This window comes from Tachypleus tridentatus, chromosome 9 (genome assembly GCF_004210375.1).
Source record: "Tachypleus tridentatus isolate NWPU-2018 chromosome 9, ASM421037v1, whole genome shotgun sequence".
Lineage (NCBI taxonomy): Eukaryota > Metazoa > Arthropoda > Merostomata > Xiphosura > Limulidae > Tachypleus > Tachypleus tridentatus.
In genome coordinates, this window is record NC_134833.1 from 102404823 (window position 1) to 102476911 (window position 72089).

A 72089-nucleotide genomic window follows, 5' to 3' on the forward strand; every position below is an offset into this window, starting at 1 on the left:
ATTTCGGCAGGTATTAGCTTTTAACCAGTAGCTCATTTAGAACACCTTTCACAAACAAATATTTAAATTGCCTGCATGCCTTATTGTAAGTCAAAAATTGTCTTGCTAGAAACAATAGACTGCATAACTTTTATAGTGCTAAAAATGTAATATGTGAAATAGCATGTGTCTAGTGTAATAATAAATACAAAGCTGAAAACGGTTGTCCGGTACATGAATGCTTCATGGAACACATTCGTCCCACCTTGAATCTGTATTCTACAGAGGCTACTGCTGAACACTTTCTGATGAGGCCCGGCATGGTCAGGTGGTTAGGGCACTCGGCTGGTAATCTTATGGTTGCGGGTTACAATTCCCGTTACACCAAACATACTCACCCTTTCGGCCGTTAGAGAGTTGTAATTGACAGCCAAACTCACTATTCGCTGGTAAAAGAATAGCCCAAGAGTTGGCGGTAGGTGGTGATGACTAGTCGACTTCCCTCTAGTTTTACACTGCTAAATTAGGGACAGCTATCAGATAGTTTTTGTATAACTTTGCGCAAAATTAAAAATAAACCAAACCTTTCTGATAAAATATGATGCACTGTAGATAAAACATCATTTAACATTATGCTTTTAGCAAAATATAATAGTTTCTTTGATCGTAAATTCAAAGAGTCTCTCCTGATTCAGCAATATAAACTTAAAATAAAGAGAACTAATTCTTGGTCTTGTGATGATTATTATTATTTTGTTTTTCTTTTGTTAGCTTGGGATTGTCTGTAGCTTAGTTATTATGATTCCTTTTAACGTGCGTGTAATAACATATAACATTACTGTTATTAAGCCAGCTTTAATTATTGCATGTTTTATTTTGGATCATTGGTTTGCATTTGTATATGATGCTGTAATATTTAAGAAAGATGTAAACCAAAACGTCAGATTTCCATAAAATCGTTTCCTTTAATGGAGTACGATTAGCCGTTTTTCTTGTGTATGTGTGTGTGTCATATAACAGATTTAACATTATATGTTTATTTTAATACCTACATGTGTTTCAGTTTGATGCATGTGACATATATTGTTGGATATGTGTTGCGCAAGTCCAGCCTGTTCTGTAAATTTGTATAAAATATTTTGGAGGAAGAATCAACAATATTTGTTTTACGAAAACGTTGGCGTGATTTCGAACATTGTTGAACGTTCTAGAAACTCACCTTAAACCAAATAAACCAGTGCACCAAGAGACAGTTTTATTACTATTAGTGAGTTACAGTCACTACACTATAAGCCTCGGAAATTATAATTGTAACTAGCGCTTATTAATCGAAAAAGTGCAGAATATTTACACCGTTTAACTTCAGTGAATTAACTTCGGACGTTAGTATTTCTACGAGAACATTAGATAATGGCGTCTGTGAAAACGTCCAGGTGCTTCACAATATGGCAAATTTCTCTTAAAGTTCTTTGGCTGTCTATAACGTTCCACTTTAAATTTGAAACATTTGTTTTCATAGTGAAATGTTATTGTCTCTTAGGCGTGGCAGAAAAATTTATAAGAAAGCGATAAAACCAACACCATAAAATTGTGGTGAAAACATAAGTACAATAAACTTTGTGTAAAAAATAAAAGAAATAATCAAACACCAAAATTTAAAAAAGTGTAAAAGATATAATTAACACTTTCATTAGATAATACGATAATATACTGCCCAAAAGAATTAGGAATATGTTACTTAATCATTATGAACAAAACACAGGTAAAAAATCAAAACCACAGCTCGCCAGCTTGACTGGGTTTAAAACATACAAAACCTCGGTTGAAACGCAATTTATAACAACAATTTGTTTCGTTGTTGAATTTCGCACAAAGCTTCTCTAGAGCTAACTCCACCAGCCGTCTCTCGTTTGAAAACGATAAGCTACTCTCGTCAAACCAAATAGTGGAATTTTACAGTCACTATTATAACGCATCCACGACCACAAACTATAAAATAGGATTTCTTTTTTGCATTAAACATGAAGGGCGAAATGTCAAATCTCCGACTTACCGCCTGACACATTTACAAACTGGACCGCTTTCTGGCTAGTAGAGTCTGTAAAGCCATTTTGTTAAATAAAAAGTTAAACAACTTCCTAACGTTAAAAAACAATAAAAAATCAGTCATTAAAAGCTGTAATGAAAAGGGAAACATAAAAGGTTGTTGAATTTGAAATTATTTTAAACATCTAAATCTGCCTTCATTGAGGTTTAAAATTTAAATCTTCATAAGAGGAAAAAAATAAGTGCCATTTTCATTTATTACAGTATTTTCCTGTAATGATCGTTATTCTAACAGTCACAAACTTTAACGGATTATATACTCAAGGAATGTATAAAGTTAAGTTGACATGAATACAGCTCACAAACAATTAGAAAATTTGATTGTTGATTTGTTCACGACACAATCAAATTTGGCCCGGTTTGGTCAGGTGGTTAAGGACTTGACTCTTAATCCGAGGATCGCGAGTTCGACTCCCCGTCACACCAAACATTCTCGCCCTTTCAGCCGTGGGGGTGTTATAATGTGATGGTCAATCTCACTATTCGTTAGTAAAAAAAGTAGTCCAAAAGTCGGCAGTTGGTGGTGATGACTGGCTGCTTTTCCTCTAGTCTTATACTGCTAAATGCCCTCGAGTAGCTTTGCGCGAAATTCAAAACAAACCAAATATTATCAGTGCATTTTCTCCGATGATCAAATAAGCCAGAATTTAAACCATACGTAGTAACGTTTTTTACTCGTAATATGTGTGTGTGTGTTTTATTACTATGGCAAAGCCACATCGGGTTAACTGCTGAGTCCACCAAGGGGAATCGAATTCCTGATTCTAGCGTTGTAAATCCGTAGAGTGACCGCTGTACCAGCGAAGGACAACACGTAATAATCTTCACCAAGACATAAGTCGAAATAGTGGTATTACAGTGAGGGTGTGCTCTTACGGAACTTAAGGTCGTTTTCTATTAACAAATAACATTAAGCAATACTCTTCAATCACCGCTTCATCAGACAACAAAGAATGATTCTCGCCGGATTTTGCATAATCCAATCCACAACTAATACAAATGTTTCTGTCTAAATATTTGTAATCGGTGGTACAAAAATATACTAAAATATGTATAATGCCAGTTGAGGTATAATCCAGTTGTAAATAAATTATTACCACCTTTACCGCCGCTCAGTGGCCCAGCGGTATATCTGCGAACTTATACCACTAGAAACTAAGTTTCGGTACTTGTGTATCTTTGTGCTTAATAACAAACAAGTTATCATATTTTTAATGCTGCTTTTTTCAACAGTACTGGTTATAATGTTTAAAATAATTATTTATTTTTGTTATCATATATTTTAGTCTGTGAATTACTTAGCTTTAGTAGCTCAGTATATGAACTTAGGAATATCTAAATACAATATAATGGAATAGACAAACCTCATGATGTATTATTGGGATTACAACTAAAGATAATGGTAACAGTGCTAGTATCCAACTGATGATTGTTTGTTTTTTTTTTAATTTCGCGCAAAGCTACTCGAGGGCTATCTGCGCTAGCCGTCCCTAATTTAGCAATGTAAGATTAGAGGGAAGGCAGCTAGTCATCACCACCCACCGCCAACTCTTGGGCTACTCTTTTACCAACCAATAGTAGGATTGACCGTCACATTATAACGCTCGCACGGCTGAAAGGGCGAGCATGTTTGATGCGACTGGGATTCGAACCCGCGACCCTCGGATTACGAGTCGAACAACTTAACACACTTGGCCATGCCGGGCCCCCAACTGATGAATAAATGCATTTCAATAATGATATGAGTAAGAATTGAACATCCTGTAAGTTAAATTTATGATTTTTATCTATGACTGTGACTTTATTTGATCATCAGTTAATGATAATTATTTTCGTCTGAAAACGTATACATAAGTGATAACATCATGCTCTATATAAAAGAATGTGTGTGTGTTTTATAATAGTAAGGCCACATCGGGCTATCTGCTATGTCCACCGAGGAGGAATCAAACGGCTGATTTTAGTGTTGTAAATCCGAAAACTTTACTGCTGTCCCACTGTCAACTTTAGTACCAGAAATAAATTAGTACTAGCGAATGAGTTGAATAGAAACCTATAGGCAAAGTCTATATACTTCGTAGTGAAGTACCTAAAATGAATATGGTGATTCGTTATCTAAACCAAGACTGTTTCACAAGATGAATACAGTTCGCTACAGACGCTGTAGTGCATAAACAGACGATGGTGTAAGCTCCACCACCAGTACAGAGCACTGTGTAAACACCTATATATGTATATATACAACAACGTCACAATAGTTCAACGCTATTTTACATAAGTCTATTTAAATATTTCGAAAACAAAGGCTGAGTAGTTTCTTATTTGAATAACAAAATATCGACGAATCATTCTTAAGAAACTGAACAAGCATCATTTAGAATTAAAGTGTATTTTCACATTTTAAAAAGTCAGAAAATTCTCTTAACTTAAACCCCATGCAAAGTTTTCTGTTATTGTTTGTGATTTGCGGTGATAACGTACAGTTGTAGTTTAGAAAAAACCACTCAAAAAGTAGTAGTAAATTTTTGATACTTCTGAAAAATTTCTATTCAACGAGAACGAAAGATTAATATTTGATTAACGAATCTAAATTAGAGGAAAAGAAATAAAAACAGTTTACTGAGCTTATTATAGCATCTCATGAATTAACCACAGAATAGAGTATCAAACCCTTTAACGACACCCTTTTGGGTGTTTAGGTTTATTTCTTTTCGTATTGCGACTTGTCTCGAGGATAGAGAAAAAGGTTTAAATCCAACAAATAACAAATCTTTAACTCACAAAACAACACAACACGATCACAAGGCAAAGGATCTGTTTGTAAGTATGAGACTGGCATGAGATATGAAGACTTTTATGAAACATCGAGCTTTGGTGAGTTAAACTACACTATGTCAACTAGTTTGATATAAGATGAACAAAACGCATTAAATGAAAATAACCCTAGCTTAAGTTAAAATACAATGAAGAAAAATCTGAAGTTTTCATAAATATGCGAAATCCAACTCAGATTTCACCAAAAAGACAACACAATAACAAAAGCATGGAACAAACACTACAAGTAACTGTTTCTCTCTTTCTCTTACTCGTGAAAAATTTTTCAATCATTTGCTTATGAGGAAGAAAACTTGAGCACTAAGGCACGCTCGAGAGTCTTACGGGTGCTAACTCTAAACAAAAGTAAACTTTGAAACAAATCTAGACAAGAGATACCGCGAAATTAAGCAGTCTAAAAATTAAAGGAAAAACGTAGCTCAGTAATAGCCTACTTGGCCCATACTGAACTAATAGAATCTGTGTCAAAACACACAAAACCTCTCTACCCCACGAATTACCTTAAACATGCCAAAAAAAACAAAAACACCCAGTTCGTTAGCACACAAAGTATCATGACTTGCACTAGTTAACTCAGATAATGGTACGTGTGCATACTAAGAACGTGACTAAGATATTATCTGATTCGCAGACAAGAGAGCTCAGCTCGTGAATTAAATGTATTGATATTCCTGGACTGTTGAGGTCAAAAGGGTAACTTGAAAAACAACATAGTTTTATTTTATTTTAAGTGTTACTAAAGTTGTGGACAGTATATAGTTCTTCCCCGTGTTATAATATTAAGATTCAATATACCAATAACAAAAGCTGTCGTTGCTGTTTGTTATTGAGCACAATGCTGCACAAACGGCTATCTGTGCTCTGCCTACCACGGGTATCGAAACCCAGTTTCGTTTCTTGCAGTATAAGTCCGCAGACGTGTCACTTGGGGCAACACCACGAGTCAGCAAACTCTATGCACTTTGGTTGTGTTTCACGCAGACTAACTCAAGATGTTTATTTTATATCAAATGTATTTAAAATGTTAGATTTGTTATAGCATACTCATGGCATTACGTTTACTTTATAAAAATTGTTTATAATATTTCTAAACCAACTAACAGATATGTACTAACTTATAAACTATTATTCTTCTCCAATGTAACTTACATATATATGTGTGTGTGTATAATAATAATGGGAAATTGTTTTTGATGATTGTTGTTACAATGTACTAATAAAGCAAGAAAGTGACCATTGAAGACTTTAATCACTCCTAATACTTGAACATTTAATGAAGAAAATACAGATTACAAATTACTAAAAGTTTATTGGATATTATGTGTAAAAAACACTCATATCTAAATTTTGTTTGTTTTTTATCTCAGTCTGAAATTTCATATTTGCTGAAAATAGTTGAATTTGGAAGTATGCAAGCAGTAATTCGCTATTCCGTAGTTTCGATTCTGTTTATCGTTGACAAGAATCTTGACTCTCTTATATGGAAAGTGATTTTGTGTCATTACGTCATTTACCATAGACATAAGCAAAAGTTTTAAAATTTGGTTCGTTGGAGTTTTGTCTCAGCTTGGTAGGAGAAATAATTCAGTAATTCACTATTTCGACATCAAATATTGGCACGTGCGTGTGACATTAATTGAACGAAAAAGCTGTTAGGATTTTTTTATGCCCGGCATGGCCAGGTGGATTAAGGTGTTCGACTCGTAATTTGAGGGTCGTAGGTTCGAATCCCCGTCGCACCAAACATGCTCGCCCTTTCAGCCGTGAGGGCGTTATAATGTGACGGTCAATCCCACTATTCGTTGGTAAAAGACCAGCCCAAGAATTAATGGTGGGTAGTGATCACTACCTCTCTTGCCTTTATTCTTAAACTGTTAAAATAGGGACAGTTAGCGCAGATAGTTATCGTGTAGCTTTGCGCGAAATTCCAAAATAAACAGAAAACAAACAAACATGATTTATTTCTTATCCCAGGTTATAAAATATAATTTTTACCACTTAAAAATGATATCAGTAATACTATAATTTTTCTGTACTGTGATAATTTTAAATATTAATTTTTACAAACACTAACGCTCCTTGTGCGTAACCTCGTTACTACAAATTTAAGCTGAAATGTTTGTTTCTTGAATTTCGGGCAAAGCTACACGATAATTATCTGCGCTAACCGTCCCTAATTTAATAGTTTAAGACTAAAGGCAAGGTAGCTAGTGATCACCACCCACGATTAACTCTTGGGCTAATAATCTTTTACCAATGGATAGTGGGATTGATAAAATATTATAACACCCCCACGGCTGAAAGGGGAGTATGACTGATGGGTACAACCCTCAGATTGCGAATTAAATGCCCTAACCACTTAGTCATGCTGGGCCTTTACTAATACTAATACAGTACTCTTAGTTGTATAAAATATCGTATTATTAATCGACTGAAAGAAGAATTTTATTAAAGTTATGAAGGATTAAAATGCGCAGCTCGAACGGGTGACGTGATCAGAATGTATCGTATAAAAGTTTCTAAATATATTTCTAGAAATTAAGAAGTAAACAATTAATAGTAAAAGAAATTCATTTTAAAATGAACTTTTCAGTAAGTCAAGTCAGTAATACAGGTGTAGGAACTCTATTCGTACACTAACCTGTTTGAATTACTAAACGCTTTGAATAACGTGACTGATTGAAAATGAAGCAATTATGGAGATGTGTACTCCCCAAAACAAACAGATTGGCTTGTAACATACTTTCATGTTATAAAGTCAAATAAAAGCAGGAAGCAAAGAAAGTTGAGAAACAACGAGTGCGAATGCTCGAGAAAAATGAAAATGTTACTACTTAATTTATATTAAAACTCACAGTGAGTACAAACAGGGTGAGGTCCTCATTAAATCCACAGAAGTATAAATAAATTATATGGGTGAATGGGATGTGATATGCAGAGCATTTTGTTGCAGTTGGAAAGGTTGAAGTATGTACGGGTGAAGAGTAACACGCTACATAAATACATTAATTTTGGGTGATAGTCATCAGTTATATGATCAACAACAGTCACCTTGGTCGCTCCCAACAGTTTCCTGCTACCTTATAGCCATCACCTCAGTATTTCATGCCAGAAATTTCCCTGCACTTTTACTAATTTCTATCTTTCTTCATTTTTATTATTATTACACTGCCTTTCTTCCGTTGTTTGTTTGCGAATTTCGCGCAAAACTACACGAGGGCTATCTGCTCTAGCCGTCCATAATTTTGCAGTGCAAAACTAAAGGGAAAGCAGCTAGTCATCCACACCCACCGCCAACTCTTGGGCTACTCTCTTACCGACAAATAGTGGGGTTGACCGTACATTATAACTCATCCACCGCTGAAAGGGCGAGCATGTTAGGTGTGATGGGGATTCGAACCAGCGACCCTCAGATTACGAGTCGTTCTCTTGTTGATGACTTTTTGCCGCTTCACTGTTTACTTTATTTCACCATCTTCTACTAGCCTATCCTAACAAGTAGTAATAAATATTTGTGTTTTTCAATCAAAAATTATTTGCCAAACAAGTTGCTGTTTGTTAGTGTTTTATGATCGTCAAGAAATCCTGGAATAAATACATGATGTTTGTTACAGTTGTACTTTTTCATTTAGCATGTTCTACCAGATAGTTCTGCTACTGGTAACCTTGAATCTCTTATTTCTTTGATGCTACTGCAGAGCTACAAGTATTTTAATTTTTTTGCTCTTTCCTAGAAGGAAAGTCTCTTATTATTATCCTCGTTTGAAAAAAAAACTGCTGTAAATACGTTAAGACCTATATTTGGGTTTTATATGCGGCAACACACTCTGCTTAAAAATGGCATAACTTTAAATGTCATATCAACAGCCGCTGCACTGGTAACCCATCGTGAAGTTGCAGGTCAGATTCGAATCGACATTAATATACAGTTTGAAACGGTTGGTATAAGCCTTATTAAAGAAAATCAGTTTGTTCTCAGTGACAATAGAACAACTGATAACAAGTCATCACTTTTTAGCAAAAAATCGATCCCGCTAATCATGCAAGTCATTTTATCTTCGCAATTTTCTCTCTCAGCTTCCCTTCACCTTTCGAACTTGCAGGAAATACAATCCCAAATTTATTTTGCTGAAAAGGTTTTAAAAACATACACTAGTTCAGTCAAAGGTAGACTGTAACAAAAAGAAATAAATCTATCTACCCATCTTTTAAGGAAAAAAAAATCGCCATAAGCAAGTAAACTATCTTTTAAGTATAACCTCATAGTTTAACTACTGGAGTATCTGAAAACTGGTCGTCTAATAATAGATAATATGTTAAGTGCCAAGTCTCCAAACTATTCCATTTAAACGTACCTCGGGACGACTAGTATGGGTATCAATATTTTTACTAAAATAAAGCAGAGAACAACGTTTCGACCTTCTTAAATCTTCTTCAGGTTAACGTTGTTCTCTGCTATATTTTAATAAAAGTGTTAATACCCATATCAGACGACCTGGTATATATTTTTACTTCAAGTGGATTTCTCGTCATCACAGATTTATTCAATTTAAAATCATATTCATGCCTATAATAACATTTCATCCAATACCTTCACTAATAAATACATTTAAAATGTCTTCACACTCGATGGCGTTCAGAAGTTGTACTGTACCACTAGTTCGCTATTTGTTTTGGAATTTCGCACAAAGCTACTCGAGGGCTATCGTGCTAGCCGTCCCTAATTTAGCAGTGTAAGACTAGAGGGAAGGCAGCTAGTCATGACCACCCACCGCCAACTCTTGGGCTACTCTTTTACCAACGAAAAGTGGGATTGACCGTCACATTATAACGCCAAACGAGCATGTTTGGCGCGACTCGGGCGCGAACCCGCGACCCTCAGATTACGAAGCGCACGCCTTAACCGCTAGGCCATGCCAGGCCCAGTTCGCTATTACTACCTTCGTAATTATCAGACGAGAATGTTATCTTGACAATTTTATTTTTGTTTTTTTTATGTGTCGCACATATTAGAGTCTATTCCATTGGGAAATACAGACCACTGAATTGGAAACCAACAGGAAGACTGCAACGGTCGTATAAGCTATCTCGCTTTATATGTGAAATTTCAAGCTTTATAGTTGTTTTGTTTGTTATTAAGTTTATATTTGCACAATGGCTATTCGTGCTGAGGCACCTTAGAGATTGACCCCAACTCTGAAAATTATAAGTTTACCCAACATTCATCAGTGGGAACTGTAACATAGCAATAGTAGTAATGATATATTCACATATGTGTGCGTGTTTTCTTATATATAGCAAAGCCACATTGGGCTCTCTGCTGAGTCCACTGAGGGGAAGATATATTCAAATCAAACAACAACAAATTATATTTGAGATGATACTTACAGTAGGTAAATTTAGACTTTCAAAGTTCTGACCAAACTGGCAATTTCCAAACTGTGGTTCACAAGATGATCTGAGAGAGACCACAGTATATGTACAAATAATTTCTTTATAACTTCTCTGACACTAGAGAAACCAATATGTTTTGGTAACGATTTTATTTATTGTAATAAATATGACCATACAACATTTCTAGCATCTTAGACATAATCATATAATAAATTACAATGAAAGTATGTTGGGGCCCTTAGCCAAGGTGTCCGAGGTCTTTGGGTGTTTCAAGCTAAAGAGTTTGAGAGCTTCCATACAAAACACTCTCATATAGTTGAGTAACATTAGAAACAATTTAGAGTTTTTAGTAAAATGAATATTATTCAGTTGTTTTAAGTTCTAATCTGTGGTAGAAAATATACTGAAAGTTTTATAAAATTTAAAATATCTGAATAACATCTGGAATATCTTTTATGTTTTGGAAAATAATAATTAATACTTAAACCTTAAGAGTATCTGTTGTAGCCAAGTAATATTTAGAGTATTTCCGTAAGATCTGGCACAGCTAGGTAACATAAGAAAATCTTCAGAACATTGATTTATCTGAGTGCTATACAGAACATCTAAAAAAACCTGATTTTTATAATTATTATCTAACACATTTAAGATTTTATACAGCTAAGCAATAACTAGCATAGCAAACTAATGTCTAACAATTTCAAAAAGGCCTAGAAAAGCAAATTAAATTGCAAAATATTCTATAAAATACAATTTATGTGTTTCCTAAAATATTTCTGTTATCACTAGTGTACAGAATCTGATATAGCTACGTAATATTTAGAGCAATACAAAAACATCTGATATAGCTAAGCAATCCCTAAAATAATTCAGTACTCATATAACTAAATAATACCTAGTATAGCAAGAGAAAATGTCACTTGGATACCATGTCTATACATTCTAGAGGTTTGTTAGTGAACTACTTAATATAGAAAAAAATATTTCTAAAAACAAGGTTTGTAATTCATGGAGTCCAAACATTTTAGCATCTATAAGTTTCATAAAAATCTTCAGAAGTTCTAAAGTAAGTTAAAAAATGTGTAATTTGAAAGTTTTCAAAATGATTTGCCATTAGCTATGAATTTTTTGGACTATCCTCAAAATTTGAGCATTAAATAAGAAAAGATTTGACATTAAGTAATATATACAATATTTCAAAGTTATAGCATAACTATCTATTATCATGAATATTACAATAATTTTGTCATAAGTTAGGTGTTATAAAGCACTGATGTAAGAATAAAAACACTTGGAGTTCTAGAAAATTTCATTTGGTTAATTTTTTTTTTATCAGGACTACCTTCAGTAATTCTAACGAAATTAACACAGGTAACAACAAAATTATTCCAACAGCAATTCTTAAATAATGTAGCTGTTACATATATGAAGTATTTAGAAGTTTATTTCATGATAAGAAGCAAATGCATTTACATATCAATAGCTCTCATTTAAGTTTACACATTTCAGTCACATACACTATAACACAATGGGTATATAAAATCTCAAAATCTTAGCCACAACTAAAGATTTAACACTCCATCTTCGATATTTCTAGTAAACAAGAAAAAATAGTTTCCTACTAAAAATGCTACAGGTAGTTTACTACACAAGTAGATGTGAACTAATGCTAATCAAACCCATACTTGCTTTCACTTGGTGTATAACATTGGTATGAATAAAGCCTGCCAGCCACAGTTTTCCTTGCTGACTGGGCATTTAGGCTTATATCTGCCATTTGTTTAATATAATATAGGAGAAGAAAAGTGGTATGATGAATATTAGGATAACAGGCATCACATGAATTTAAAAACATTTTGATCAAAAAGTACATTTGTAAAAGCTTGGTTTTAACATTCTCAGTGTATCATAAGATTACTTTCCACTGTTACACAGAGGTTCTACAACAACAAATAGTTTTTTACGTGGGATTAATATTACAACATGTATTAATTTACAAAACAAAAATTACCACTATTTATTATATTGAATTAATAACAAAGATCAGTAAACAGCCTACAGATACCCATTTCTGAAGATATTTCTGGTTATATTAACAAAATTTTCCAAAGCAATTAATAATGCAAAAATAATTCATATCATAATAACTTGCATTAATAATACTCTGTAATGTAAAAGTTACAGAATAAATTTCTGAAAAACATAACAATCAAACTTCTATTAAGGCATTTACAATTATAGGATATAATTTCTGGAATACTTCAGTATGGTAAAAACTCAACCACTCATTAAAAAACCAATGCTGTCAGATTTCCAGACTATTTATACGTTAAACATAAACTTGCTTAGACATTATAAAATAAAAATCAATCCTCTTGTAATGGTACATTAATTCTCAATGCATTTAATTTAAACAAAACAGCTTACAATGTGTTTACTGTAAAACAAACATACAAAAAACCATGTGAGTGTACATTAAAATAAAACTAATTTAAAATCACTGCAATAAAAGTTCAATGTGGAATGTACAAATTTTCAGTTTTACTCAGAAATTTTAAACAAGTAAAAAAGAAAAACATTAATTCTTGAATGCCATAAAGTAAATATTAAGTACTTCAAATTAGTTAAAGTGGCTTAAATGCTAAGATTATCAGACTCTCAAGTGAAGCTGATTATGTCTTTCACTCTCAGGTGAATCAGTCAGTGTAGCTATTTTAAAGTTTGTTTTATTTCATTGAAAAACAATTAGTGGATGAAATAGTTTGAAATTTCAGAATATATTTCAACAGGTTATAGAGATGACAGAAATTTTTTTTTTTATGTGTGATATTTGGATGAAGTTACAGCTCTGAAAATTGAAACAATTTCATTGCAATGATTTTTAAGTAAGAATTAAAAGTGCTTTGTTTTTGTTGTTGATTTTAATTACTGATTTTAAAGTCCACCTATATGCTTTTAAACTTCTCTGTAAAGTATTTATTTTTAAAACTATACTGTATCTGTATTTATGACCACACAATAGAAATAACCTTTTAACATACAGAAATAGAAACATGCGAACTGTGGTTTTAAATTGTTTTTCAGAAGGTTTCATTTATTAATGCAAGAAGTATTACACATGTTTTATATTCATTTATATATTTTTCTTGTAAATTAATTTTTGTGATTTTCTTTGTCTACTCAAGCAGGCAGATAAAACTAATGAAAAAATTGGTTAAAACAGTGGGGCATCATTGATGAAACAAAATTTTATACAACAGAGTGCAAAATGATTTAACTAAGTTTAACTTATCTTGTTCTATAAAAAACATTTATTTTTCTATCATACTACAATATCAGGATGCAAATAAGACAAAATGATAATGCAAGCTTTCAAAAAACAAGACTGTACTTGTGGAGGAAACTGTTCACACCTTTTGTTCTCGTAACATATCACCAAGTTAATGTTCTATTACTTTGTTCTCATTTCTATTGAAATAGAAGCAACACTAGCTTATACTGTTTATAATTGTTTATTACAGCTGAGATCCACAAATGAGGTTGAAAAACAGTTGTTTAGTAAAAATCAATAAAAGTATAGTTTTACTTATGCTACAAAATCAACTTAATACTATTTTCTTAAAAAATTATTACAACTTTCTTCCTAGCTGAATACAAGTGGTGTACTATGTCCAAGAAAAAAAATGAAGAAATTCACAAATATCTAATAATTTCATTCAGATTGCAATCTAAATCACAAACCCAAATTTGTGATTTTAAAAACATTTGATGTACAACATTTAACAATTCTGAAATTGTTAACTGTGTTAAAGAACCACTATAAGTTTATTTTTTATATATATTTTTTTAATTTAATGGTGCAATTTTGCCCACAAGGCAGGAAGCACCCATACACTGCTTATGGGCAATTTTATCCCAAGGTTAGTAAATATAACAGATAATGCAAGTATTGAGACAGTTAAGATTTCAAGCTTATTAAACTATAATTAAAACATTTCATACCACTTATATAACTTAAATAGGCTCAAAAACACATATTTTAGAGGGAATTTTCTTGAAAAATACATTTTTTTGTTTTATCTCAAAACAAAATGCATCTACGTACGTACACTTGCAAAGTGTTTATCTTATAGTACACAACACTTGAAACTTAAGCCCAAACAGAGTGACATATTTTATGAAAAAAAGAATTTCACAGAAATATTCAGTAAGTTTAAATCAGAGGTCACAACACCATACATCTACAAAGATAATATACAATTATTTCTTAGCAACTGAAAGATCATGTTAATCATGTTCATACAGGTTATTACACTTTAAAAACTATTTTTCTAAATCAAAAGTTACTTATATAGGCTACTGAGTTGTCACAGGAGGAGCAAGTCGGCTAACAAAACCAATGGCTGAATGACAAAATCTTCGGAGAGTTTCAGGACAACGAGGATGGTTAGCTTGCATTTCAATAGACAATCGGAGTTCATGGAATACATTTCTATAAATACAGGTATCAGTTTTATTCTGTACCATCATATTTAAAAAATGAGCAGTAATACAATTAAATTACACTTTTAGGTATAATATTAAGATTACAATTTTTTAGAAATAAATGTTAACAATAAAGCCTAAAAATCTGAAGGACAATTTAGACTTTCAACACACTGAAATTACTCTCAACTATTAATGAATATATTATAAAGAATCTAAGAGAAGAAATTTTTTCTCTCATCACAAACCAATATACTTTATATAATTTATAAGTTTACTTCTTAGCAACAGAACACAATTTGTTATAACAAAAACAAGTTAAAACTTACCTTGTGTAGGGATTTCTACGAGATGCATATCGAAGAGTCAAGAAGCGATAATAAACAAAAGGAGTAAGAAGACTTCCACGCCCTCTGTACCAAAGAAAAATAATCCTGAACTATAACTATAAAAATTAAAAATCAAAAACTGAAGCTATCAGAAAAGAAATCTGAGAGATATTTTGCACTACATCATTATACAGATAAGAACTTCAATCACAACTTGAACTCAATCTATAAAAGTTATAGCTCTCCAACTTTTCTTTGTTAATAATATGGCAAGAACATTAGATAAGTGTTATATAGGAAGGTATAATCTTCATACTGAATCCCCTTTGTGTACTCTATTAATCTCTGCCAAACTCTGAAAGTACCTTTAAGGTACCCTGAAGAGGGTATCACAAAAAATTCAGATTCCTATCTCTTCCCAACACATTATAGGATATGTCAGTTAGTATTTGTGTACATACACATATGCTCCTAGCCTATCATTAGCCTTCATGTGCTTTAAAAATAGTATCACAACTTATTATCTATGCATATACCTTTTAAAAAATTGATCAAAGTTTAAATCCAATATAAGATTAAATATAACAAATTATTATAAGCACTAAAGTCATTTTTATATCAGATAACCAAACAAAATATAGAAGCAGAATAAACATCTGAAATAATTTTAATAAAATCTCTATGTAGTTTTTACACATATTTAAATAGAGAAAAACATGTCAAGTGTAATTATATCACAATTTTACTTGAAAACTTTTCCAAACATTTGCTAAACTATCCAAGAGTTACAAATTATTTGGTATGTTTTTATGTATTCATAGTTAAAACATTTGTGCAAAATAAACTAATATAGTGATCCTTACATATGTGAACAACACATTTTTGAAGGTCATCAGTCATATTTTATTAATATAAAAATAATGAACCCGTTACTGACATTAACAGGTCCATAACGTCATTTATCACTTGTTTTTGATGTGATATTAAATTCAACATGCTAGTACTGAAAACAATATCTTCCACAATACTCATATTCCAATCTTCTTAATGACCCAATACTAATGTTTCCATGCTGTCACATTTTTTGGAGAACTGATTTGTCAATATTTTTTCACTCCTTTTATGCAGACATGCAAAATAAAAGTACAAAAGGGTACCCTAAAGAGTGGCATCACAAGAAATTCAAATCCATATCTCTTACCCATGCATTGATGTATGTCAGTTAGTGTATGTCTATACATATATGTAGTTTGATAAGGGACTTTACGGGTATGTGGTAGAATGATATTGCTGTAATTCTAATTTAACTGGTCATCTTTCCCATAAAAGAACCCAATGATTTCAAGATGTAACTGAATGCTTGTGAACCATCATTTTCTAATCTTTATTTCCTATCTTGTCAGTTATCCAATGAGATATCCAAAGCATTCACTTGCAGATGAAGGCATTGGCTTTGACTGACTTAAAGTGTCGTTTTGCTATTTAAGATTTTCCTCTTTTGTAGAGAACATGAAAACTCCCTTTTGCCTGTACATTGTTTAAATATTTCAATATAAGGATGTTTTTCTTTGCAAAGAACAAACACATAACCATCCAGCCACTGATTAAGAGGCCTTTTACGATTTCATTCAACGAAGTTCGTATTCATATGTAAGATATGAATACCTGTCCATCATTTATCAATTGCAAGGAAACAGTAATTACAGATGTTTATAAAAAAATATATGAATGAATCATTATAAAGTGTTCTCCTAAAATGCTAATAATTGGTAACAAAACAAAGCATTACTTACGTAAAAATCATAAATAAAGTTAAAGGCATCAAGAATATTTCTGTAAAAGCCACCAAGCGCAAAATGTTGATTTGCTGCTGTCCAACTAAAGACATCAGTGATCGAGCTAACCATCCTGAATTTTGTCCAAGTTTCTATGCACAGAAAAAAATAATTCAAATGGAGAAACACCTATGCATAATTATATATAAGCAAAATTAAATTTGCAATAAGAGCTTCAACAATGCTAATAATAGCAAAATGAAATGCTAACATATTTCATGAAAAATAATTACACCTAAACCATTTATCTAATTACTTTCAATTATTTGGTTCATTACTCTAATATTACACATCTATACTTTACTTATTATATTCAAGAAAAAAAAAAGGCTGGAGAAACAGTTGAAATAAATATACCTAATTATCAATTTACGGAATATTTACATAGAAAATTACAACTTACATCAAGTATGATGATGCTATAACTTGCTGAATGAAGAAGTGCAAATAGAAAAATTGGTAGAAGTACCACTTAATGCTTGGTTAGGGACAATTATTTATAAATTTAAAAATGAAACAATATTTACAAAATGCAACTCTTTCTAACTTTTACACCAGTTTAAAGTTGTATTACAAAAATTAGATGTATTAACTAAGATTTACAATGTTTTAAAATATTCATTCAAAATACACTCTCCCAAAGCATGTTCCAACCACACCACAGTGATGAGATAAAAACTGATATATTGCACACTGAATGTTCACTATGTTCATTACTTTAATTTAGAAAATAAAGATGGCTTGTCTGTATTTAATTATATAAAAATGTTTAGTTAAGGTACATTTCATTAATGGGTAATACACAAGATTTTACTTAACTCAGATATCATAACTTAAACACATTATTGATAGTTATAAGCTTCAGTCATACACAATAACAGGGTAAAGTAAAAACTTACTTAACTGCAATTTAACTCAACCCCTCAACTGAACAAAAAGTGACATATGCAAGTAATTATTTTGTTCTAAGTTAAAAAATATCCATTTTCTATTTTTTTCTGTTGGCTGTGTGTGTGTGTTTCTTGCAACAAAGCCTCATTGGCCTGTCTGCTGAGTCTACCGAGGGGGAATTGAACCCCTGATTTTAGCATTGTAAATCCAAAGACAATTGGCTGTCATAAGAAATTATGTGCAAAATAATCAACCACATTGTTACCCACTATCTCTGGCATAGAACTAAATAAGATGTCTCAACCCTCCTCTTTCTAGGGTTTTTTTAAAAGTAATATAGGAGGTTACTGTTAATTTATGTGCTAAATAACTTAAAACAACAAACATTTGAAGAAAATTAAAAATAAATTAAACAAAGAAAAAAGTTTAGAAAAAGTATAAAAAATTACAATGACTGAAGATGATGTGGCACACTGTAGGGTTGTCTGATACCAAGTCTAGAATACTTGCTGTATCTACTATATGTTTTTTTTAGAGTGCTTTACAAGTAAAAACATTTTTAAAAAATGAGCAATCAATAATGATGAGGAATGTCTGTAGTGTTTTTCTTGAATTTAATAGTTAACATTATAAAGCCAATAATTCATTGTGATAACACTACCATTTATAAATTAAACTAATTTGACTTTAATGAGATCTCATGGGCACAACCACCACCTGCCGTAAATCTCCAGGTAGATTAATGTACTCCACGTTGGGAAAAAAATGGTTTATAATGATATGAATTTGTTTTTCATATACCATAACCTGAAGATCAGTTTTTACTGCCAAATAAAGGATACATGTAATGGGGTATGCATACAGGAAAATAAGGGAATAGAATAGATAGTGGCAACTATCTTCCATCAGTAGCAAAGTCAGAAACTCTCTGTTGAACTGAACATTTGGAAGACGTTGATGAAGACGAAGTGCACTTGTAGCAGCATTACTCATCAGTGCCTTGTAATAACAACTATATGGATTAAACCTGAAAAAGATAGGCACAGTGTTCAAAGTCAAAGTATCACATTGATGCAACTGAGCATTTATATTCCTCTGAAGTTTAATAAAGAAAACTAGACTGAAAGAAATAATGTCAGGATATAATTATCAGATTTCAATCTAAAGTATTGTTGAGTGGTTCACACCAGTAACAATACAGATGAAAAACTTGATCATAAATCTCCTCATATCCACTTTAAAGAATAAATTATCATACATCATTACAACTAAACCAGAATTTTAAATTGGTATCACATAAAATTAGACAGTAACCTTTTTTAACTCTATATTTTGGAATGCCTCAACTATTAGATATTTTGATATTTAACAAATTTTTATAAATTATTAATGCAAAAATCATCACGCACAGTTCAATATTCACCTGGCAACTAAAACAACTACCACTGCTATTCACTTTTTATTTTTGCATCTGTTTCTTACAGTAGCAGTTGATAAAAAAAAAGAATAACAGTATTTGTTTGGGATCTTTATTTAATAAAAGAAATGTATTACTGATTACTTAGCATAATGCATAGACACAGAATACCCAAATTATACTAATTATATTCCACTAATAACAACCATGACTAAAGCACAGTTCACAATCCATAGTCTGGTTGTATTATGATTTTATAAAACTATCAAATATTGTATTCAACTAATATATTATATTAGAAGCTCAATAACTGACATAATTAAAAATAATGTTTTATAAATAATTTACACATTTACATAGCTGCAAAAAAACTTGTGCATTTGACATACTTACCCAAATAATGGTATCAAATACCAGAAAGTCAGAAGCATCGTGGCCATTCTAGTCATCCATAATAGAGCACCAACTTTATTAGATGTCATGTGTTCCTGTAAAGTACACACACACACACACACATTTTTTTTGTATTATGTTTTAAAGTTAATGACGTGTAAAACACATATAATACTGCAAAATGCAGAAATGGTGTAATAATGCATGGCAAATACTTAATCATATATATGTTTATACTGTGGCAAAAATCTAGAAAATAATATGTGCAGAAGATTTAGAGTGACCTTTATACAATTCTCAAGCATGTATACAAAAATCTGTTAAAGACTAGTCATGAAATGTACTTTAACCATCTCTATCAAAGCCCTGTTACATCTCAAAAGCTTCAGCACCATGACAAAACACCAACAGTGTTTACAGCTAAAATTCTTCAATAGGGCCTTGTAATGTAAAAATCATGCATTCCACATTCAAGCTACTGCCTATTTCAATTGAGATATTCTTTCTAGCTCCACACTGACACCACAAACAACAGTCAAGACAAAATTGCCAAAAAGATATCTCAGAAGGCAAACACAGGTGAAGGGAAAAAGCAAAATCTGCCAGCACCTAATCAAAGTCCACACTTTGGTTTATTTTGAATTTTGCGTAAAGCTACATGAGGGTTATCTGCACTAGCCATCTCTAATTTTGTAGTGTGAGACTAGAGGGAAGACAGCTAGTCATCACCACCCACTGCCAACTCTTGGGCTACTCTTTTACCAATGAATAGTGGTAATGACTGTCACATTATAACATCTCCATGGTTGAAAGGGTGAGAATGTTTGATTGGATGGGGATTTGAATCTGTGACCCTCAGATGATAAGGCTAATGCCTTAACCACATGGCCATGCTGGGCTAAAAGTCCATAGTAGACAATCACATGTCATCATAGCCACAGATGACTCCTACACCAAAAACACCACAAGAAGTTGTTGGGTATTCATTATCTTGACATTTTGTAAAGATGGTGAAATATTCAAGTTTCCCACAAGCAGCACAAAGAGTGAACTGAAAACCATAAAAACAACTCTCCTCCTAATTTTTGAATGGAACAAACAAAAAAAGAGACAGTGCCACCACCAACTTAACAGTTGCAGCTAAATCACATGCAATACTATGTAAAATTCAGTGACTAACCCTCAGCTGGATGGCACAAAACGAAGCAAGTGCATGGTAAGACCATCACCTGGACATATGCACAAGGAAATATAGGGATAAAGCTCAGTCAGATAGTTTATAAGCTCAAGAAATAAGCCTCTTTATCCAATCCAGCATAACTCTAATGGTAAGATATTGTCCTCTTTATATTAGTGAAAGGGGACAACTATGGAAGATCTTTATTAATATATGAGGACATGAGAGTGCTTGAAAATAATGTATTGTATGGCACAGATGAAAAATCCTATAACAGTATAAAACCAAAAGATCAACAGTCACATCTATAAAGGAACTCTTTTTATTTCCTTATATGAGAGGTTAGCACCTGTTGACCCAACACCTTGAACTGTTACCTAGTACTCAACATATGTAGGAATGAAGTCATTAAGCATATAAAAACCTAATAAAATGCTAAAATATGTTGATTCATAAGGATAAAATAAGCTAGAAAATTTTTTTTGGTGGAGCTAATCCTGACACTACTTTCAAAGAACCGTTTTATTAGATATATTATGACTCATCTCAGAGTGAAATTTCACACTTTGACTGAAATACTGGATATGCTAACTTGCTGCATTGAATATTATTTTTCTTCACACCATGAATAATACAACTAAACAGTTTTGAAGAATAACTTGAGAAATATTACAAGTCCAGACATGGAATAGTACACCTAAATAATTATGCAATATAATTAGTACTATATCATTTGTCAAAATCAATAAGCCATACTTATGAATGGCTGTAACCATGAATCTTCTTAAAAATGTCAAAGAACCAGTAGGCTAAAGTTTATTCCAGTGCTCTTTATTATTTTCCTAATTTTTTTCACTCATTTAAAAACAAAACAAAATGTGTTGTATTCTATAATGACTTTCTTTGACAAACTATACTCTTGTTATCTTTTCCTGATTACTGACACTGAAGTACTAAACATATAAAATAGAAAAACAATTACACAGTGTAACTGGTCCACTTGTGAAGCTATCAAACTGTATTGTATTTTGCAGCAGCAGATAATCCACAATTTATTTCAGCATGAAATCATGAACACTTATTTCAAACAGGTTTTTCCTTCTTCAAGTATGGTTAATGAATAGGGGAAAGACAATGTAAAACTTGGAACAAACATGTGAGATATATTCCGAGATAAATTACAGTCAGTTTTCTTAATGGAAATAATTAATAAAAGTCATTACAATAATCTAATACATGTGTGACCATAATAGATTACTAATGTTGAAAAAGTTATATCATTCACTTCAATCTTGTTTACTTGTAAGAAATCATGTACAATGCACATCAGGTAAGTGTTTTTCAGAACTATAAACCCTTTTGCAACAGGCTTGGGTATAATATACATAGTTCATCTACACATTTTCATAGGTTAAGTATTTGCACTATAACTTTTGATACAGCATGTATATCTTCACAAAATTTGTTAGATTTTTAGCAAAGATTACAAATACTTTGTCTAGAGAAAAATCAGATTTTCTAATGAAATATTTTCCTAAAGATTTGTTTGTGAAAATAGAGTCTGTTTCATTACTAGTTCTAGTGCAAAGTGATTTCATGTTGTGATTAAAAAACTATTCTTCATCCCAAAAATCTCAAATATTATTTGTGTAATCTCTAATACCTCTAAATACATTTAAAGCATTTGTTTTCAGTAAGACTTTAAATTTTATGTTATTTTCTATACTCTAACTGTGTGGGTCTGTCACTTGACTAATCTCATAAACACCATAAAAAAATTAGGAAATATGAATTATGCTTTTTTAAAACTAGAATGACTATATATTATAACACTAAAATACAAATGTTTAAGCTAAGTAACTTAAGTCTTATAACACTATATATTTATTATTCTTTATTATATATACTTTCCAGTCATGCCAAGCTAACATAACTTGCATTGCATGGTGCACGTGTACTCATGTTATATATCCTATAATATAAAACTGACCTTTAGTCTTCCTGGTCTTGGCTTGGTTTTAGTGGACTAGTATTTTGTAATATACAGCCACATTTCAATTATTACATATATATAGATTATTACTATTTAGAAATAAGTTATAAAACTTCTTTTTCTTGAAATATAGAACAATAAATCAAGAAGTGAAGCGAACAATTATCTCTTCTAGCTACAACTTTTGAGCTCAGTTGCTGCTAGAAATAGTTTGCTAAGCATTTTAAAACTTTACATGTGGAGGATATCAAAGAATTTTTTTTTTTTTAGGTATTACATATACAGTTGAATAACCAAAAAAAAACAACTATATACTGATACCACAGAATTCCACTATGATTTATTATGCTTACTAACTAAGATTTATTTAGATTTTATGAAATATGAAATTTTAAGCAGACGAAAGACATAACCTACCTCATTGAAATCTTGGATTGAAAGAACATGGAAGCCTTTTCAAAGATTAAACATCAAGAAAAACCCTTCTGGGTACATTCTATGCTCTTGATTGGTTATTCATACACCATATATTGAAGTAAGTAAATGTAAGGCAAAAATTCAAAAAATGGAAAGAGTCCAATGTGGCCACTACATTTGGTTCAGTATACAAGCCATATCTCAGCAATATAGAAAGATATGAGACACTTATTTTATATTCTAGCTTGATAGTATTAGTAATTTGACTTCCTAATTTTTACAAAAGTGTAGACTTAATATTTTGACATCAGAGACATCTAACTTTAAAATGCTGCATTCAACATATGTGATTCAATAAAATCTACATTTAGGTATGCTATTTAATATTTACTTTCAAATTAAGAAACTAGCTCATATGTGATATTAAAGTTTTAATTATAATCTACAATTTGATCCCAAACTTATTTACATAAATTCATAAAATAGTAGTTCAATAAATCTTTGAATGCGATGACATGGCCTTTGAACTGTGACCCAATGTGAAAGGATTAATCCAATATGGTAAGCAAATTGGTAATTAATAGTTGTTTTCATTTTTTAGACTTATGGCTTTTGAATTGTACTTTGAACACATGAATTATAGTAGGAGCTATAAAGGGTGGAAAACTACATGTAACTGTTAAAAAATTGCTTGTTTTTTATTAGCAAACATTCTCATCCATCTGATCCTTTGGGACTATGTTGACTGCTTTTACAAACTGTTGTGAAAAAACCTTGTTGCTACACTTCTATATGGCTGCATACAATACCTTACACAATGTTAATTAGCACCAACCATGTTTATTACTTGTCTAACTTTATCATTTTCACTTTTTAAATACTGTAAAGATGTAACTATATCTGATATATATATAACTTTTGTGTTAAACATACAATCATGATGAAACTACCAAAATCTTCAATCACTTGGAAATATGGACAACATTTAAAACAGTAAAACAGCAACACAACTATATTAATTTGTAGTTAACAGATGTTCAAAGTATAAAGTGTAGTGATGTAACTGACAGAAAAATTTGACTTACGATCACAGCTTGAAGGCCTCTTCGTGGAGTAGAGTTTTGATATTCTGAACTGGCACTTGAACTTGACTGGTTGTCACTCATTGTTGGTTCTATCTTTTTAATACCTTAATCTATAACTAATTATTGCTTTCAGTGATACATACAAGCATAATCAACACACAAAACATATTAGCTAAAGTTTTAATGCATAATTACATGTGTAAAAAATACCTCATCATAATGGATTACTTACAAAACAGCATTATAACAAACTTTAACAAAATACCACCCAATTCATTAACTCAGAGGATTTTTCAAAATGTTTGCAATTTTTATAATATATATTTCAGTCATTTTGCTCAGGAATCAAATTTATTTGAACAGTTATACACATCTGGGGACAATTCATACAAATTTTCTGACTTTCTAGTTAAAAACTGTACATATATGATCATGTTTAAGAAGGACACATGTCTGTCATGTTTGCTTACTGGAATCATTTACATTTTAGTTTTCTCTTTCTCCAGATCATCATCACATCTTTTTGACTGAAATATGTGCTTCATCTAATCTCTGACCTTCTTTAAAACTTTGGAGGAAAGCTAAATCTAATATTTTTGCTTTATTTATGTTTAATTTCTCAATCTTCATCATTACTTACTACCAAAGGATTAATATCTACATGATTCAAGTAAATTTAAACAATTCCCATAAAATAATCAGAATTATTAGTAATACATTTTCTTGTAAAAACAAGGAGGATTTTAAAAATCTTAAAAATTGGTTATCTAGTACTTTTTGATAAAAGCACTGCTTAATTAGCATTCTTTCAGGGCCCAATATCCATTTTAATATTATGCTATCTTTTATATTACTGACAAAATTTCAACTGTTAGTTTTATCACCAACAGCCAATTGTTTTTCATATGCTCCTTTGAACTTAATGTTTTTGGCCAAATCCTAGCCTTTACTATGGTTATATAAAATTCCTGTCAATTTAAGCTTCTTAAAGGTATGGCATTTTACTTTATAACTTTAGTATACCATTTAGGTTTGATCTTCTCCATTATCCTTTTATTCTTCTTAGAAATACACTGAAGTTGAATTAAAAACAATTTACTTTTGAAAATTTTTACAGCTATATCTCACACCATCCTTTGATTCATTATCCCAGCTTAACAAATGATAAACCTTGTATCATGGTTTAAAAATGGACTTTCTAAAAATAATATCTGCAAAGCTATCTACAGGGAAGCTATAAAAATTACAAAAGTAATTTACATAAAGTAGTAGCTATAATAACTCTACAAATGTTATATTCTAAGCCAGTGTAAATAATCTTCCAGATATTTTCTGTATCTCAACCAAGGTTCATAAAAACTTTCCCTAATTTTTCACTGTGTCTGTCTGATTGATCAGAATGCATATTCGTTTGGCCTCAGTAACAAAACCCAATAATCAATATTCAGTTTATTTTTCCCTAATTTCTGTTCCACACTATTAACTTTCTTCTCCTTTTCTGTCCCAGTTCCATCCCTTTTCCCATCACCTAAAATTCTTTCTAAAAATTTAAAACATTCAAACTTGTCCCCATACCTCATACAATAGAAATTGAAAACTTACAAGTGTGTGTGTGTGTTTACAGGAATCACATAATAAAAATCTCTGATCAGTCTGATCTTTTATGTCCTGCAATAACTCCTATATGCTTGTTTGACATAAAATCCTATCTCTCACCAGCAAGTTTCAGAAGATCGATCCTTCTTCTATATCTTTCAAATCCAAAGCATTAAAAACACACTCAGTATTTCTTTGTATGTAAGCTAAAATTCCATTTACATTACTACTAGTAAAATGACATTTTATATAAAGATTTAGAAACTTTGTAGCATATATGTCCTCTTTAAATTGATTTCCCATACAAGGTTTTAGGAAGAAATAATTTATTTTAGTTTCTAATTACAAAAATTCATTTGAATATTACAAATTTATTAATGCTTTTATTTAATTACACTTCAGATTTCTATGTGCATCAGTTAACTTAAGTATGGCATTTGTCCTTTTATATTTTTTAACAATCTGACATTACAAATAAATGAAAATTAAATGCTTTGAGTTTGTTAAAATTTGGTAAGTAAAGGTTTCCCATTTCAAACACAAATTCCCATTCAAAAGTTTCTTTCAATTTTCTTTAGATGCTCCCTCTTTTTTAAAAAATTTCATAGCAAAAATGTTATTATGAGAACTGGAACAGAGATATTACTAGCTTTGATCTTAATTTGCTAAAATCTTAAACCTAATAACTACTTACACAATAATGATTAGCCCTAAAAAAAATTCTCCCACCTAAATTTTCTGAACAATAACCTCATCAGTGATTAATATTAAATTCAAAACTTATTATCCCTGTTTGGTTCCCTATATTATAGCATTATACATAAAATTAGAAGGTTCGCACATTTGTGATTCATTCATAATCAAATACCATGTGCTTCTGTCGATATGAGAAATTTGTGGAAACAAGAGTACTTTTACTGAATAATTATATCACTTCCGAATTCCAGAAAATTAATAACCAAATCGCGCCTCAATATTATTTTATTACATTTAAAGGTTGGGTGTAATACAAAGCAAAAACTGAAAATAGTTGATACTGAATTATGACTACAACCTAATGAATTCTGATCACATTTGTGAAACTCTTGGTTTAAAACTTGAAACTTTTATTGATAATAAGTAGTTAATATTGAATATACTTCAATTAAATATTACAACATTAGTTTTTAGTTGTATTATTAGTCTATGCCATTTCTTAATCAGGAATTGTTGAATTATTAATCATAAACTCTAGCCAAAGACTTAAAAGTTAAACTTTAAAGTTAGTAATAACAGAATTAAAATATTTGAAAAAGTTTTATATAAATTTAAAAGGATTCACAAATATATTTTCTTTTTAGGCATTACAAAATAAAATATTAAGAATTTCAAATAAAACATAATATAATCATGGTTAACATTATTAAAAACCCATTTAATCATTTTCGGCGAATTTGGACCTACTTTTTCTCTTGCCCTTACTCTCTGTACCTCTTCACTAAAAAAAAAAATGCATTTAACCAAGTACGTTTCGTTAGTAGAAATTTATTAATACGGAAAGCTGTAAAGAATATTGTTAAATTTACCTTTCAAAATGCTATTATTTTACAACGATATCCCACAGAAAAAATTATTGTTACCAATTTATTATTTATTTAATAGATATAGTTTCATACGTAAATTATAATATAGATATAGGCTAATCTCGTAACCAGGCTTTAAAAGTGGATCATGCCCTCTCACGGTAAGTAATAAATTTTTATTTCGTTTTCTGGTACATAATGTTTTAATAAAGATAACACTTTGTTCTTAGATGTTCAGTTTATTAGTTTGTTATTAAGCGCAAAGCTCTATAATTGTCTATATGTTGTATCAACCACAAGTATCAAAACCCAAATTTTAGCGTTATAAGCTATGAAGCTAAACATATTTATTAGTAGTAAATCTACGTTAAAATTAATCATTTATTGTTACCTCAGACTCTTGATACCCATAATTTTTTCTTGGCTAGACAAGTAGAGAATTATTTACTGACTGTTACATATACACAATTATCTAAATTTATTCAAGTGTTATGGTTTAAATGATTTAAGTACAGCAAGAGTGTTAAATTTGGTTATTTTAAGAAGCGATAATGTATCGCAAGTTTGTTTAAGTAACTGTGTACGGACCATACTTTGAGTAGTCCATTTGTTATGAATCGGCATTTTGTATATTATTGAGTCATATTACCAGAACTTTTTGTGTTTTTCTCGTTGTTTTGATTGAGTATTATTACATCATGGTATATCGTAATGTGTAGGATGTTCTAAGCATCGCTCAAGCTATAATATAAATACGAGCACAAAATGAAGTTCGAATAAGACATAATTATTTATTTAGTTATATAGAAAAAATAGACATAGACTGCCTGGTTGTAAGTTTGGTCATAAAACGTGTATAATGACAATTTGTAAAGTAGAAATATTACAGATTATATTGTAACAACAAAGTAGAGAAGAATAATTCGTTTTGACAGATTATGTTCTAAAAGTAATTGAACTAATCTATGTAGACTTTGACAAAAAGAAACAATTATTTAATGTTCTAGATACAGCTGTGGAAACCAACAATGTATCATAAGTAAAATGATCACATATTGTACTGTAATAGCAGTGCAAAGAAAAATAATTTTTCTTATCAGTTGTGTATAGAGTAATTAAACCATATTGTGCAGACTTTGATGGAAAAAGACGATTATTTAAAGCTCTGAATACAACTGTTGTAACTAACTGTGTAACGAACACTTGAGAAACATTTGACTTATTTCAATATATTATTTTTAAATAAGTGTGCTATGTGCTGTTTGTTTATTGTTGAAATTTATCGCCTGCAGGTCAAAGCACCTACTGTAAAAAATCCAGCTCATACGTTTATAAAAACTTTACAATTACACACTTCAGAATTATAAGAGAAATACACACAAATTTTGTCATTGACACAGAGGAATATAACAAGAGATGCATCTAGAAATTAATACATAAAGAGAATTTGACTGATTACTAAAACACTTGCTTAAAATTTAAATTCTTCCAATAAAATGTTATATTTTCAGATACGTTCATTTCTGAAGAGTGAGAATAGTAATCACTGTAAACAAGAGGTTTGGTAAAATCGGTATGTTGCAGAATTAATATAAATTTAGACTTGGTTGAATTAAATCTAGAAGATTCGATAAAATGATTTGACATCAATATAAACAAAATGTCTTTATTAATGAAAGATAAAAATCCAGCGGTCAGTTTCGTTGGGCTCACAATATGAAAGCCAGTCACTACTATGATTTTAATAAATCCTGAGGACAGGCGTGGCTTAATGGTTAATGTGCCGGACATTGGATAAAGGAGTCCAAGGTCTGTACTGTGATGCCGTTAAGCACGCTTTGTACGTTCAGATTTAGTGTATTATAAGGATGACAGAAAATTATGTTGTTCTTATATTGGTGAGTACTACTGACTGGTTGATATTCAACACATCTGAATTTCAACATTGAAACAATTATACTTAAACCCTATGACTCTCTTAAACTGTATGATCAAGGCGTTTGACTTGTAATTAGAAGGTCGCGGCTTCGAATCCCCGTCGCACCAAACATGCTCGCCCTTTCAGCCGTGGGGGCGTTATAATATGACGGTCAATCCCACTATTCGTTGGTAAAAGAGTAGCCCAAAAGTTGACGTTGGGTGGTGAAAACTAACTGCCTTCTCTCTAGTCTTACACTGCAAAATTAGAGACAGCTAGCGCAAATAGTCCTCGTGTAGCTTTGCGCGAAATATAAAAAAACAAAACAAACAAAACTCTATGATCATTTATTCCATATGCGCTGTTTATGTCAATATTGTTAGTGGTCACTATTAACTGAAACTTAACATAACAAATTTTCTAGAAGGCAATTTTAAATTCTTTGCTTGACCATTTATATTAGCAAAAATTAGGAAGACAAAATTTTTAGGGTTTTTTTAAACTCTACAAAATGATGCGCATGAGAACCCATTGTACAAAGGAACCCCTAAAAACACGATAAGTGAAAGAGCCTTAAGAATGTGTAACTAATATAAGAATAAGGTCGACGCAGTCAACACATAAATGCGAATTTTTTATTCATTCTGATGGAAAGAAATGTTAATTTTTCTAAATCAATGGGCTGTTTGTACTCTAGCCACAATGAGCATCGCACCCCAAGTTGTAGCATTATGAGCTTTCAGACTTATCACTGACACAGAGGAAGGGACTAAAAATAAGGGATGTGTTTTCAGTAAAATAGTTGTCAATAAAAGGAGATTTAATGATATTATTAAGTATAAAATCCAAATATTAAAAACACCGTGATTTTATGACGCAGGTTTATAATTTTAAAAAATAAAAAAGTAGTTTTTCTCCGTTTGGGAGAGATAACAGTGGATGGTGTTTTTCTTCTTTCTACTAAAATTATACTTTAAAGATTTTTCTTTCAAATAACCAATATCTTCAAATGACAAAATACTCGTGTTTGTTTAAGAATTTCACGCAAAGCTACTCGCGGGTTGTCTGCTCCAGTTGCATCTAATTTTGAAGTGATAGACTACAAGGAAGGCAGTTGGTCAAAACCACCCACCGCCAAATTGTAGGTTTCTGTTTACCAACGAACAGGGGAATTAACTATCACTTTATAACATCCACATACACAACGAGGGGATTAAAACCAGTGACCCTCAGGTTATGAGTCGAGTGACTTAACCAAAAGATTAAGCAGGGAATTGACAAAGTAAGAGTGCTAACTAGTTAATCTAAAAAAAAAAGTAATGCGAATGCCATGAACCATGGTAGTAGTTTGTAATATAGGTGTCGCTCATTTGTTCTTCTTTTATATTATTTCATATTGTTTCACCAGCCTGCCCCAAATATGGTTATGAGTATTGCAATAAAACCTGGAGAGTATTACTAAACACATCATGGGGCATTGGACGAGATAGTTTTAAGTTTATTTGTTTATCTAGTAGTAACAAAGGTTGAATAACCTTTGACACTCAATCAACTGATTAATTTAATCTGTTGCTTTTATGGAGCCTCATATTGCAATTATTAATTTTTGTTGCAAATGTATTGATGTTGCATGTCATTTATTTATATATAGGGTTACTATCTTTTTGGACACAACGCTCCTGAGAGGATCAATTTTTTATTATTATTGTTGTTTTGTATTTTTGCCAATGCATGATCTATTTCAAACATATTCCACAAATGTTTCAAACGTTACACCACGACAGAAATATTTAAGCCATAGTTTGAAAGATACCACCAAGCTCTGGTTTGGCCATCAGATCGGCAGTCACGATGATGACTGACGGTATTTTCTTCAAGCTACAGATCCCAATTCTAACTCCATGTCTAAAGGCTAGGAGAATCAAAATGAGTATTTGTGACTTTGAAAAATAATTTCAACTTTATGTCTCAAACCTGAAGCTTGTTTATTTATATTTCGGGAATTGGATTTTCACTTTAAACTACCTATTTTGCTACTGTAATTTTTTTTATTCCCTATTCCCCCTTTTATATTAACATTTTCTCATGATTTTGTTCTTTAGTTTTTTATGACCATCATGTATAGTAATAAATCACAGTAGCATATATTTTCCGTTTATAATTCAAGATCATTAATCAACTGAAAAAATAAATAATGAAATTATTATCAAAACATCTGCTGAAAGTCACAGATTTTTTTCTAATGAGGAAAATAATCTACATTTAGAGCTAAGAAAAAGGAGTTACATCATCCAAAGGGCCCTACCAATCACATCGAAGCTACTATACAATAAAAAGGTTTATGAGTTATAATGGAAACAAGCTTAATAATAAACTAATCAACACCATAATTCAAGTGATATATTAAAGAAGCATATTCTTAAATTTCTTTGCTTTCTATTTTAATAGTTCCTTGTAATATTAAACACCTGTGGTGTTTTTTTAGCAGAGATCTATAATTAATTGTTTTTATTTATCCATATTCGACTGAAAAATTAATTAAAACTTTTTATAAACAGGAATGAATCATTTTCGGTTTTGGTGTTCAACCACTCTACGCTATTATTCCTCTTAAAAAGTGTGTATTGTAAATTTTACTGATCTTTGGAAATAGTTTCAATGAAATTACATTATGTAACAAAATTTTTACTTTTTCTTGTTCCTGGGCAGAAAGGGTTATTTTCCAATTTATTGTACCTAAAGTAAATGGAAGAGACCTATTTTGCTCTTCAAACTTTGCTTTTGTGACCTGGGTAATGAAATTTTCAAATTTACCCATTTTCCAGGACATTCCAGGTAGATTCAATGCTGCGTAGCTGATAGAGAATTTTCTTGAACGTACAAGAATTTTCAAGAGCTTTCTAGAATATTTGTAGAACTTACGAGAATTTTCGAGAACCTTTTAGAATTTTTTTAGAACTTTCCATAGTAATATATATACAGAGGCTTACCACTTCAGTTTAGTTATAGCTGTCTAAATGAGCACATAAACCTATCTGATTTTATCAGAGATGGCATAAAGAAGTTTCAAGCATTCTCCAGACGCATCCAGAAGCCACAAAGCTGTGCTGCTCCATAACAGGAATAAGTATCCGTCTCTTCCCCTGGCTCATTCAGTATTCCTCAAAGAGGAATACAACAGCGTCAAGACCTTGCTAGAATCCTTGAAGTATAATGAGTATGGCTGGGAGATTATCGGAGACTTCAAAATGGTGGCATTCCTGATGAGTCTCCAAGAAGGGTTTACCAAGTTTCGCTGTTATCTTTGCCTTTGAGATAGCAGGGACACCGCAGTGCACTACAACAGGAAGCACTGGCCACAACGGATCGTGTTCTCTGTGGGGAGGCACAATGTTAAGTGTAAGCCACTAGTGAACCTCCAAAAGGTTTTGTTCTTACCATTGCTCATAAAATTGGGTCTCATGAAACAAACTGTCTCAGCTCTTGATAAGGAGTCTGTAATCTTCAAGTACCTTCGAGACTTCTTCTTTATTCTGTCTGACACAAAGGTCAAAGCTGGTGTCTTAGTTGGACCACAAATAAAGAACATCCTAAAGTGCACATAATTCCCCAAGAACCTCAGTAGGAAGAAAAAAAAGCTTGGGGCAGCTTTGTCGCAGTGGTTCGGGTCTTCTTAGGCAATCACAAGGCTAAAAATTATGTGGAACTGATTGAGGCTCTGGTGAAGAACTACGGTAAAATGGGCTGCAGGATGCTCCTGAAAAAATCCATATCCTTGACGCTCATGTTGAAAAATTCAAGAAAAACATGGGAGCCTACTCAGAGGAGCAAGGCAGTTTCCATAAAGAATGTAACAGTGCTGATGGAAATACATTTATTTTTGCCATTATTTTCTTATTCACGCTGAAAATTGAATAGATACTGTGTTTTTCAAATATAATATGCATCATCTGTTTTGTAGATGTTATATTTGATGCTTTGTTAAGCTTCGTATATAGTGTTGTAAATCAACATGCATAGATACAGTTTACAGTAGACTATTTGCAGTTACTCTAATAGTTGTAGTTAATGGATGAACTTTTCAGCAAAGCAATACTTAATGACCTTTTCCTTGAAATGTTTCACAACATCCATGTAAGCTAAAGCAATAGGTTTATTTGTTTGAAAGAACTTAGAGCTAAGTGTCCATCATTATTAGACACAAATCAGACGGCTCATGTGTAGTTTAGTGCTTAACAACAGTCAACCAACACTACATTTCTTATTTTTGTTACGAACATGTTGTGCTATATCTTTTGATACTGAATTCTTGTTGCGATAAATAGTGAATAAAATTAATACATATTTTATTAACTGTGTATTAGTATGATTTATACTGTTTTGATAAAGGATTCAGGCTTATTCTATTAAAACCATAATTTTTTTAAATTTAAAATAATATTCTTTTACATATTCTATATGGTTTTGTCTCTATCATCACTTAGTGGATAGAATATCAGGTTAAGGCTACTCGATTTCGGATTCTTGACAAATTCTGCAGTTTCATTTGTGGCTGCATTATAAGAGTAACAGTCAATCCTGGTCAAGAGTGGCCAATTCGGACGGAGAGTGCTGCCAACTAGTTCTCTGTGTCGAGATTTGGTCTTTGGTGACCTAGGAGAGTCAGGTCTTTTGACTTCTTCATCCCGCCTGCTCATGTTGTTCTTGACTAACTAGCTCAGTGATGTCGAGAAAACCCACTTGTAGAGAAATTTATATGCAAAAACGGCTCGTTTGGGTTGAGAAAATATTTTACATAGAAGAGCGAACAACGTTTCGACCTTCTTCGGTCATCGTCAGGTTCACAAAGGTCTTTTATATTTGTCTGCAAAGAAATGATGGCATAATGAAAAACTCAGTTAGAATCAGGCTATCCGGTGTTTTCTTGTAAGAGCTGACATTGGGTAGTGTCAACAGGCTTCCCAATAATCTATTGCTTCAAAACTGAGAACAAATAACCCTGCTCGAAATTCAACAAAATAGAAAGTTTCATATTTATGCACATGTAATTTTAAACCTGAGCAGTTTTAAGTTTTTCTAATGAATTTAAAGTTGTCAAAGAAATTTCAGTTGTCTCTACAACAATTATTGAATCATTATAGGCTGATAGATAACAAATTTACTTTTTTTGTAATTCGTGTATATATGAATCACCTTTTATACAGTTTTTAATATCTTAACAAAAAATGAACAGAAAGGGAAAGAAACTCTTTAACTTCGAAGAATTACTTTAAAAATTAAAATTTATTTAAAGAACACCGTTATGGTCTTCTTCATAAGTTTATTTAAAGAACACCGTTATGATCTTCTTCATAAGTTGTTAACGATAAGATAAGTTTTTGTTATTGTTTCCTCTGTACATCTTAAAATTAATTTGAAAAATATACTTAAAAGAGGTTAGAAACAAAACTAAAGCAATGAACTGAGATAACAATGGCCAAATATTTCAGTCATGCAAAGTGCCCGATTTACTAAATTAATCTCTAACTTGGTGTCCCCCAGTCGCTAGAAATCGGATTTCCATACCTTTGGTAGTCAGAGAGCAAACAGCTCGTTGTGTATTTTTACGCTTTAAAACAGCCAAACAACTTTAACTTTGTAAAATATTTCCGATTTAACTTCCTTTAATGGAAGAGTTATGATCTATGAACCTTAGATAATTTCCCAGTTTTGTTGGAATAAGTTGATGCAATAAATAATAATGAATATCTAACAAAACAAAAATTTAAAAACTCACGTATGAAACTTAAAGTTCCCAGATGTTCAAAATATAACCTGTAATGGCCTATTGATTAGGAGCGCTCGCTTCGCAATCTGCTGGTGCAAGTTCGAATCCTTCACCGAATACACTTGTATTATCAGCATGGAGGTATTATATTAGGTTATCCCATAAGTAATGTCCGAAAACTTAATAGAGAAAGTGTATCACCATTTCTGTCTTTGAAGAAGGCTTTAATGACTAAAATATGTAGTAGGACGTGTATAAAAATGTTTAGACAAATAAACTACACTAACTCAACTCCACTTTTTCAGATCATTAATCAAATAAACCCTTATAAAGATGGGTGTCTGAGAAGCACATTAGGCATATAATGCTTTGTGAGTAAAAAAGGAAACAGTGCAGCAGAAACTACACGAAACATTCAAGGTGTTTATGGTGTGGCGTCCCTCAATGAAAGAAAATGTCGAAGGTGGTTTCAGAAGTTCAGATTGAGTGACAACAGCTTAAGTGATGCGCCCCGTTTAAGTCGTCCTGTTGAGTTTAATGATGACTTAATGCAGACTGTTGGCTGCACTTGTGCTGTAACAGTTGAACAGAAGCTTAATTCAACCCATTCAACAGTTCACCGTCATCTGCAACAGCTTGGAAAGGTGTCAAAACTTGGAAAATGGGTCCCCTATGATTTGATAGAAGCCAACCTTAGAGCAGGAATGAACATTTGCACTCTCATGAGCGTAACTCACCTATTTTGGACAGGAGATGAAAAAGCAGACAATGGCTCAATATAAGTAAACTAGCTAAAGCACAGCCCAAAATGGACCTCCACCCTAGGAAAGTCTTGTTAAGCGTTTGGTGGGATATTGTTGGTGTGATCCACTTTGAGTTGCTGCCACTCAGTGTTACGATTATATCAGACTTCTATTGTCAACAGTTAGAGTGCTTGAATGCTGCACTGAAAGAAAAGAAGCCTGCTTTGATCAATAGTAAAGGTGTTATGTTACACCAGAATAATGCACAGCCCCATACAGCAAAGATCACATCTGCAAAGATTGAAGAGCTAGAGTGGGAAAAACTTCCACATCCTCCTTATACTACAGACCTTGCCCCATCTGATTGCCATCTATTCCGAAACTTGCATAACTTGCATCAAGAGACTTCTCTTGATGGAAAAGAGCTTGGAACACATAAAGATGTCAAAACTACCCTCTCTACATTCTTTTCCTACAAACCACAAGAATTTTATAGAAATGGCATTCAGAAGCCTGTCAGTTGTTGGCAGGAAGTAATTAATAATAATGGAACATACATTATTGATTAAATAATTAAATTTTCCGTCTGAAAATTTTTCTCATTTTCTGAACTGAAAATAGGACATTACTTAAGGGATAACCTAATAATATGACATTTATTAACACTTTTTTTGGGAAAAGAGTAAGTAGTTGGCGGTGAATGGTGTTAACTAACTGATTTCCCACAAGTCAACTTATTCAAAATTTGGGATAACTAGTATAGTTTGCCCTCGATTAGCTTTGTGCGATATCAGAAAAACAAAGTTTATCATTATGCTTATTCTTGCACTTGGAAACTTTATTCAGAAATATTTTGTTTTTCTAGCTTTCTGTGTTCGTTACAGAAGATGATATTTTAAAGGTTTTAAATCAATATTTTGCAAAATAGAAATTCCTAGAAATATTTGAAACGTAGTGTATCTATATAAATATAATGCTGCTGCCTGTTTTATGCCCATGTAACTACTTTGCAGGGTGTCGCTGGATCTTCAACAAAATCTGCATGGAGGTTTATTGAGCCCATGTGTGGGTATATGCAAATTTTCAGTTAAGCATTTTGCATCTTGTGTTTTTTTATTGGTGTTTTTGTGTTGTTTACTACTGTCTAACCTGCCTCCTTTTGGTGGATACTTAACAAACTTGGCGTGAAGGTATTTTGGGCCCGTGGAGAGATGCGTACAAAGTCTTAGTTATGCATATTGAGTTTTGCGAGTTTTAACATTACTTCACTCCCTGTTGATGGATTTTCACCAAATTTGGCAAACTTACGGTTTCATGTTTTATGTTTTGCAATTTTATAGGATATTTGCATTTTTTACAGTTATATGAAGGGAAAACATTTTTTAATGTTCTGAGATAACATTTCAGTAATCATGAATTTACATAACTTCTGTCCAAGGGAAGGGTATTCCAGGTAATTTTTATAGATTTTTAAGCTTACGAAAAATGCAAAAGGCATTTCTTTCATTGGTGTTTTTGTTTTTGCCTCATCATTAGACCATTAAATTTTTTCTTGTTTGTTACGAATGATCCACATTTTCTATTTCTTTATTATCTGTATTGAGAATACGCTCTCACACCATTATTTCAATTTCTAATTGCTACTTTCCTTACTGATTTATTCAGCTAAACATATATATACAAAATTTTCTTTCTTAACACCAATATATTTTAATATACAAACAATAGAGTCTATAATAATGGTTATCACAAAGAGTTATTACAAATAATGATTTATATAAAAACGTTTTAGAAACTTAGAAACAATACTGAGTTTTCTATCTGGTCTCACATTGAATATTTTACCGACGGTTCACGGTGAGTGGATTAATTCTGTATTGATACACAGGTACACTTCCCTTGACGGGAAACTAGCTAGCTTCTTCTCAAATGAGTTTTTTTTTTTTCGACAAAAACATGTTTTGTTGTCGTAGAAATACTAACTTCCGAAGTTAATTCACTGAAGTGAATCACTTTTCAATGTTCGAAATCTATAAACGTTCCTGGTCAAATATCTGTAGTTTTCCAATTAATAAGCGTTTATCACAGTTATAGCTTTCGAGGTTTAGAGTGTGCTAAATGTTGAAAACCAACAGTATTATACTGTCTCTTGACGAGTTGATTCATAAGCTTTTAGGGTGACGTTTTCAAAAGTTCATTGGTGATAATATTCAAAGATACGCTAGGGCGTAAGAATTGTTAATTCTTACACTCGAGAATCTTTTACAAATTTGGAGAATAGACGGGACTTTCGTGATACACATTCAACAATAATGGAATTTTTAAAATAAATCTGGCTTAGTTAATCTCTCAGGCATTTCTTTTCCGTATTTTCTTTATGGAACATAAGTTTTAACCAATGTTATGTTCGTATATATGTAGATATATATATATATACATTTTATTATTTTACATTTTTTCCTTGATTTTCATTGCCCATTCGGATAATTATTCGGACAATGAAAGTTTAAGGTAAATAAGGCTTAACACATTTCATACAGTCGAGTGCAAAATGATTTAACTAACTTCACCTCATCATATCCATGAAAAACACTTCTTTTTCTGTCATAATGCAACATCGCTATTTAAATGGAATATAAAAGACTAAGAAAGATTTTCGCAAGTTTGGAAAATGAATCAAAACTGTAATTGTAGCAGAAGCTGTTCACAAACATGTTTTCTTTGAACAATGTTACACCCGATAAGTTTTTACTAATTTGTTTCAAATTCTATCTTCATCTCCGCTGAGTTGAAATATATATTGAATTATACTGTTGAAAGTGACTTGGAAATGAACTTTGATTTGTACTTTGGTTATTAGCATACTGTTTCTCAAAGCTATGAAATAACCACTTACATAACATCATAACAAACAAGGTTTGGAAACCGTAATTGGATAAAAATCGTCAAAATTACAATTGTATTGAACTTAGGAGGTCAAATTAGTATTACTTTGTTCAAAATTGTGATGAATTTCTTCCCAAGCCCTACGAGTCTGGTATTATGTTTAAAATTTGAGAGAATTTTCAAACAATTTAATGTTTTGATTTGGAGCATACTGAAGTCACCTCAAAATTAAAAATTTGCGATTTAAAGATTTTTGTATAAAGTGAAATAAATAATTTGTTATTGAATAAATTTCAACTTTGCAGTTTTTAAAATATATTAAAGAACCACTACAAATTTATTTTTTATAATTTCTTTACTTCAGTGGTGAAATTTTGCCCTTGACACAGGATGGTTACTTAATTGGTTGTTGTTTTTTTTTAGCAAAAAAACCACTTATTTGACTATCTACGCTCCATTCACTACTGGGAATTGTAAGTTCATAAAATTACTACTGGCCCACTGAGGGGATGAACCCATCCAAGTGTTATGGAGTAAAGTTACAACAGAAACACTGTCCTTTGCTTTAGTTTTTCTATTTCGGTTAAACAGTTGTCTAATTAGTCCGCGGAGTTTTTTAAGACTTCCCCAGAGGGAGCTTATGTTTCCACAGAATTTGATCCGATGATTACATAATTTCTTGATGATACTTTCACAAAGGGTTAGGTATGTTATACTAAACTGATTTCGAATATGCAAATCAGCAAGTGGTGTGACAGTCAAAACCCATATAAAGATGTGGTGGGAGGAAATGTATCAGAACTAGATTTTTACATTGTTTTGCATGGCTTAGGTAGGATGATGCCACCGAAAGTTTATTATTTTTAGGAAGAATATACTGCAGCTCTCTCCATGCAAAATATTCATATACTCGGATCATAATGATGTGTTCTGACCGAGAATTTGTAATTTTTGAGGTAAGAATATTCCACGTAATCAATAACACTGGAAAAGACAGGAAGATAAATCAACTTGAAGCACCAGGACCACCCAGGAAAGAATTACAGTAAGTCAAATTCCACCCTTGGTAAGTAAATTTCAGCATCTTGTAACAATAAAGAACCACAAAATCAAGGTGAGTGCCAAAAATCGTCCGCGTGTCCAAGACAATATTAAATAGAATACGAGTAATGAAGAAAGATCACAATTCACATGTATATAAATTGCTTCCATAAATGTTTTGTTCAACTATCAGATACCTCGAGCAGATAGAGAATACAACTTGTATTTGTACTATTCCATACAAAAATACATAGCATTTATGGCTTTCTCTGTGATCAAACTGTTGAAGTGAGCTCTGAGAAACTGTCGTTCCCATACACTAGGTGAATTTTGGAAAGCTTGAATGGAAAAGAATGTACTTTAAACATTACAATTTTATGACAGAAACTAATACCAGTTTTCAAAATAATTAGATAGAGTATGAGCAGATATGACAAGATGGGCTGTATTGATCTTGTGATATTCCAAAATTGTTTTAATATATTACATTCAACCTCAGATATTATTTATACGAGTATTCAGCTTTAATTGATTCAGTTTCCATCAACAGATTAACAGTTTCCTTTAAAAATGTACACCTAACTTGCAGATCCTCATCCACTATGGTATCTATTAATGATCATGTGCTTATGAATCCATAATTTCATGTGAAACATTTAATAAGGTGAGTTTATTTTCGTTGTCAGTGAATATGACTGTTGTCTCGTAATTCCTTTTTATTTTGCTCCTAAACTGTACTTTTGAAAACTTTCTTTTGATATGACATTCCAAATCTATTTGATAAAGTGTCCATAATTTTTGATAGATTTAGTAACTTTCTGTTACAAGGTTTCTTAAAGTCGTTAAAGCATATTGTTTTTGTTGTTGTTTTTTAATTAGCAGTGAAAATAATAGTTTATTATTCATTATTTCTACTATTCTCCTTTAAGTTATATCAAACTGCATCTAATATGCCTCCCATGATACTTTATCTTCATATTATGCTGGTTTCTTGATTGTGCACAATTGTTCAACTAACCTGTTAATTCTATAACTTGATGAAATAGTGGTATAGCTGGAATAGTCCAAAAAGGTCCTGTGGTCATAGGTGATGCAACAATAATAGTAAATGTGTAGACTAGATAGGTTCACCAGTTCCCTATGATACAGAAGCAGAGAGGAATGTGGCTGGTTTGATAGTTGTGTTTGCTATTCTAACTTTCAGACGTTTCATCCTGACAGTTCTGTTCTTTTGTACATAATTGATATACTTTTATGTTTCCCTTTTCATTTTTTGTTGATGTTCTTTTGTATTTATTTGACTTGTTATAAAAATTCTTCCGCGTGTTTTCTACAGTTTCCTCGATCTTCAATTTGATTAGATTGATATTTTCATTCTTGTTTTGTAAACCACATGCATCATTCTTGTAATTATTCTTTCTTTTCCTGAGTTTTTGTTTGTGTTTTCCTGAAATGTTTTTCCTCATTTTATGTTTCTTTCTTCTTGAACTTATTTTAATGTTTTGCCAATTTCCATTTTATCTTTGATTTTTCTGTAACTTTCTTTAATATCTTAATTTTTGTCTCTTTCATTTTGTATTTTCTTCTCTTTTTTCTACTGTTTGTGACGGATTTACTATTATATATCTATTTTAACATTGACGTTTGTTTAGGTTAAATTTATATTTAAAAATATACATAACTTATGTTGTTAAATCTGTTCTGCAAAATTCTTATCTATTCGTTACAGTTGAAGAAGATTCTTTAGTGTAAGAATCAACAATACATGTGTATACGTAAACACAAGTGTATCATCAGTATTGCTGTGCAGTCTGGAATGTCCAGAAACTATCTTCACGCCTATAAAATGTAACAAACGCGCCGCACCGCGCTGAGTGACCGTATTTAGTAGTGGCTTGCTATAGTTGGTATACTATAAATCTCAGAAACTATAATTGTGACTAACAGTTATTAATCGGGAGCTTCAGATATTTGACCAGGAACGTTTATAAATTTCAAATATTACAAACCATTTAACTTTAGCGCACTCACATCACACATTAATATTTTTAAGAAAAGACTACATTGATGGAAAAGCTTGACGTGTAACTGGTGAAGAAAGAATACACAGCCAATTAACCCCATATTAAACGAACTGAATCTACATCAATTCAAAATAAAATTACTCGTCGTGAACCTTTGATAAGATATCAAGGAAATTCCAAATCAAATAAAGAACTCAATACCGTTTGTAAGTTTGTCACACGTTTGTATATAGATAATTATTTGTAATTAGCATTATTGTAAATTGTATTATTGTTTGTTTATTGGCCTGGCATGGCCAAGCGCGTAAGGCGTGCGACTTGTAATCCGAGGGTCGCGGGTTCGCGCCCACGTCGCGCTAAACATGCTCGCCCTCCCAGCCGTGGGGGTGTATAATGTGACGGTCAATCCCACTATTCGTTGATAAAAAGAGTAGCCCAAAAGTTGGCGGTGGGTGGTGATGACTAGCTGCCTTCCCTCTAGTCTTACACTGCTAAATTAGGGACGGCTAGCACAGATAGCCCTCGAGTAGCTTTGTGCGAAATTCCAAAACAACAACAACTGTTTGTTTATTAAAATATTTTGTATTAAAAAAGAAAACTATGCATCAGTTTTGTTGGCAAATGACATAAATTGAAAACATATCGACATTTATTTAACTTCTCAATTTAAATTATCATTTAACTCAGTTTCAGGCTATTTGAAATATTAATACTTAACATGTTTCATCAACTGGAAGTTGATCTCCATTCTGTTTTGTTTTTACCGAAATAATACTTAACATGTTTCATCAACTGGAAGTTGATCTCCATTCTGCTTTGTTTTTACCGAAATAATACTTAACATGTTTCATCAACTGGAAGTTGATCTCCATTTTGTTTTGTTTTTACCGAAATAATACTTAACATGTTTCATCAACTGGAAGTTGATCTCCATTTGTTTTGTTTTTACCAAAATAATCTTATTCCTTACACCACTGGTATAACAATTTCCATTGTTGAAACAAGTATTATAGATTATTCGGTAAAAAGAAGAAAGCAACGTAAGTCCATTTATTGAAAACTTTTATTTTCTATATGGTGTGTTCGGTGTTTTTCTCATGGCAAAACCACATAGGGCTATCTACTAATTCCAACGAAGGAAATCGAACACCTAACTTAAGCGTTAGAAATCCGTAGACTTACCGCTGTACCAGCGGGGGACGAATTTTTATATGTATATGTTGTCTTTACAAATGTTCACTAAGAGACTCAAGTCCACACTAAAAAAAAGAATTATAGATTCCCGTTAACGTGTATATATGTGTGTGCGCAGTTTTTGTGAGTGAAAAGTAATATTTTGAATGTTATTGGGTTTAACTATACTTGGGATGGGGTTGGAGGGAAGCAATAAATTGAGGACGTCAGTCAAATATCAATTCGCTATGCACCCCAGTCAATATAAAACATTTATAGTGAATTATAGTATTTTTTCAGTATATTGATTTTTAAAAATTAGAACCAGGTTTTCAATCTCAACAGAAAGTAAACACCAAGTCGTATATATAGATACGTTCCCTTTCATCTATGTGTACAAAATCAATTACGCAGCTTTCTACATAATCTTAAACAAACGTACTCAAAGTTGTATTGGTTTTAGTTTTTAGCATATCTTGAGAAATTAAATGTAGCCGGCACAGTGTGTGTTTTTCTTATAGCAAAGCCACATAGGGCTATCTGCTCAGCCCACCGAGGAGAATCGAACCCCTGATTTTAGCGCTGTAAATCCGGAGACATACCGCTGTACAAGCGGGGAGCAGCAGTGTATTTACAGTGTATTTATTGTATTTATTAAGAACAGTGTATTTACGTAAGGGGTATCCTGCCCCTGTTCTAGCAAGTGTGTCTGATAGAGTTCTGTCAACTCGTCGCCAAAGTATTCTGCACATTTTTAATTTAAATAAGACAACAGGGAGCATCAGTATTTCATTAATTTACTTCTTACAAATGCCAATATTTCTCAATATAGTAATCACGCGTATCATGGAATACAACACAAACGTTTCCTTATTCCTTTAAACACGCTAAGCGAAATCTGAATGTCTTTAAATCACTACCATCTCACCATACCCACAAAATTAGGTAATGCATGTATAAAATATCTGATTTTTCACGCTAAACCATCCATTTATGGTGCATTTTACTATTACTGAAAATATCAGAAACATATGGTCGGAAATAACTAATCTGTAATTTATGTGAGACTTTTAAAGGGCTCAGTATTGTTTTTACCATCCGAATGAAACATATATACGTAGACACATATTTTGCTGTTTTTTTTATTCATTGCCTTTATCTCTTTTATTTTTTAAATAATTGGATGCAATGGAATCTCTAGGCCTGGAGGGTTAGACTCTTTGAACTCAATTTGCATCCGCCACTGGAAAATGCTGTGATACGATTAGCACATCAACACAAGACATACTGGTATAGTTAGGCTTAAACACGTATGAAACTGTTAGCATCAACGATACGAATTCAACGTAACTTGCTTCTTTCCCCCTCGCTCGCTCATTTCTTATTTCACAGCAATGCACTTTTAGAAAATAAAATATTAAAAACATTGTTGCTTTTTATTGTTTTATATCGATTCTATATGTGTAAAATACGCCTGTGGAAATATTACACAGTTTCTTCACTGCCTTTAGATGGAATGTGAGCGGGTTAGTTTCTTACGTAATTACCCTTTTCAGCGCCTTCTGCGCTTAGCTTCAGAAGAAATGTTTTGATTTCTACATATTTATTAATTATACATGTTAATGAATTTTACGACAGTTTTTGTTTATGTGATTTTAAGATGTCGATATATCGGTGTGATATTTTAGCGTAAATGCTGCGGTAGTTGTGCTCGTTAATTTAAGGTATTTGTGCAATTAATTTACAGATGTTAATATACAGTGGTACTTCGGTACTCGAACTTAATCCGTTCCAGAAGGCTGTTCGAAAACCGAATCAATTTTTCCTATAAGAAATACTGTAGATTAAATTAATCCGTTACAGACCTCCAAAAATTACGCATTATGAAGCATTTTAAGTAAAAATATTGCTTATTTATACCTGTATAATAATACTTACATGCATAAAGTCAACCACAAAAACTATATAAACGCAATAAAAAAACAATAAATGAAAATTTAACTGCACTTTACCTGTGCTGAGGAAAGCTGATGGCGTAAGTGAAAGGTGGTGAGGAACGGGGAGAGTAGGAGGGTTATTATTGTTTGGAAGGGGAGTCCCCTTCCATAAAAACGTCAGGTAACCCTCCTTCTGGGGTTCTTTCCTTTTCTGTCTCTTTGCACCGCTACAACCTGCTTGAGACTCACTGGACCTATTTCTCACTAAAACCTTGTCTACTGAGGTTTGTTTCTGCCTGGCACCCTCCCCATGTCTCACCACACAATGTATGCCACTTCTCTTCCTAAATTTTTCAAACCACCCCCTACTAGCCTTAAAGGCATCACTTGTATCAGCACTCGTTTCAGGGGTGTTTTTCAGAAGGTCATCATGCAACTGCTATCACCAGCTAACTGTTTTTCGTTTACCCAAATCAACAACAATTTTTATACCTCTTCCATTTTTTGTGATATTTGTTTAGTAAGCACTGTCACTTCTTTTGCAACATCAGCTCCTTTGCTGACCTCTTTATTTTTCAGTACAGTGCAGACTGTAGACTTCGCCATACCAAACTGTGTAGCAAGGTCAGACACGCGAACACCACTCTCATAAATCTTTTTTCACCTCTATTGTGGTTCTAACAACTTTTCTTTTTGGTTTGCTGCTTTCATTATTTTTCTTTGACCCCATAGTGGCTTATTTAATCAGAATATTTAGAAATAAAAAACAAAAAGAAAAACGAGAACGTTCACAGCAGAATTTAGCGAGGGTGTGGACTAAGCGACAGGTGCGGGTAAAATGTTTTTGGCAAGCATGGTATGGGCCGAAAATGGTCGAAGGGTCGTTCGGGTCATCAGTCGGGTTATTTCGGGGTTTCGGGCCACGACAGCTTGGTTCGGGAACCAAGTTTATGTTCGACAACCGAGACATTTTTTTTTTCAAACAATATGTTCGAAAACCGAATTGTTCGAGAAGGGAGTCGTTCGAGAACCGAGGCACCACTATATATGTTATACAAATCAGCCTTATCATCATAATACAAGGTCAGATCTGCATGGTGTTTAACATGCTATATCATTAGTTGTTTAATATAACTTCAGAACGTTATGTTACAATGGAAGATTTAAGGTTGTGTGGGTCCTACATCTCATGTAATATTACATAGAATAAAATTAATAATGGACCCTCATTTAGACCATGGGTCCTGGGACGGAGTCCCCTCTAGCCTCTACCTAATTACGCCACTGGACAGATGTTATGTTTTTATCTCCATGTGTGTGTGTGTGTGTGTGTGTGTGTCACCACGCTTTCTAAAAAAAAAACAGCTGAATGAATTTAGACAAAAGTCAGAAAATAATTGGAATATGGTCTAACTTAGAAGTGAGAGTTTTTTTTTATTGTAAAGTTCAAGGGTTACAGCAAGATCACGAATATCCAAAATAAACGCTTATCTTTTAACATGAGGACCAATTTTTTCACACTATTTTTGTTCTATAGCTCACTGAAAAATGATTGGATTTTGATGAAGTTTGGTGGACTTATGCAAAATACTATTCCTCATTGTCCTGCCGAAAATGGTCGGTGTTTGTTGATAACGACAGGCATACGGACACATTTTCATGTTTTTGAGGGCCGATCAAGCTGAGTAGAAGAGGTATGAACTCTACCGAATGCCACTCTAGTTAGATATGTTAACATATTTTCTGTATTGTGGTCTACGGGCTAGAAGATGGTTAGACACTTTAACATACAATTTACTTTGTTGCTTAGGCACGGCATTATTCAATATTTATATATGCTGATTTGATGTGTTTGAATTATTCGTGGTTTATTTACTGAATCATTTTTTTACTCCAAACTGGTGGCCTAAAATAGACCTTTGTTTGTTTTTCAATGCTCGTGGTTGATGTATGTGAATGGTTGTGTATTAACCTATAGTCAGTATAATGTATCACGTTTTTCTATACCAATAGCATTTCATTTACATAAGGATTGAGTGTTAGAAGACAGTATCCACTCCAACCTTTCGTGACCATATTGTAGTGTATTGTTTTGTAGCCTTTGTTAGCGCAAGTTTTATTGATTCCTAGATGGGGATCAGGGAAATAATGCAGAAAAGGGGAAGAAAGACAATGGTTATACGAAACACTGTTTTACTTGCATGCAAATATTTAAAGTAGCAGAGAACGTACTTTCAGGTTTTCCAAGTCCAATAAGACTAAGAATGTATGGAGTTCCCTATAATTGGTGTTCTCGTCTTCCACTGTGTAATTTAGCTTCATCAGTTCTCTTTTGTTTGAACTGAAACACCAAAGATAAAGGGTATTTATTCAAAACTCATTTCTGCTGACTTGAAATGAAGATAATAGGTTATCTAAATGCATTATTCCTTTGTTAAATCAAATATCAAATAATGCCGCGCGTTACGAGAAAACTGGGAACAAGAACTGTGGATAGGTGTGCATAATAATTACCTTAATGATTTTATTTCAAGATAAACTCTCGTGTAAAACAATTTGATTTTTAAGGAATGTTCCTGGATTAACGTCATTGTTTTCATTGAAAGCTTGCATTGATGTGTAAATGAAGAACAATTTATTCAACAAGTTAGCAAACATGGTTCTATGCACTAATTTCTTTTCATCTCTTTTTTGATATCCAAACGATGTTACTGTTCTTCTAAGGCTCTGTTGTTCACAAGCTGTCCCTAGCGTTTCTGTTGACGTCTCAGAAGGATTGATGTTGGATTGCGTACAGCTTGGGTTGGACACTACGTAACAATGCCACAAAAAAGCTCAGTATGCAGATTCCTAACGCTTGTTCTTCACTTTGAATTACTTGTAAGCATTAATTGTATCAACTAATTCGAAGTTTACTGCACGAATCTGGAAACAAGATGCCGTGAATTATTTAAATCTCACGAATATAATCTGAATACCTGTTAAATATTTATTACACAAGTGTGAAAATGTCTCTCATTATGACTTCGTTACTTTTCCTAATATAACTGTTCTTGAGATTTAATTCTAAAATAAAGGAAGAAAAGAAATAAATGTAGTGTAATGAATGAAATAATGATATTCACACTTTCAGTATATAGACTAACAACAATATTAGGTTATTCTACTGCGTCATGACATAAAGATTCATTATAGGAATTTAATGTTACCAAAACGTACTTGCTTTTCAATATATATTAGAAGCTGTTAATCTAATTGACTTCTACCAATAACAATTCTATGAATACGCCGCGAATTCGTTTCATGAATTATCTTAATTTTGATCGATTTTCAAATGAGCTTACGTTTGAGTGCCTCAACTGCACTTTCTTGCTTCATTATTGATCAAGCGTGATTTCGCAAGATACATTTATTTCAGTTAGTTATGAAATGTGAGGTAATGGTATCTTATGGAATGAGGGTTGTACTACTTGTCCCATTATTTTTTATTGTTATACGCTAGTATATGTATATACTCTTACTTGACCTGAAATTATATTTTTTTACAGATAACATATTTTCATGGTTTATCAGTCGCCATTGAAAACAAAAGTGTGCTTGTGCATATGATGTTATACATATGAGCATTTATGGCGTCAGTTCAGCTACAATAGAACTCATGATTTCTAATCATAAATGCCAGAAACAATAATGGTGAAGACTAAACTTTGATTCTTTTTCAACCAAAAATGACATCATCCAATTAAGAGGTTATTTCTTTTAATTGTACTTTTGTAATGTATTCTATATCCTTCGAAATAATTATAATTGATTGAAATCAAATGTTCCTTAACGTTCCTTTTTTTGTAAACAAATTGATAAAATTATTTATAAGAATATAACCAACGCCCTGTAGATTTCATCTTTTATCAGCTACAAAAAACATTCCAGTTGCTTTTTGCTTGTTTGTATTTTACATTGACATTTAAGCAAACCATTCAAAGAGTTTAAAATTATGATGTTATGACTGAAATCTTGTTTTGACAGATGTTCAAAAAAGTGTTATAAGTTTAAATTTTGATGAGTATCATGTTCTCTCGCTCTCTCTTTGCTAATTGCTCAATACATTTAAGCTACCTGTACATAAAGTGAGCCTTAATAAGATACTTAAGTGCTTTACCATTTCTGTTTATTCGTGTGTTTTTTTCTTTGCATCATCTTGCCTTCTGCGATAAAACAAATAAATATAAGAACCAATAATGTAAAGCCGAATCAATTCTAATATTTACGAAGTTTTCTAGGCAGTGACCCAATGGCACAGAGAACTTGTTAAGCTAAAAGCGATGTTTTGATACTCATCGTGGGCATAGTACAGAAAGCCTATAGTGTAGCTTTGTTTTTCGTTGCAAATAAAATTAACTAGTCTGTTTGTTTTGAATTTCGCGCAAGGCTACACGAGGGCTATCTTCACTAGCCGTCCCTAATTTAGCACTGTAAGACTAGAGAGAAGGCAGCTAATCATCACCACCCACCGCCAACTCTTGGGCTATTCTTTCACCAACGAATTGTAAGATTGACCGTTACATTTAACGCCCCAACGGCTGAAAGAGCGAGCATGTTTGGTGTGACGGGATTCAAACCCGCAACCCTGAGATTACGAGTCGAGTGCCTTAACCACCTGGCCATGTCGGGTCTATTAGCTAGTCATAGGATAAATTGTTAATAGTTTTATATTTACAAAACTGTATTAAATTATTATTATACAAATTATATAAATATTTTTGTATATGATTATTAATATTATTTTGTATAACAAGTGTGGGGAGACGGAGAAGGAAATATTACGATAACTGCCATAGGCACAAATTTTTACAATAATAAAAGTTTCTAGCTTTTATTCTGTGACGACGAAAGCATACAAGTTATAACCTGTGTTTGAAATTGTCATCATTATATGGCATTCTACCTTTGGATGACAGTCCAAGACCAAACCAAGAGTAAATTTTTATAGCCTTTCGTTTGACATTTTCGCCATTCGGCTATCTATTGTCATTGTCATTGTACTGTGCCATTGTCCAACATACACGGACAATAATTTGAGACCGGGACAAGAGAGACGTTTAATACGTCTTTCGTAAAATAATTCATATTGCATTTATATACAGACGATGCGTCTTTCTGTAAGAGGAATTTGTTTAATAAATAAGTTTTTAGGATTAAAGACACCAGATTCTACAAAAAGAGGTTTACTACAGCGAGATAAAAGTAAAATAAAATACTGTAAAATAACTAAAAACGTCGACAAAAGATGATTTGTAAAATTGAATTATCAGAATAAATACCCACCCAAACACCCGTGAAAAGTGCGTGATTGTATTCTAACAACTTCTTTAATAAAATGAGATGTGGTTCTTGAACTAACCAGATGTAAGACTCATTTGCGTAGAGGTTTAGCTTCGGTCCCTATGGACGTACATTGTTTAATTATAATATTATTATCCCTATTTTAAGGTAAACTTGCTTCCATACCCTTTGGACATGTAATAGTTCTGGAACTACTCACTTCAATAACTGAGTATTAATTTTGACCCTTACGGACGTGCACTGTTAATTTATATACTTCTTTCATTTAACTATAGGTTTGAGTGTGTAATATTTAGTAATAAGAACTTTGTCTTTAGACTCACTAAACACGTTATTCAATTAGAGGTTATTACTCCTTAATCAGATTCTTCACAAATATTAGATGCTTTAATATCAGAAATGTATAACTATTTTCAACTTTATACTGCCAATATGGATAGGAACCCTGTGTCAGGAAAGAGCTAATATTACTAATGACAGTAAAAGTGTACAGAGCGACTGGTAAGATTTTGTTATCTCATTTTTGGTAGGTTGTGAGATTGGACGATTTGCACGCCGTGTTTCTTGAAAACATAAAAATAAGAAACGTATCTCTATACACAAAGCTACGCATGTTGTGTTACTGTGGAAAATAAAACCCTGGACTGTTGCATTGTAAGTTTGTGAAGTTGTCTCCGGTCCACCCAGAAGCTTCTGGTGTTTCTATAGTAACAGTTTGTTAAATGATCGATAGATTGTTCGGACTTTCCTATGATAAATAACTAAAAACAAAACAGACACAAAGAAAACAAGACTTGTTTTCAATTGCTGTCTCTTTTGTGCACTTTCCTCGTATTCTCTGAAACACATCAAAGACTGGAAGGTCGACTAGAAGGTCAAGTTACATAAAATAAATGCAGGAACTCTCATAAAATTTGGTTATAGTTCACGTGTTTTGTTTTTCTAATGTGCAACTTTTGTGAAATAATTAACAAATAGACCGTACAGGTTACTATTATCAGGAGAAGAACAGTACAAATAAAATTATACTAGTTCGTCAACACGACTCCTCACTTAAAGAAACTTGTCTCAAGACCCTGTGGACGTTTACTGTTCAATTAAAAGACCCTCTTAAAGGAGTGTTGCCATTGGACAATTTTAATGTGCAGTGTTCAGTTGTAAGAAATGTAAGGTGTACTTTGTCATTGGACGTTTTTAATGTGCAGTGTTCAGTTGTAAGAATTATGAGGTTTACTTTGTCATTGGACTTTTTTATGTATGTTACGTAATTTATTTAAGGCTGTTTCTCAATTAAAAAGGTTTTTGTATGTGACCACTTACCTGTTTGGAGAAACTTTACCTTAGTATCGTTTTGATATTGCACTATCCACTTAGTAATCTTGTGTTTATTAAAATGTGGGCTGCACGGACTTCAGTAGTTATTTAAGTTTAATAAACTTATGAAGATGAACCCAAAACTGTATTTTTGTAAGTACCGAATATTAAATTAAATAATTTAATTCTGATATGCAGTATTTCTATCATTTCTCTTTCTCTGTCCTTTTTCCTAAATAATTAAACGTTTTTAACTTCCTAAGTTTTGGTTTCTTGTTATTTTTTTTAATTTCGCGCAAAGCTACGTGGGCTATCTGAGCTAGCTGTCCCTAATTTAGCAGTGTAAGACTAGAGGGAAGGCAGCTAATCACCACTGCCCACCGCCAACTCTTGGGCTACACTTTTACCAACGAATAGTGGGATTGATCATCACATAATATAAAGCTCCCACGGCTGAAAGGATGAGCATGTTTGGTGCGACGGGGGTTCAAACCTGCAGGCCCCCTCTCCCTACGTTTGGGTTGCTGTTTGGGAATCTGTGTAACAGATTCAGGATTTTATTAAGGTCTTCAATGGATACAGTAATCGCATAGCTTTTATGAGTTAAAATTTCATTTGTAATGAAACTTATTTTTTTAAATTTGAAACGTTCTCTGTTGTTACATGAAACAGTAAGGACCGTGTTGCATATTAATATATATATATTTGAGAAAAAATTTACGAGTTACACTAATAATTAGCATCAATTATAAGATTGTTATAAACACATAAATTACCGATTTTTACACACATGTTTAGTTTTCAGTGTTCGTGTTTCTACATTGATTTTCTCGTATTGCATAAAACGATTTATGTTGCATTTTCGTACTAACGGAACAGTTTATTAAACACATATAACGTTAAATTATTAGCGTTAATTTTGGGCTTTCTTTTAAAACAGTAAAATAAATAGATCAGCTTTGAGCTCTATAGTGTATCTGTATTAGTTTAAGTTTTATAAACATTCATATTCTACATATGTTTATGAGTAGGAAGCATGTTCGAGCTTAAAGCCGGTTTACATTAATTTTGATAACTTCTGTGGCACAGTTTAGATATATGGGAAATATACTAGTATTGATTAACATACATTAACTGAAATTTTTTCGAGACTTCGTTCATTACAAGACAATATCTCTGATTTAGATCTCATAAAGCTCAAGTATTACAAGTATTTGTAAACCTTTTTATGCAAAACTAAGCTAGTCTTGGCTGATTTATGTTGTTTATTTCGTTACACTTTTTAAAACTATGCATTATCGCTATCAAATAAGCTAGATTTGTATGCATCAAGGCTTTGTCCTTATGAGTACATACAGTAAACGTTGGTTATATGCCAACGATACTTGAAGTAGTAAGACGTTGTTAATTAAACTTGTTTTGTTTTTCAAAGCTAAACCCTTCTTATCTGGAAATATAGAGCATAGTATAATTCATTCCTCTTCAGTGAGTAACCAGTTAATTAAAAACGTGCTTACACGTTAATTTATACATTTTTGCTGTTTTCCGAATCCGCAACTAATTAATGGAAGAGAAACAGGTGCTCCTGACGCCTGTATCCGGATCACTTGCTCTTCCTGTAGCCCCTTTGTTGTGCGTGAAGTCTCCCTGACAGGTGCGGGGGGAGACTCACATAAAGCACATTAGTGTCGAAGAAACCCGTTTAATTACCTTCAGTAACGAACACATGGAAATGTGGTTTTACGCTTGTGATTAAGGAAATCAATAGGTATCAACTTTCTGTCCCTTTTGTCTTTGCTGCTAGATAATTAACACTTTAGTCATTTTAAAAACCTTCTCTCTTCAGCCGATGTATCAAAACTAAATTAGCTTGGCGCACGCCCATTGTTTCTTACCAAAGTCTGTCAGACACAAGGCTACAGATATAAATGAGTGTTGATTATTGACTTGACACGTGCAGAAAAACTTTAATTAAAGCTACGCTGCTTAATGACAAATAACAGCCGGTAGTGTTAAAACTGCAGTTGTTGATCTTTCTAGACGTGGTACGATAAGAAGCGTAGTAACCTTATCTGTTTCGGAATCAGAAATTTAACCTATTGGCATTTGAAAACATTTTACTACTTTCTTCGATGTTCAACTTATTTACAAGTTTCTCTACTGGCCGTACAAAAATATCTACACCGAGAGTACTATTGACAGTACAAGCGATTACCTCCAAACTCAAAACGTTAACGAACATAGTAATTCCAGAAGAAAAATTACAAATTTTTATTTACGTCATCAAAATAGGTACAGAAATTCAGCTTTTCGTATATATTTAATTTGACGAATATTCTAATTTTAATTATCATGGTTTCTTACTTTTATTTGAAATGTTTGAATTTTGTTGTAAATTAACAAATCAGAAACGTATTTGAAGTACTTTTAAAACTTCAAATAACCCTACGTTGTGGAATCACCGGTACTTCCTATCAAACACTCAAAAAATAAAGAAACAAAGGCGATTAGGCATGATCATTTATATGTAAATAAATATTTCAAAATGTCTCATGTTAGTATTTATTTTATCTCATGTTAGTATTTATTTTATCCTATGTACTTTAAATTCTTCTCTGAAAAACTTAGATACCACTCAAAGTTAAAAAAAAAAAAATGTTTTTTTCCACATCCAAGTTTGACTGTGTGGGTATTTGGGTATTGATGTTGTTAAATACCCAGGAGGGTCAGGTACATTTGACCTCTTCCTCCCTCCCGAAACATTATAGCGTCTGTCTTTAGGGGTTTTTTTTGTTGTTTTTTTTTAAAGCTTTGGGCCAGAGTAAAAGTATAACATCATACTCAGGTCCATTTCAGGGCTCAGTCCATGCATGGACGAACAAGAAGTTTTTTTTTCTTCTTCATTTAATTTTTTCCATATATATATATATTTTTTGTATTTTCATATATATATATATATATATTTTTGTATTTTTCTCCTTTTTCTCGATTGAGAGAATGCTACTACTACTTGTAGTAACACAAACACACACACAGAAAAGAAAGTAATAATAATTATTATTCAATACTTGAATAATAATTCAAAAAGAGAAAAAAATAAAATAATAAAAAAATAATGATTAAAAAAGAAAATAATAATTATAAAAATAAAAAGAAACAAGGACTAAGTGTCTAGTGCATAGTGGCCAGCTTGTGTTACATTTCTTAAATATATGTTAAAAGGGGAGAGGTATTTAGGACCATTTACATCATGTACGTGATATCTGTCGAGATCACACATTAAGTCATTTTTATGCCAATTCTTATTGAAATATTTTAGAGAATTATGCAAGAGTCTTTCAGCTATTGTATCTATGTTTGCATACTTGTGCATGAATGTGGTTGAGGTGCTACGTGGTACTTTATATGCTGAAGTTAGTACAGAATTTTGTATACGTTGACGTTTCTGTACATGTGTGGGTGCTATGTTAATCCAGGCAGGTGATGCATATTCTATTGTTGGTCTAATGTACGTTTTGTAGATTTTAAGTATGTTGTCTGGTGATGTTCCTTGGATTTTACCTGAAAGACTTCTTGCATAGTTTGCTCTTTTCCAGATTCGTATCACTACATTTTTAATATGTGGTAGCCACGTTAATTTTGAGTCATAGGTTAGACCTAGAAATTTAGCAGAAGTAGCAGTCAGTAAAAGTGATCCATTCATATAGAGTTTTGGTGGATCTTTTTTCAGCTTATTCAGTCTGCTGAATACTATGACTTGGGTTTTTGGAATATTAATTTTGATTCTGTATTTCTGGCAGTATTCTTCGATGTTATTTAGGACTGGTTGTAGGTTCGTTGCTGCTATTGACGGAGTGGGGGCACTTTTCCAGACTGCTACATCGTCAGCGAACTGTGATGCATAACCTAAATTTAGGTCCGATAGAGGCATATTACTCACGTACATGATAAATAATATAGGCTAACAACCTCTCCCTGCGGGACTCCTGCTTCGGGGAAAAGGACCTGAGTGGGCGTCATTTACATTTACTTTACACATTCTGTTATCCAGGAAGTTGGACAGCCAGCGAATAGTTTCCTGGGGTAATGCCATTTCAAGCAATCTATGTCGTAAGCCGTTATGCCACACTGTGTCAAATGCTTTCTCAATGTCGAGAAAGCAAGCTTTAGTGCATTCTTTTTTGTTGAAGCTGTCGGTAATTGATTCTGTAAGTCGAATCAGGTGGTCTGTAGTTTGGCGGTTTTCTCGAAATCCGTTTTGAATTTCTGGTAATTTTGAATTTTCTTCTAAGTAAACTGACAGACGATTACTAATTATCCTCTCTAATATTTTGCCAATACAACTGGTTAAGCTAATCGGGCGGTAGTTGTTTGGTTTATTCGCTGGCTTTCCTTCTTTCTGGAACATTAATATTATTGCTTCCTTCCAAGAAACGGGGATATATCCAGCTGATAGTGAGAGATTAAATAACGCTGTTAGGTGTTCATATAATCTCTGAGTGCCTTGTTTTAGGAGGATAGCTTGAATACTATCTTCTCCAGGGGCTTTGTTTTTTGTGTTGTTAATAGCAGTTACGACTTCTGTTACAGTGATATGTTTTACCAGTTGATGAGTGCTCCAGTCTTTTGTTTTTTCTTGGTGTGTAATAGTGTTGACTGGAAATTTAGATGTAAAAATGCTTCTGTTTTGATCAATATAGTTTGTGACTGTATTATAAAAGTATCTGTTCATGTCTGGTTCATGATGTGTTTTGAACGTGTTTTCTAGGTGTTTTTTAAATATCTCGGCTTTTTCTGTGTTAGTGTATGCTGTTTCTCCATCCAGTTCCAGTGGTGGATATACTGTGTTTGTTGTTCCTGTGTTTGTAAATCTTTTCAAATGTGTCCAGAATTGTTTAGGATCAGTTTTGTGTTTTAGATCGGAACAGAAGGTGTCCCAGTTTTCTTGTTTCTGTTGTCTGATTAAGTTTAGTATTTTATTCCTTATTGTGTTTATCTGAGTTTTAAGTGTGGGGTTGCGATTTTGAATGTACTGTCTGCGGAGTATACGTCTGTTTTTAATTAAGTGTATTATGTCTTTGTGTGGTTGCCATGAATGAGTTGTTGTGAAGTGTTTTTGTTTCGGTATCGAACTGTTGGCTGCCTGTTTTAGACACTCAGAGATAATATGACAGTATGCATCTATATCTGATGCGTCCGCGGCAATATGTAGTACTTCTGGAGGTAAGGTTTCATTTCATATAGTTTGGAAAACTGGCCAATTAGCTTTTTTGTAGTTCAGTTGGTCTCTCACTATGATTTTATTTAAGTGGGGGGGTGAGATTGAAGATACACCAAACTGGGAGGTGGTCACTATCTATATCGTGACCAACATGAAAATTTACGAATTTGCGACTCATATTTGACGAACACAGGCATAGGTCCAGTATTTCACTGGTGCCGTGTGCGTACGGGAAATGTGTCGGTGTTGCATCGTTTAATAAAGTCATGTTTGATTCGTCCAAAAATTGAAAAAGTAAATTGCCATTTGCGTTTGAACAACGACAGTTGAATGCTATATGTTTACTGTTTAGGTCGCCGATAATAATAAGATTACAGTTGCTATTATACAATATATTCAATAGATTTACATCTAACACTGTACTAGGCGAGCAGTAGATGCCCGCCACAGTAACGTCTGTATGATTTTGCGTTTTTTACATTAATAATTATAGATTCATTACTGGAAGGGATAGTAAGTTCCTGAACTATAATTTCAGTCTTATACAATAATAAAAGACCTCTGTTTGGATCTCTATTATCCTTCCTGTCATGTCTAATAGTAGAGTAGCCGTTTAATTTAAATCTATGGTAGTTATATAGAAGAGTTTCACTAATTATAATTACATCAGGTTTTATGGAGTTTGTTGTATCTTCAATCTCATGTTTCTTGGAAGAAAGAGCACCCTGGATATTGATGTGTAGAACTGTGAAGTTATCCATGTTTAGTAGAGTTTATGATGGAGGTTAAAATTTGCGGCAAGAACTTGTGTATGTTTTTCAATATGATTTTAACAATTATGTCTGTGAGACTGTTGGTGTTTGTAGGGTTTGTATATTCTGCCATTATTTTCGAGAAAGTGGAAGTTATGGCAGATGTCAGTGTTGTTTCAATTGTTGTTGGTTGTGTATTTTGAGGTGGTTTTGGTATTTCCTCTTCACTTGGTAATGGTTTTTCCTGTCGGGATGATGAAATTTTAACCACTGCAGCGTAAGTGTTTGTCTGTGTAGTTGTACTTTGTGGTGCTGGAGTGGTAGGTGTGGGTTCCTTAATTGTTCGTGGTGGTGGCGGCTTGTTCATGTTGGGATTTTTAATTTCGTATAAGTGTGTTTTAATGGATTTATATTTCTGACAACCTTTATAATTTGCCGTGTGTTCTTCCCCACAATTGCAGCATTTGGGTTTGGGGTTCTGTTTTGTACACTGTGTAATGTGGTGATTCTCCCCACAGCCCACACAACGCGCATTTGCTTGGCATGCTGCTTTAAAAAAAATTGTCATTATGGTACTGCTCAAAATAGCACAAGACAAAACTATCCAACTTTCTTACTCACCACATCCACCAACACCCAACCTTGTTACTTTCAAATTTCAGATATTGCCAAATGACAAATAACTACAGCTGAAGCGTGATATCATGCGAAAATGTAAAGAAAGTCACTACAGAAAATAAAACTATGTCTTTACAGTGTTTCGATCAAACAACAGTCATGATTCACTGATGAAGGTATGTGTCGAAACCATATACGTGTACGTTTTTCTCATAACAAAGCCACATCGGGCTATCTGCTGCCCCCTGCTGGTACAGCGGTATGTCTCCGGATTTACAACGCTAAAATTAGGGGTTCGATTCCCCTCGGTGGGCTGAGCAGATAGCCCGATGTGGCTTTACTATAAGAAAAACACGCACAAACAGACGCTATTTGCTAATTTTAGTGTTGTAAATCCGTAGACTTACCGTTGTACTAGCGGGGGCTAAACCATGTATTATTCCTTTCCATATATACATTTTAAATATTAATAGTAGTAATAAAATAAACACTTTCTAAAAAAGTATTTTTTCCTGGGAATTCTTGCACGGGAAAAGTGTTCGGATAGTGTTCTTTAGACATACACAACTCACTGCATCAAAATGATTCAATATACAAAACTCAAATTTTTCATACATTTCACTGACATAAACTGTAATGTTTTTATATGTTAAATGTTGTATCGTTTATCGAGAAAATTATTATTATTTTCAGGAACTTCAGCTTTTCAGTACTACACTTAAAATTATATCAATAAGCATGTAATCAACCCTCATGTACAGTCCTAGTGAAAGCCGTGTTCTTGTTCTGAGGAGAGATCCTTTAACTAAAAATTGTGTTTTGTGATAAAGAAATGGGTAATGAACATACCACACCTGTGTTTTTAATTTCTGAATCTAGAATACCCAAGGCGTGAAAGTTTTTTTGGATATTTGTTTGTGATGCCATTCAATAGATGGTAAAGGAATTTTGGTTACATACATAGATATTGACATACACGCTATTTCCATTACAATAAGAAGATTTGTTTGCATTTGAAAAATTCAGATATCCTTTTTAAGTTACTTAGAAGATTCAGCCAAAGACCCGTATTACATTACTTCAAAAATATCGATTATTTTTCTTTGCTTCACATTCAGGCTTCAAAATATGGAAGATTTAAACTAATCACCACAATTTGACATCTATATTTACACTTCAACGTTTTGAAATCGTAAATAACTTTTATAGTTCTGGAATATTAATTTTATTTTACCACTCTGAATATGGTTAACCTTAATCTAGTTGTCCCATATAAAAATCATTATTTCAACACCACTCAAATGGTCTGTTTTCGCTTTTACGTTTTAATGCAACTCCATTAACCCTCGTCATGATTAGTAGCCTATATGATTACCTAAGGCTAATTATTAATTAGCTACTCTTTTACTACTTCATACTAATTATTAGTTACTAGCTAATGTTATGTATTATAATTTATCCCAGATGAACCGCCAATTTATTATGTTGCATATTATAATTTATCTCGCACGAGTCTTCGATTTATTATGTTACTTAGATTACGTATTACAATTTCAAATATTCAGAAATTTTAATTTTAATTCAGAAATTAAATAAATGTCAATGTCTCAAATGTATGATATTTGTGAACAAGATTCATACACAAAATTTTCTTTTTTAACACAAACATATTTTAATATACAACAATATAATTTAAAATAACAGCTGTTACTAATAGTTATTATAAATGATGGTTTATGTACAAGAGTTTTACAAACTTACAGTGAATACTAACTCTTATATCTGATCTGGAACTGAATCTTTTATCGACGTTTACGAAGAGCAAATTAATTCTTTTGATACACCTGTCAACTTCTCTTGACGGATAACTAGTTTGTACCACACGTAAGTTTTCACCGACGACAATATATAATGTCCTCATAGAAATGCTAACGTCCGAAGTTAAGTTAATGAAGTTAAACGGTTCGTAGTATTCGAAATCTATAAACTCTCCTGGTCAAATATCTGTAATTCTCCGAGTAATAAGCTTTTGTCACAATTATAGCTTCCAAGGCTTATAGTATACTGAATGAAGCTGACCAAAAAAATATTCTAAAACTGTCTTCCGGCGAGTCGGAATAAATGTGAATTCATTTCAAAGATCACAGGCGTCTGATAAGTTGCTGAAGTTTTATTTTATAAATATAGAGAACTGTGATTATTACATTTATCGAAGCAAACATCGGTCTTATACACACGAGTCATCGCTAAAAGGTGCGCTGCAAATGTGTAAACACATGTAATTTTTCATCACATTTTGTGATAAAATAAGTAAAACATCGAATCGTTAGAAAACACTTACTCTTCATTGCTCAGATGACTTGATGTACAATACTTGTTTCACTTAATTACCGTGAATAATAGAAGTTTTAGTGTGTTTTGTAGGGAGTGTTCAAATTTATGTATAATCTATATATAGAAAAGTAAAAATAAATTATTTACCCATAAACTTTCCCTCGGCACTTTTTGTTTATCATAGTTTGCCACGAGCTTACATAACACATTACATTATGTAAACATGACGCTGTTCCCTAACTGGTGAGGTCCTCTCAGTATGGCCAGGTGGTTAAGGCACTCGATTCGCAATCTGACGGTTTGAATACCCGTCCCATCATACATACTCGCCCTTTCAGGCGTGGGGGCGTTATAATGTGGCGGTCAATCTCACTATTCGTTCGTAAAAGAGTAGCCTAAGAGTTGGCGGTGGGTAGTGATGAGTAGCTGCCTTTTCTCTAGTCTTACACTGTAAAATTAGAGACGGCTAGCGTAGATAGCCCTTGTGTAGCTTTGCACAAAATTAAAACAAAGAGACAAACAAAACCTCTCGGCTAGTGGAAAACAGTTTCTTTGCTTTTCTTGGGTCCCTCGCTGGGACAGTAGTAAATCTACGGATTTACAACGCTAAAATCAGGAGTTCAGTTCCCTTCTGTGGACAACGCAGATAGTCCAACGTGGCTTTGCTAAAAGAAAACATACACAAACACGTGCTTTTCTTGGAACAATTTTAAAAAAACCTCTTCGACTTGATGTACGTCACAACTTTTTTTTTCTATTTTGATCCAGTCTAATTTAGAGAAATAATATGCGTCTTTATCCTTTATGAATAACGATGCTCAGCATTCCTATTTGTCTTTAGGTTAAAACATAATAATCAGTAAAGTCCTTCTAATTTCTATTCTGCGTTAGAGGACCAGTAAAATTGTGTTAGTAATTACAGGCAAGACTGTTCCTTTATCACAGGCATGAGACTTGCCATTGCATTCTGTCTTATTAAAACTAAGTTATAAAAGAACTTTTTTACATTTTTGTGGTTGTGTTAATAAGGGTAAAACTTGGGTTGCCTAATTACATTTCTTTGCTAATTTTCCAGTTTTGATATGTCACCACGTACAAAACATGTTGCTTAAATTGCTAGACTTCAGATATTGAAACACATAAGCGTGTGTACAATGTAGATTATTTATTTTTAAAGTAATAAATGAAATTGTGAACGTAAGTTCTGTCATATACTAAGAGTTTTCTTAGTTAAAAAAGTATGAGGTTTCAATAAATATGAATGAGGTTAAAGACAAAGCATACGAACCTTTACGCTCTGTTTTAATTTCCCAAAGTTTGTAGACTAGTTTTAGTTTTATTTGTCTGTTGTAGGGGGCCGAACATGAAAAATATTTTCTAAACGAAGTATTTTTTAATATAAAAAAAACTGTATAACTCAAAGTTTACCCCTGATCACATGATCCTGTTTAAGCAAAAATAAGTTTGTTTTTTTGTCGTATATCGTTCAATAGAATAAACATTAAAAGTTAGCTGGTGTATATAACTTAAATATGTATTCAGATGGATCTTACAGAAAAGAGTTTCGATAAATTCTAGAATATTTACTTAACTCAGTAGTCTTAATTCTTGAGAGGACACAACAAAGTTACAACTGGCTTGGATTGTCGTATAGATTTGTGTTGGTCTTTGCGCTGTTTGAATCAACCAAACATTTGAAGTCTATAAAACTTCAGAATATATTTCTCTTGTTATACCACTTTTTTGAAACAATTTCAAAATAATAAAGTAAGAAAATAAAACTATTTTTAAACAATTATTTTTATCATAATATTAAAAAAAAAACGCTTTTCAGTACAATTATGTATAACAGTTGAATACATTATATAAAACGATTTTGGAGCCTCAAAACGTTATTTTAATATACATACTTAGCCCTATTTATCCTTTATTACGGCCCTTTAAAAAAATGAATATTACTTATTTTATAAGCAAATACCTTGTTCATTGTAGATAATTTTATTTCTCTCCTTTTATATTTATAAAGTCTCTCGTGGCTTAGCGGTAAGCTTGAAAGCTAATGACACTATAAAGATTAGAGTTCATTTCTTCACGGTGGGCATAGTATAGAAAGTCCATTGTCTAACAGATTTACGTTTAAAATAAATATTTTGTTTTAAAACAAGTTATGGTAGCATCAACATCGACCGTACTTCTGTTACTAGTTACTTTGATGAATTAGGTACGAAATATTTTTCCATGGTATTTTTAATTCTTGAACATATTTACTTCCTAGAAGCTTATTTTATGAAAATTTATTCAAAATATTATTTACAAACACTACAAAGACAAAAAAAATCTCTTACGACCTGCAGGCAACTTCAGAAGACTATATAAACATTACTATCTTAAAAAGCAACTGAGATAATGTTGTTCTGATAAATGTATTAGCGAGTACTAAATGTTAATAATAGATGGCACGACTATATAGAAAGGAATTCAGTTGTTCTTATTTTTGGGATAAGTATTAAAACACAAAGCTTTAAAAACTAGCTTTAAAAACTCAATTTAAAAATTGAGACCTTTTCATTATTTATCATTATTTTTACAAAATTAAAAACTGGTTCGTTTATGTTACCACTATTATTAAAATTATGTTATTAAGGACAAAGTATTTTCACATTTCACAGCATTTTTTTGTTACAGCTTCTAATTATAATAGATAAACTCTTGAAATGTTTCTTGATAAAACACACTGTATTTGATGTTTACAGTTTAGATTTTGTTTAACTGTAGCCTAAGAGTTGGCGGTGGGTGGTGTTGATCAGCTGTCCTGCCTTCCCTCTAGTCTAACACTGCAAAACTGTGGACGGTTAATGTAGATAGCTCTCATATAGCTATGCGCGAAATTCAAAACAACGAAACAAGGAAAGAACAACTAACCCCACGAACCTGTTAAACAAAAAATAATAAGTTTGATGTAATATATTCGGTTTTAGAGATTAAACATGAGATTTCAGATAGTATACAGAGGTTGAATACGTTACGTCAAAAATATTTTGAAGCCTCGTCACGTAGATTACAAGTCGCCACGTCTAGTCGTACTCTATCTGACAGCTACGCATCCTGCAGGGTAGGTTCCATTCCAAAGAACTCTGATGTAAAGCTGATTTGTCCAAAGTACTCCTACTTTCTGCTTGCTTTCCATATTCCATTTAGTGTACAAGGACGATGATTTCTCGGTTCCTCTTCCAGTACTCTAATTGCACAAACAATCCCTGTGTACTGTTGCATCTGACGACTTGATCGGTATGTCTTCATAGATAAATACTCGTTTTATTCTCTAACTGCTTGAGATTTGCAATGGTTAATAAATGTACATGTCGTGGAAGTAACTTATGTAACTTTTTCAGGTGAAGAGCCTTCTTTATTATGTTGTGTATTCTTGTCTAGTACATGAGTGGCTTTTCTCACTGCTTTTATACTTTTGATTTTCACCTGTTACAAGTCGTCGTACTTTGCTTACCAGAGCTTGGGTATGACTTATAAAAGGTCTCTTTCTGAATGGTTCTAGTTCTCCAAGTTCATTCATATTCATTTGTTTCCCAATGCAACGTCGTACAAGAGATGTCCCTGTTTTAGAGGCCCGGCATGGCCAAGTGGTTAAGGTACTCGACTCGTAATCTGAGGGTCACGGGTTAGAATCCCCGTCGCACCAAACATGCTCGCCCTTTCAGCCGTGGGGGCGTTATAATGTGACGGTCAATCTCACTATTCGTTGGTAAAAGAGTAGCCCAAGAGTTTGCAGTGGGTGGTGATGCCTAGCTGCCTTCCCTCTAGTCTTACACTGCTACATTAGGGACGGCTAACGCAGATAGCCCTCGTGTAGCGCAAAATTAAAAAAAAAATTAAAAAAACAATCCAAACATTTTTATGAACTGAGTACATAAATATTTTGCGTTATAAAAGTTACGTAACAGCCCTTCAATGATTTTCTGTAGCATTACGCTATCTACAAAATGTGAAACAATATTAAAATATATTTCTGATACATCCGTTCCACCGTTACTTTATATCGACTGTGGTTTTCATGTGACATACTGTTTTGCATATTCGAAATCGCTTTAAAATAGCGTTCTCAAGTTTTTTATATAGTTTAATATACATTTTGACACATCTTGAACATAAGAGTACATGTATTCCAAATTATCTTAATTATTGTTTGAACAGAACAAAGTTATGATTAGCTTTCACTCTGATTTTCTGATCTGCTTATTAAGTGTGTGTGATTTTCTTATAGCAAAGCCACATAAGGCAATCTACTAAGCCCACCGAGGGGAATTGAACTCCCTGATTTTAGCGTTGTAAATCCGTAGACTTACCACTGTACTAGCAGGGGGCGCTACTAAATGTCCAAGTATATATATAATTGTAGTAATGAGTCATTTCTGAGAACGACTTCTTGTCATTATTCGTCTAATATGTAATACTGTTTCACTAGAGCATGCGTGGCTTAGAAATTACATTGCCCAGACTGTGAATCTGGGAGTTTGTACTTCTTGAACTGTTATCACAAAAATCGCACATCACGCTTTGTGCCCGTAGATTCACTATATCAGTGACAGTCAAATGGGCTCTTGGGTTCACGATAAAAGTGACAGTCAAATCTTATATTTGGTCAGACAAGGAGTAGCCCAAGAGTTTGGAGTGGGAATTGCTGTGTATCAGTTTGCAAAAACTAGAGATAATTAACGCAGATGGCCTTTTTCTAGTTTTGTGCCGAAATTTTAAAAGAAACAAACTCAGTTGTTAATTTTATATTTAAAAAAATCAACTTTACTGATAACATAAATACACATTTATTATTTGTTTTAGACATCAGAAACTGAATTTATTTCTATCATTCATTTTATCTTATTTTTTAGGAACATGTTATAATAGATAACGCGATGGTCAACAAATTTGTGTGTAGTCTTTTTCTGTTACAGGATCACTTAAAAACAGTACAACTACACTCCTTGTTCCATGAAATACAGGGTGTTCGGAAAGTCACTGTGCACTTATATATTTATTAACAGACAAAACTGCACAGTGACTTTCCGAACACCCTGTAGTATCCGATGGATCCTCCTGTTATTTTGCTGATCCTGCAGGCTAGTCTGTTGGAAATCAGGGGAATCTAAGAACACTTTTCTTCTGTAAATCATTATTTGTAATCACAGTCTTGTATTACTTATTTTTTAATATTACAAAAATCATTTTTCAGATGCTATGGTAAGCTTAATATATAGGATCTTAAGATTTCGAGAAAACAAAGTTTTTTTGTTTTTTTTCAGAATTTTCCATGAAGCAACACAATAGTTATCTACACATAGTCATTCCTAGTTTTGAACTAATAAGGCTAGAGATAAGGCAGTTGATCAACAGCATCTATTTCAAACTTTTGGGCTGCTATCTTATGGCCCCAAATTGCTGAGTGCGTTTCTGTAGTAACAAGCCACCAATCCAGCCACATTAAGCCAGAGAAACAAAGTATTTCAAAATATTTTCTACTAAGGTACTTATTTCTATTATAATAAATTTCAAAGTGAAAGAGAACATTAATCTCAGTACATTTATTTTCCTTTATTATGTTAATTCACAATTAGATCTTGTAAAACAGTGTTTTATATGTCTTGAAAATACAAGATGAATTTGTTCTCTTGTGATTTAAAAGATTTATCACTGAACATGATTCAAACACACAACAGGTAACTTGTTCACTCATGAAGTTGTTTTTTATTAATGTTTAATGAAACAGTGATCTTAATGAAAATATATTAATATTTATGACTTCAAGCTATAAACATTTTACATATGAGGTTTCATGCTGTAAAGAACCCCCAATAGTACAGCGGTACGTTTGCCACTCATACCGCTAGAAATCGGGTTTCGATACCGGTGGAGGGCAAAGCACAGAAGTCCATTGTGTAGCTTTGTCCTTAATTTTTATCAAACAGACAAACATTCAGTAAAGAGCATGTATATGTCCGCCATGCAGCGTTGATTATATTCGACTCTCAAAAATACGAAAAAGTGTCTGTATGTCCATCTTTATCAACGGACACGAAACATTTTAGGCAGAACAATGAGGAATAGTATTTTACACACGTCCACCAAGTTTAATCAAAATTCGGTTACTTTTGACTGAATTGTAGAGCAAAAATGTTAACAGATAGGAATTTTAGGATTTTCGAGACATTGTTGTAACAATGACTTTGACCCTTCAAAAACTAAAATCAAAATTAGTCAATTTTAATCAAAATTTGGTTATTTTTTTACTGAGTTGTAGAGCAGAAATAATGTGAAATTTCAGTCCCCATGTTAACAGATAGGAATTTTTAGGATTTTCGCGACATTGTTGTGACAATGACTTTGGCCCTTCAAAAACTAAAATCAAAATTAGTCAATTATAATCAAAATTTGGTTATTTTTTACTGAGTTGGAGAGCTGAAATAGTGTTAAATTTCAGTTCCCGTGTTAACAGATAGGAATTTTTAGGATTTTCGTGACCTCATTGTAACATTGACCTTGGCCTTTCGAAAACGAATCATTTTTAAGTTGAATCACACTCTAAATGTATAACAGCCTTCGTTCAAATCTGTTCAACTGTTTTCTAGAAATCTTGCTGACAAACATACACACACAGGGGCGGAAACGTAACCTCCGAATATCGAATAAAATAAAGCAAAAAAAATTTTTGAGAACCCTGGATAAATAGTGTTAAAAGTAATCAAAACCAAAAATATCAGAACAGGATTTTGTTTGTTTTTACGCATAAAGATGCACAATGGGGTATCTGTACTCTGTCCACTGACGTATCTAAACCCAAGTTTTAGCATTTTAATTCCTCAGACTTACATCTGAGCCACCAGGAGCATATTTTTTGTTTATTTGTTGTTAAGTGCAAAACTACACAATGGCCATCTGTGCTTTGTGTATTGCAGATGTTTGAAAAATTTTAAGCGTTATAAGTCCACACACTTACTACAAAGACACAAGATACATACTTTTTGTTTGTTGTAAGTGCCAAGCTGTTGAACGGATAATTTATGCTCAGCCCAGTGCTGATATTTTAACATTAAAAGATTTCGAACTTATCTCAATCGTGTTTTCCAAACTCCTACTTTAACAAACATTTATATAAAATCTTATATTTATTGTTTTGAAATTAACTGCTTAACTTAATTTAATAAACTGGATGTATTAAGATATTTTTCTGCATGAATTTGTAACTAGAAAATATCTACTTCATAAAGAGCTCTATTATTTATTGAAGCAAAAAGTGTAAAAACGTACACTAATGTCTTAGGCACATAAGTAAATAACAAAGTAGAATTTTGTGACATAGGAAATATTTGTCAAATCAACCTGATATAAAAAGAATATTTTGTTTCTTCTTATTCGCACTTGATAAAATAAGATTTCTCTCTAGGGCTACTCTTTTTAATTTAAAGAAGATTGCATAATTACAATTCTATAAAATGTTATCCAAATGATATGCAATTGTTTATATAAAATACAGGATTCATTGTAATAAAAATATAGTAGGAGACTGGAAAGATAGACAAGAAGTTCTTAATTATAATGAAAGAGACACTGAAATTAAAGATGGTGGAAAATTGAAAAGATGGACAAGGAGTTCCGATTGTTTATTTTTTAATTTCGCGCCAAACAACTACGCTATCCGTCTCTTTTACCAACGAATAATGGGATTGACAAAAACTTATAACGCCCCCACGGATAAAAGGGACGAATATGTTTTGTGTGACGAGGATTTGAACCCGCGACTGTCGGGTTACGAGTCAAGCGCCCCTAATCACCAAACCATCCCAGGCCATATATTTGAGTAATACAAGCCCATAAACTTACCCCCGACCAATCAGTGGGTAAATAATAAATATCAGGACGAAAGGGGACTCGATTTTTTTTATAGGCTGGCTTAGAGTAGATTAATCTATAAGGCTTTAAAAGTGGTCAAATACATTAATCGAAAGAGCTTAACCTCCCGAGTCCAAAACTGTAATTATATCTCAAATCGCTCAAGATCTAAAAGTTATGAGCTAAATGTTTGTTCTTGAAAAACAACAACAAAGAAACTCAGATCCGTTCTATGAGCCGCTCAATCGTTTAGTGGAGTAAAGAATTAGCTTGCCAATACCAGAAGGCTTGTGGAAAGCAGATATTTACAAAGCTTTCAACTGCTTCCATGTTTAGGATGACTTACATCAAGACGGCTTGATACCAAAGGAAGAACTGAGGCTAACTTGAATTAGTGTTTGTCCTGTTTTCAAAACAATGTGGAGTATTTTGGTTTTATTTCTAGTGACATTTGAATGTTCAAATATATTAAAAAATCCCTTTATCATTTAAACTATATCTGAAGTGTATAGGTTTTACTTTGTTATAAATTATATTAATTTAATTAATATAATTAATCGACGGAAGAAAACAGATTTATTGTGTGTGTTAATTAGTCATGTTACACATGATTTTCGGCTACTACGACCCTATAGTATAATCACACATCCGCTTGAAAATTAATGTCATGATATATTTTTTAGGCTTTTTCTATTAGTAAATAATACACTACCATTCTCTAACTGGGTACTATTATTCAATCTTAGGGCCGGTCATGCAACGACTAGTGAATTCGTGTGTTTACGTTTCATGTTGCGTGGCCATTAAAACACTCTCCGCACTCTAATGCCTTGGGTGCTGCGCTGTAAACATGACAGTCACATTTTAGTATTTGATTGACACGGGTGGTCAAAGAGCTGATATTGGGTGTTATTGACTAGCAGCCTTCCCTTCTATTTATCAGTTCAAACTGGAGATGGCTATGTTTAGGTTTGTTTTGAATTTCGCGCAGAGCGACTCGAGGACTATCTCTGCTGGCCATCCCTAATTTAGCAGGGTAAAACTAGAGAGAAAGCAGTTAGTCATCACCACCCACCGCCAACTCTTGGACTACTCTTTTACCAACGAATAGTCAGATTGACCGTCACATTATAACGCCCCATTGCTGAAATGGCGAGTATGTTTGATTGGTGTGACGGGGAAGATGGCCATGTACAGATATCCCTTGTCTAATTTTATTCATTTGTGTTTAAGAACAAAGTTACGCCATTACGCGAAAATTATAAAAATAATCATTGCTACACTAACTCTCATTACCTGACATGGCTTCTTTCAAATACATAATTTTTTACCATCATATCTTATGGAAAATTTTAAATTATTTAATAAAATTTGATGATGATAACTAAAAAAAATTATTTTTAGCTAGATGTACTTATACTGAACATGCTGATACCTAAATAGTATTGCAAATGTTTGGAATTTCATATATACAGATATAGAAAATAAAGAAATGGCCATTTTAATATTTCGGGTTATCAGTAATTTGCTCACCAACAGTACCAAACCATGATTTTTGACGCTATAAGTCCTTACACTTTGCCACTAAGCTACTTGGGAAAGAAGGGGGCTTTTTTTCTTTTCTGTAATGTAACACACGTTTTATTCTTATAAGTTAATTTTAGTGACTGCATACACGCTAACATTGTCCTTACTTATCGAAAGGGAAAGAAACTTAGACATGTATAAAAAGTTTACAAACGTTTTTTTTCCCTTTAAACTGAACGCTTATACAAACTATTACCTTCTTGCATATAACTATTAGAGAATGGTTAGCAACATTGCGCTTCAAGAATCAACAGAAGTTTACCCAATATATATATATATTTAAAAAATTTAAAGCCATTTCTCACCACGACAAATTATGAAAAAATAACCCATACAAATAAACTAAGGACTAGATGCACAGGTACATATTGTTTTTCTTCAGAAAAACTTCAGGTAAACAGAGTTTGTATTTTAAAGATTTATCAGTTTGCTTTGTAACTATTTTTGAAATTCTATGTAATAAAGTAAGTGCATTACTAGAAATTCTTCTAATTCTTTAAAATTCCTAAACGACTGGACTAAAGGTGCAATGTTTATGACTATTATAAGCCTAATTTCAATGTATTTTGACGCGTATAATTGCAGACATTCTTCGTCAGTTGTTGTATATAGTTGTTGTATATTTTGAGGCTTAAATAAATAGAGTTCTGACTATATGGCCTCAAGAGGTCTAAACTAACTTGTCGTTAATGGGTATTACAAATATGGTGTGGCTAGAATACTATTATTATATAAACGTTTAATTCTTGAAAACCCCCAAACGACTAGATAAAAAAAATGTGATGTTTCAAAATGCAGTAATCAGTATTAACTAATATCGTACAAAAAGGTTAGAAACAACTTTGTGTTTTAATTTTAAAATCAAACTTTCGACAACTTTCTACGTGTTGGTTGTAATTTAAAGGATAACCAGGATATTGTTATCTACTACTATAAATAATGTACCAATCTTAGAGAAATATTGAGTTGGTTGATAATAATGAAAATGCTTTTTATTTCAACCAACATTTCACATTTGTGAAAAAATGTGGTTTCATTGTACTGGTTGCTTCGAGAAGAAATCGTTAAACTACTGAAAATCAAATAAGGTGTGTCTTGTTGTCGTTATCTCAAAAAACAGATTCAGTTTTTGATCAACATGAAAATAACAGATTGTGGAACGTCCGATTCTTCAGTTGACTTAATATTTCATATGTAAAAACTTGTAATTTTGAAAACAACGAAAATATCCAAGCTGTAACTCAATAAAACAAAAAAGTGACACGTATGTACTTTTTATTAGTTATAAATTTATAAGATAAAAACTAAATTCAACACAAACAATCCTGGCTTCCAGTTAATCACTATGTAATAAATAATATTGCCCTATTTACTCTTATAGTTATCACCATCTTATAAATAGAAAGAAATAAAATGTACAAAAAATAATAGTTAGAACCGACATGATTGGTTTGCTTTGTTTAGAATTTCGCAAAAGCTAAACAATGGTTTATCTGATATACTAAAGGGAAAGCAACTAGTTAACACCACCCACCACCAATTTTTAGACTTTTTTACATTATAATGCCTCCTCGGCTGAAAGAGCAAGCGTGCTCGGTTATACGGATTACAGCACCCTAACTTAATACAGAATTTTAAAAAGCGAACTACACAGAGAATATAGTATAATTCTATGTATTGTTTGTATAATAGCAACTTGAAATAAGTGTTTGCTTAAGTGCAGTTCTTTGTTTGTTTATTGCAGTGATGTTCAAATGTTAGCGTAAACAACAAACTGCAGCAGGTGGACATGTTTTGCACGTTGTGTAAAATAACTTTGTCACAGATGCCTAACAGTGCCGTCGCAAGTAACAGATGACTTTGGTCTCATGTTATCAGACACTTATATAAGTAGAGTAATGCGGGTGGGGAAAAAAAAAGAGAGAGAGAGAAAAAACAACAACAAACTACAGCAATAATGAATATCTTTTGCAACAGGCCAGCTCTTTTGCGGAACTCGAGTTTTTCGTCATTACACGTGCAGCTGGTGGGTTCCCTT

The 72089-nt window shown here is 32.5% G+C and overlaps 1 protein-coding gene across 17 annotated transcripts; it reads right to left on the reverse strand.

The window, feature by feature from the left end:
- Positions 1-10446: 10446 nt before the first annotated feature.
- LOC143225915 (transmembrane protein 33-like) lies at positions 10447-27642 on the reverse strand. 17 transcript variants are annotated; one of them, XM_076456127.1, is made up of 10 exons: positions 27498-27636; positions 27376-27409; positions 25939-26087; positions 24337-24452; positions 19665-19759; positions 18697-18881; positions 17367-17434; positions 16922-17055; positions 15129-15212; positions 10447-14806 (listed from the first exon to the last, which is right to left on the reverse strand). In XM_076456127.1, the coding sequence occupies exons 4-10, from the start codon at positions 24415-24417 to the stop codon at positions 14671-14673; spliced, it is 783 nt and encodes a 260-aa protein (XP_076312242.1). In that variant the 5' UTR covers positions 24418-24452; positions 25939-26087; positions 27376-27409; positions 27498-27636; the 3' UTR covers positions 10447-14670. The 17 variants fall into 17 exon arrangements, with proteins under 17 accessions (XP_076312242.1, XP_076312257.1, XP_076312250.1 ...); XM_076456142.1 differs by having other exon boundaries at positions 24337-24425; positions 26053-26087; positions 27498-27631; XM_076456135.1 differs by having other exon boundaries at positions 24337-24429; positions 27498-27631.
- Positions 27643-72089: the final 44447 nt, after the last annotated feature.

Excerpts from the sequence above, each read along its gene's own strand:
- LOC143225915 (XM_076456138.1), bottom strand. The coding sequence starts at position 24,417 with ATGAGTGACAACCAGTCAAGTTCAAGTGCCAGTTCAGAATATCAAAAC. Across the intron at positions 17,435-18,696 it reads GTATGCATACCCCATTACAT|TGGTACTTCTACCAATTTTT; the intron begins GTATCCTTTATT and ends CCAAGCATTAAG. Across the intron at positions 17,056-17,366 it reads ATAGCATCATCATACTTGAT|AAACTTGGACAAAATTCAGG; the intron begins GTAAGTTGTAAT and ends TTCTGTGCATAG.